This window comes from Carya illinoinensis, chromosome 2 (assembly GCF_018687715.1).
Source record: "Carya illinoinensis cultivar Pawnee chromosome 2, C.illinoinensisPawnee_v1, whole genome shotgun sequence".
Classification (NCBI taxonomy): Eukaryota; Viridiplantae; Streptophyta; class Magnoliopsida; order Fagales; family Juglandaceae; genus Carya; species Carya illinoinensis.
Window position 1 is genome coordinate 17,603,098 of NC_056753.1, and position 72,089 is coordinate 17,675,186.

General features: G+C 36.8%; 3 protein-coding genes across 5 annotated transcripts; 1 reads left to right on the forward strand and 2 right to left on the reverse strand.

Moving 5' to 3' along the window:
• Positions 1–23,990: 23,990 nt before the first annotated feature.
• On the reverse strand, positions 23,991–24,716 carry LOC122301753. The gene has a single exon (XM_043113137.1). The coding sequence runs from the start codon at positions 24,714–24,716 to the stop codon at positions 23,991–23,993; it is 726 nt and encodes a 241-aa protein (XP_042969071.1).
• A 21-nt stretch (positions 24,717–24,737) lies between these two features.
• Positions 24,738–27,254, reverse strand: LOC122301754. Its single transcript, XM_043113138.1, has 3 exons — positions 26,663–27,254; positions 24,978–26,434; positions 24,738–24,908 (listed from the first exon to the last, which is right to left on the reverse strand). The coding sequence occupies exons 1-3, from the start codon at positions 27,252–27,254 to the stop codon at positions 24,738–24,740; spliced, it is 2,220 nt and encodes a 739-aa protein (XP_042969072.1).
• An 8,831-nt stretch (positions 27,255–36,085) lies between these two features.
• On the forward strand, positions 36,086–42,090 carry LOC122300208. 3 transcript variants are annotated; one of them, XR_006239951.1, is made up of 3 exons: positions 40,524–40,554; positions 40,951–40,986; positions 41,844–42,090. XR_006239951.1 is itself a non-coding variant. In XM_043110709.1 (2 exons), the coding sequence occupies exons 1-2, from the start codon at positions 36,108–36,110 to the stop codon at positions 41,900–41,902; spliced, it is 501 nt and encodes a 166-aa protein (XP_042966643.1). In that variant the 5' UTR covers positions 36,086–36,107; the 3' UTR covers positions 41,903–42,090. The 3 variants fall into 3 exon arrangements, 1 of the variants encoding a protein (XP_042966643.1); XM_043110709.1 differs by lacking the exons at positions 40,524–40,554; positions 40,951–40,986 and adding an exon at positions 36,086–36,549; XR_006239952.1 differs by lacking the exon at positions 40,951–40,986 and having other exon boundaries at positions 40,493–40,554.
• The last annotated feature ends 29,999 nt before the right edge of the window (positions 42,091–72,089 follow it).

Sequence of the window (72,089 nt, forward strand, 5' to 3'; positions counted from 1 at the left end):
GTTTGAGTTGTGTAATTTAATTTATGGTGCTTTTTCTTATTTTTAATTATTGTCTATTATTTATTGACTCTTTATTTCAAATTATTTTTATTGTTGGTTTTTACTATTTTATTTTATTGTTACTAAGTTGCTATGGTTTATTTGTCTTTTTACTTATTTTAAGTTAGTTAACTCTATGCTTATTTTTTCATCGTTAGATCAGTTTTAAGACCCCAAGATGAAGGGCTTGGATTAAAACCAAAGTCCCTTTCTTTTCTCCCCCATTTCCTTTCTTTCCCTCTCTCTCCTCCCTCTCCTCTGCATCCGATGGAAAGCCCCTTACCAGATCCACTCTTTCAGCTAGTGGCTCCGTTATGACCCAACCAGATTGCCACCACCCCTTGGCATAACTCACACCAGTGACCTCCCCTACGCCAAGCTCCACCCTCGCAGCCTCTCTCCTCCCATGGTAGCCAGCCTGAAACTCACAGGTTTCTCCCCCTCTCCTCCATGCCCCACCACCGCATCACAACAACCTAGTGTTCGTAGTACATTGGTGACCCTTCCCTCCACTGAAGCCAACCACCCATAGCCTGATCCACCCCTCACGCATAGCTCTCCTCTCTCTTTCCTGAATGGGTTTACCCACTCGGTTTCTCCACCATGCACCGTAGTTGCCAGTCTCCAGCCCCACCATGCGCCACCATGACCACCCCTTCCTCCTCCCCTTGACCTGAAGCCCATAGCCCCTCTCACGGCCTCTCACTCTCTCACGGACTCCCTTTCTCCTACATGGCCAGATCTGCTGTGCGCCACCACCCGTGACTCCAAGCTGCCACCATTAGCTCCACAGACATCCCTTAGCTCCTTGATGCCCAACCCAAGCCTCCCAGTAGCTCCCCCTTGATTTTCCTTGTTTCAAGACACATGACCAATCTTGGCAAAATCTTTGTCCACTTCTGTGCCACCACTTTTGGCATAACCTTTGATCTTCTAGATTTTCCTTCCATCATTGTAAGTAATTTTTTTAAAGAATTTATATTTTCAAATTTTCAAATCAACCATTTTTTTGTTATCTCTATTCTAATTGTCCTCAATGGAACTCGGCTAGAGAAGAGAAGACAATGATCATGTATAATTCATATTTCTACATCTAAATCAAATCATGGATCAAGAGGATGAAATATTGGCACAACTATATCTTGTCTCAAATAAAATCGTCCTGCCTACTAATTGGGATCTTGCCTATTCTTATGATCAATAAAATTTTATTTATTGAAAAAAAGGATCATCCTACCTATTGTACTTCCTTTCAATTTGTTGGTTAGTTAATTTTATTTTTGGTGAATATCCAATGCAGTGCAAGGTGTGCAGGCGGACATTTATGTGCACCACTACAAAGGTGAAGTGCAGGGTGCATGCGGAAGCAAAGCACCCCAAATCTAATGTTTATACTTGCTTTCCTCATCTCAAAAAATGAATGAATGTAGAGATGGATTTAGAATATCATTGTCGTGTATGTAAATCTTTCTATTATGATGTGCTTAAGTCCACCATCATGGTTGCTTTATGCATGTTGTGGTATTGTCTATTTGAGAGAGGGAGAGGAAGAGTTGTGTATACTTGTTCTTTGTTGAAGTGGAACTTAGTGTTCAATTATAATGAATATTGATGTAATTGGTGATGCAAGCTTATTTACTTGTGATGAGAAATGCATTGATCATGAAAGGTTGACAGAGTCATTTTAATCATTTTCAATAACTAAGCAACCGATCTAAACATTTCCTGTATGAAAAATATTGTTCATTTTAAAATTTGTCATTTCCAAACACAATTGCTATGTGGCATGTTTTACGACTTATTTTAAGTCATCGATGCATTAAAGTTACTTAAAATATATCACAGCCAAAGTGCAACTAAGGATGATAAGATCCAGGTTGAGAAAAATATTTCCCTTTCAATAGTGAAACAAGGTTGCCAAACTCTCACTCATGATTAATCACTCAGATGGGTAATACATGATGAAGTTTTAATTTCATGCATGCGAGCTGCCCCACAAAGAACAATTGACTTTCTCTTGACCCGTCAAATTTTAGCGTCTTTAATTCATAGATCATCAATTGTCTCAGATATATGAGAAACTCTTTTCTGTTGTGACTCAAATGGTTCAAGGGGAAAAAATTCATGTACAAGGATAAGCCATAAGTTAACAATGCTGGCGGTAGAAGAAAAACTCTCGGGTCCTCTCCTCTCGATAGGTTGAGGTTTATTTCAGCACTTTCTGCTTGAGAAGTGTTGGTTTAGTCTCTAAGGCGTGAGTTTGTAGAGAGTTAGGACAATGGCAGAAGTTATCACAAGACGTTGGGAATCTCTAAAGCTTACAGAAGAAGAACAAGAAGAAGTCATTCTTCCTGCTGAAGCAATTTTATCCTCAAACATTAAAGGAGAACTTTGTCTCCTTGGCATGATATTCAACGACAAAATAGCAAATAGGGAAGCTTTCAAAACAACTATGTCCAAACTTTGGAGCACTGAGGGATGGATTACTTTCAAAGAACTGGGAGCAAACCAATTCCTCATTGAGTTTCAACTATACTCAGACAAACAAAAGGTACTGTAGGGAAGGCCATGGTCTTTTGACCGACACCTCGTCTGCATGAAAGAATTTGAGGGAACTCTATCCCTTGTAGAACTACAGTTCCACACTGAACCTTTTTGGGTTCAAATACATAATCTCCCGTTCGCAGGAATGAACAAGGAAGTTGGCATAATGGTGGGATCTGGTCTTGGCAAAGTCCTCGAAGTTGAAGTCTATATAGAGGGATTTGGCTGGGGCTGTTTCTTAAGAGTTAAGACTAAAGTCAACGTCACTAAACCTCTCCCAAGAGACCGTTTCCTAAAGATTGGTAATAAACAATATTGGCTCTCCTTCAAGTACGAACGGCCTCCCATGGTTCTGATTCAGATGCGGCTGCCTACTACACAAGAAAGGTAACTGTACAGAAGGGCCACCAGAGAACCAAGCAAAGGAGCACTACGGGCAATGGCTTTGAGCTCGTCCTTTCTCTGCAAAAGGAGCTTCCCTCAAGAAGTATGGTGGATCCATGGACCAAGAGCACCATAGCTCATCTTGGAGAAGAAGTACAGAGGAGGAAGGAGGTTGCAGGCCTCGCCATGGGGAATCCACGTCAAAGTCAGCAACCGAGGCACCTACCCTGGCAGTGGCAGCACGCTCGTGTTACCCATACCAAGGAAGGTCAGAAGATGTCAGCACAAGGTACCCCTCCTGGTATTAAAGATCCCGTGATTTGCTCCTTACATGAATCACATGTATCAACTCAGGTTAGCTTTCCTAAGGACCCCTCCACACTTCTTAATCAGGCTATACCCTCTCACACTATAGCTCCTCCTATTGATAATGTAGTAATGTTGACTTCTAAGGCAACACCTTTAAGTGTTCTACAAAAGTCAAAAAGAGGGGCTAACTCTCCCCAGAATACCCTCGTGAAAAAAGAAATCTCTCCTTGCATGCCTGTAATAGGAAAATCATGGAAGAGGAAAGCTAGGGACCTCTCATCCCCCCTCTGAGAAGTTACAAACACAATCAATGATCTCCCATTGATCACTAAAACAAAGAGATCTTATAGTGAAAGGGTTAACACTCGTGCAAACATGGCTCGAAAGAAATAGAAAACTCTACTCCAACTATTCATGAGCTCAACTCAAACACACTTGGTGGAGGCTGCAATGCAACCCCACCCTTCCAAATGAATTGCCTGAGTTAGAACTGTAGAGGGCTTGGGAACCCTCGTACAGTCTAGGAACTACACCTCTTGGTGAAAACAAAGCAGGCCCATTTGGTTTTTCTTACAAAAACCAAATGCACACGTGGTAAAATGGAAAGAATAAAGATAAGATTGGGTTTTGATAATTGTTTCAATGTGGACAGTAGAGGCATAAGTGGGGGCCTAGCCTTATTGTGGGAATGATAATGGAATGGTCGAGGTGATTAATTATACCAACTGCCACATCTCAACTTTATTAAACTTTCCCTTAGGCAATCCCAAGTGGCAAATCACTGGCTTCTATGGCCATCCTAACATAGCCAAAAGACAAGGGAGTTGGGATCTTTTTATGGGTTTAAAACTTGCTGCAAACATTCCCTGATTGTGTTTAGGTGATTTCAACGAAATCACACATCAAAGAGAGAAATTTGGTGCCTCAATCAGACCATATCGACAAATGGTTCAATTCAGAAATGCATTCTCCTATTGCAACCTGTATGACCTGGGCTTCAATGGAGACGGATTCACATCGTCTAACAATAGAGAGGGCAGCTTATTCACAAAGGAAAGACTCGACAGGGCATGTGGAAATACCCTCTGGATTAATCACTTTGCCAATCATTCAGTGAACCACTTAGACTGTACCCAATCAGATCATAAGCCTATCCTAGTCCAGACTAAAGGCCAAACCAATAGGGGGAAAAAAGAAGAGAATTTTTGTGACGCTCCCAAATTCTCACGTATGGACACGGGAAAATCGAGACGTCCAGATGGTGACAACACGGGTCACCACCCTATCGACTAGTGCCAAGTGTGTGCAAGACAAATGTGCACGAAGAAACATGCAGCGAAAGGTAAAGTTATAAACTAAGTACCAGAATCTTTCTTAGTTTAATACAAAACTGTTCAAAAACATACATAATAAAATATTACAAGATCCAAATATAATTCAAAGCAACAACAAGATATTAACTTCAACTCAGACCTCCGGCGGAGCCGCATCCTCGGGCTCAGCCTCCTCCTGCTTCTCGATCTCTGTATCAAAATCTACGGTACCAAAAATGGTGCCCCAGGTAAGTAAAATCAAAATACCACTTGATAAAAACATATTAAACTCAACAATATGCATGAAAGAATGCAATTCACATGTCCCATAAAATCATAATTTTTCCACGCACGCCAAAAACCCATTTGACCCAAAAACATAACCATTAAAACCATTCCTCGCCATTATCCCAGATAATGGCCCAAAACCACTACCACCATTTTCCCATAAAATGGATCAAAAGCCTCAACACATCCTCGCCATTATCCCAGATAATGGCCCAAACCACCATTTTCCCAGAAAATGGATCAAAAGCCTCGAAACCAAATCTCGTCATTTTCCCAGAAAATGGCCCACATCCGAAAACCATAAAAATGATCCAATTATGCATGCACCATGATCTCCCCTAGGGATCATCCGCACACCCTAGCTCTGTGCCACACCGCAGGTAACAACTACGCTTGTGACACCTAAACGAGCGATGCCCAGACTCGCGCCCAGCGCGTCCCTGGCCAGGCCATCCTCTAGTCCCCGTCACTCTAGGGACCACGGAGTCGACACGACAGTGTTACCGTATCATGCGATCCGGTCGTCGCCCTGCGACAACCCAGGGGATGTCACTCAGTATTATCCACTCCCGAGTGACCAGAGGAGCTCCACCAAGATAATAACCCATCCCGGCTTGGGCTCGTGAGACTCACACACTCGAAAACCATTTACGCCAACAAAACATGATTTTCTCAAATAAATAAAATGCACGTGCATGCACTATGTAAAAGCAACCACAATGCACAAATCAACAATCCAAGCAACTTCGTCCTCATCCAGCCAACCCCCGAACTCCTCGGACTCAGTCCAAAATCAGCCAACCAACAGATAAATATTTATTGTAAGAGCAAAATATATTTAAATCTAAAAGTAGAGTTTAGAAAATTCTTACAGCGCTATATGGTATTTTTTGAAAGCTCGCGGCGTTGTAAACGGCGGAAGAAAACCAACGTAACAGTGTAATTTACACTATGGCCGTGGGTAATAAATTACCCATTTTCGAACGGGGACAAACCAAGGCTCGGGATTGATAGGGAATGACCTTGAGATATTTATGAAGTTAAGTGAAATGAGTTTTGGCCGTGGGTGGTGGTGGAAATGGCGGTCGAAGGCCAAAACGTGGCTGAACGGAGTTGAGCTCGTGGCAGCTGCTTCGGCAACGGATCGAGGCCGGAAATGGGTGGTTTAGGTTGGCAAGAGGTAGGGGAAGAAGCTGTGAAGAGATGGTGGCAGGAGGTGGTGCGACGGCGCCGGAATCGGTGAAAAACCATATGGCTTGGAGGAGCTCGTGGTGGCTAACGGTTGTTCGGATGGAAGTGAAACTTGGTGGGGATGTTCACCAGTGAGAGGGGAAGAAAACTGGGTGGGTGGTGTAGGCCACGCCGCCAGCGAGCGGTGGTTCTGTGCTGCGAAAGCAACCGGCGACAGGGGGAAAAACAGAGCATGTGCAGTGACTTCCAGGAGCTCGTGGCGGCTAACGGCTGGTCCGATGGTTCTGAAAATTGGTGGGGATGATCTCTGGTGGGAGGGGAAGAGAATGGTGGGGGTGGTGTACAACACAGCCACCGGACGGCGGCGCAATGGGCGGCCGAAGTGGCCTGGACGGTAAGGGGAGAAAGAAGTAGCACGCGGGAGAGGGGAAACGTGGAAGAAAGAAGAAGAAAAAGAAAGAAAAGAAAGAAAAGAAGAAAAAGAAAAGGAAAAAGGGAAAAAGGAAAAGAGAAAAGAAAAGAAATGAGGTCCAATCCTCACTCCGGAAACCAAAAACAAATCCGTCGAAAACGATATTAAAAACCGTAAAACAACTAAAATAAATTAAACACGATATCAAATAAATTAAAACCAATTTAAAATACATTAATTTAAAATAAATAAACTAATATATTAATTAAATTAAAAACAACCCTTCAGTGAAAATACACGTAAAAACGGGTTATCACATCCTCCCCCCTTAAAAACAAATTTCGTCCTTGAAATTTACAAGATCAACCATCAGCGCCAAACAGATACAAGATACAACTCCGAACATATTTGAGAGATACATATCATCGACAACTCCCAACAAATCCAATGGTTATTAACTTCACACCATAAATCACTAATATCAACGATGTCTCTGCTTTACTTTCCAAACTTTCATCCCATTCCAACTTTGGTAACCTAATAGCCACTTCCAAAGTTAACCATCCATAAACCAAATTGCACGACCAAAAGATTAATCTCCCATTAAAATTTCGAGTCACTACTAAATCTTCCAAGTCGATACAAAATTTGAACTTCTAAGTATCTCCAAAAATTATGCTTTCGCATGCACTCTGATAACTCATCAAAATACTTAAAGGCTATATCCTCAAAAATTAATATCATGAAATAGAAACTCAATCCACACCTAATCACAAGAAAACCTTTACCACATTTCCATAGAAAATCGTATGCCTCCAAAAACCACAAATCTCCACTCATTCCTCAGTTGGCCATTGCTGCCCCAAACGAAAACCAACATTACGCAAAAATACACCCATTGATTGATGACAAAAACTAGTACTAATCAACCTCCAGGCCCAAAATTGAAAACACATAACATCATCCCAGCATACACCTGTCTCTTCTTAAGATAAGGAACATCTCCAAAAAGCCCAAGTCCTTCCAGGCCAACCAACGAGAGCGCCTATAACTTCTATCCGGTATCCCACACTTCAAGCTCATTACCTATATTTTGAATAACATCTAATCTTGCAATAACTAACTCACTATAAACTACCATTGACTTTACCTAGACATAATCGAAACGTTCATGGTAACTCACCCACCTATTGTACTCTCAAAAACTCTAGTTTTAGTACAACTAATTCCTTCAATAACACTTCACAAATAAATCTCAAGACAGGCCATACTGTTTAAATATTCAATCCATCAAAAACTATTAAACAACACTCATGGATCCTACTGCTTTATTACTGCATACATATGATTATGCTACCCACCTTTGATGCATAAGTTTCAACTTCCAAGATTTATTACTTCATACACCACACATGGTGACCTAACGATCTCTTTTCAAGTTAAATAACCATATCCCCAATTCTCCCAACTGGATACTTGATCTCCAAAGAAAAGTATAGCCTCACCAATTTAAATTCCTATGACTTCAAGTCGCAATTAATTCTCAAGATAAACATAACGGTCGTTTCAAACCACCATCCCAATGGGTAACCCGCTTCGACTACACATTCCGTTCAACTTACCAAACAACTCAAAGCCAAAAATCTCTTGAATTTAATATTACCACACAGATTCCTCTTCAACTCCTACCAAGTCAAAAATAGATGAGACTAGGACCAGCACTCTCCGAAATCCATACATACGTACCCTTACTACTCATCGATCCCATGCACTCTTAGCCAACACAAAAAATCATTCAAACGTACAAGTGATCCATTATAACATTTCCATCATCTGGACTTATATCATCAACTTAGTAAGAATCATTCCTAAATCTACTCAACTTATATCCTTAAATCAGCAACCAGCCATTGCTTAAAGTTTGGTACCGAGAATGACCTTAAACCTACTAAGAATCCATTCCCAAAAGTCTATGGATCATATAACCTCAAATTCAATCGTATTCAATACCAACACAAAATCTACTATTTCCAACACCCTGATGAACCTATACCTTTCGAATCGATAGAATCATTTCCTAAGATTTGCTACTACAACCTCGAGTTAACAATAATTATTTCTAAACTAGCTCGATATCTTCAATCCTCAAAGAAATACACGAACTAGATCATTACCTCCAATCCTCAAAGAAATCTGTTCTAGGAAAATTTTCATATCAATAACTCAACTCTAATCAACCCCATTTTAATGGTTACAAACTAATCACTCACTAGAGTAGATCAAGCTACAACACTAAGTCTGTAAAACTAAGAACTCAATTCCTACTATAAATCAGTCCTTCAATTCTGCAATTCTAAAACCTTAAATCAAACAAGAATCATCTTCCGAAACCTCTAAGATCAAAGAACTTACATCCCATAATAGAAAAAATCAACTTCTCAAATCTTTCAAATTCTAAAACATTAATAGATAATAAATCATTTTCTGAAATTCTCAAGATTGGTGGCTTTAATTCAAAACATTCACCTTAAAAGCTTGTAAAATCTAAAGCCCTAATTGCCACCAAAGTACTCATCCGAATCATGAAATCTAAAACTCAAAATTTAATTATTTCCCTCCAAAGCTTGTCGAACCTAACACCTTAATTACCATAAACTTATATTCCTAAAATCTATAAGGCCCTAAACTTTAAAACTTTGCTGAACCTCATAAAATCTATCATTGAAATTTGTTGAACTTACAACCTACTACATTATAGACCATTTCATAAACTCCACGGAACCAAAGAACTCAATTATTCTACTTCCCTAAAAGATCACCCAGATCATGCCATGACTCTAGCATTTTGAGTCTCCGTAACCTCGCCTCCAACAGTACCAAGAGTCACTGCGTACATTTGAGCCCGAGCTAATTGCCTCTGGTTAGTTCTACCACTGCGACGAGCTCCACGACTTTCTTGAACTCGACTAGGGCACTCACGAGCAAGATGCTCTGTCTGGCCGCATTCAAAACATTGGTTACTACCCAGACGACACTTGCCTCCGTGAGCTCTATTACATCTTCCACAAACTGGCACTCATCCTCCCATACGCACTCCCGAGGCTCCTTGTGGTCGAGTCCCGGTCTGCTGAACAAACTTTTGAGGTGAACTTGATCTGCTTCCTTCACCAGTAAAACTCTGCCTCTTTTGTCCTGGAGAGGAGCCCATACTCAAATTAACCTCTCGCTCTGCAAGAGTGACCACATCTACTAAATCCTGAAAAGTGGATATCCGGTGGCTGACCACCATTCGGCGTATATCAGGACGTCGACCCTCCTGGAAACACTCGGCCTGCATCTCCTCCGAGGCAATGAGGTGGGAAGCAAATCGCCCAAGTTCTATAAATTTTCGGGCGTACTGTTCCACGGTCATGCTCCCTTGGACCAAACTTGAGAACTCTCTTGCTTTTTGCCGCCTCACGGAAGCGGGAAAGAAGTGATCATTAAATTCTTTCTTAATGCGCTGCCAGGTCACAACGGCAAAAGACCCCAAACCTTAAATAAAATTCCCTTAAACATATCCTTAAAGTTCGTTGAACCTACCCTCTCCTATACTATAGCCTCGTTCCATAAATTCTACAAAAACTTGACCTCAATCATCTTAAGCGACTTAAAGCTAATTCCTCTCCTCATTGCTACGTGAGTTTCCACCATACAAAGATTGCCTTAACCATTACATTCTCTTCAGACCTCAACATCATACAAGCAAACCACATCGCTAAAAATTCAAGCCTACTACACTAAATGTTCATGCCTAATAATAGCATTCTCGATTATACCGCCTTCCTGCCACAACACAACCCTTGACCCCCTCTAAGAAAAACGATTAAAACCAACAACATAAAACTAAAACCAAAACCAAAACCACATAACAAGAAAACAAAAAGAAACCAGCATGCAATAACATAACTAAATAAATAAACACAAGCAAACTAGCTCAAACAAATTCAAACATATAAAACATGTCAAAAAGTAACTTTACTTAAAATAAATTTCAAAACACAACCTTAAAAACATTCTCGTACTACCTACGGGACATGTGATTTTACCCAGAGTCGGACTGCTCTGATACCACCTGTGACGCCCGCAAATCCCCACGTACGGACACAGGAAAATTGAGACGTCCGGATGGTGACAACACAGGTCACCACCCTATCGACGAGTGCCAAGTGTGTGCAAGACAAATGTGCACGAAGAAACACGCAGCAAAAGGTAAAGTCATAAACTAAGTACCAGAATCTTTCTTAGTTTAATACAAAACTGTTCAAAAACATACATAATAAAATATTACAAGATCCAAATATAATTCAAAGCAACAACAAGATATTAACTTCAACTCAGACCTCCGGCGGAGCCGCATCCTCGGGCTCAGCCTCCTCCTGCTTCTCGATCTCTGTATCAAAATCTACGGTACCAAAAATGGTGCCGCAGGTAAGTAAAATTCAAATACCACTAGATAAAAACATATTAAACTCAACAATATGCATGAAAGAATGCAATGCACATGTCCCATAAAATCATAATTTTTCCACGCACGCCAAAAACCCATTTGACCCAAAAACATAACCATTAAAACCATTCCTCGTCATTATCCCAGATAATGGCCCAAAACCACTACCACCATTTTCCCATAAAATGGATCAAAAGCCTTAACACATCCTCGCCATTATCCCAGATAATGGCCCAAACCACCATTTTTCCAGAAAATGGATCAAAAGCCTCGAAACCAAATCTCGTAATTTTTCCAGAAAATGGCCCACATCCGAAAACCATAAAAACGATCCAATTCTGCATGCACCATGATCTCTCCTAGGGATCATCCGCACACCCTGGCTCTGTGCCACACCGCAGGTAACGACTACGCGTGTGACATCTAAACGAACGATGTCCAGACTCGCGCCTAGCGCGTCCCTGGCCAAGCCATCCTCTAGTCCCCGCCACTCTAGGGACCACGGAGTCGACACGACAACGTTACCGTATCGTGTGATCCGGTCATCGCCCTGCGACAACCCAGGGGATGTCACTCAGTATTATCCACTCCCAAGTGACCAGAGGAGCTCCACCGATATAATAACCCATCCCGGCTTGGGCTCGTGAGACTCACACACCCGAAAATCATTTATGCCAACAAAACATGATTTTCTCAAATAAATAAAATGCACGTGCATGCACTATGTAAAAGCAACCACAATGCACAAATCAACAATCCAAGCAACTCCGTCCTCATCCAGCCGACCCCCGAACTCCTCAGACTCAGTTCGAAATCAGCCAACCAACAGATAAATATTTATTATAAGAGAAAAATATATTTAAATCTAAAATTAGAGTTTAGAAAATACTTACAGTGCTATAGGGTATTTTTTGAAAGCTCGCGGCATTGCAAACGGCAGAAGAAAAGCAACGTAACAGTGTAATTTACACTGTGGCCGTGGGTAATAAATTATCCATTTTCAAATGGGGACAAACCAAGGATCGGGATTGATAGGGAATGACCTTGAGATATTTATGAAGCTAAGTGAAACGAGTTTTGGCTGTGGGTGGTCGTGGAAATGGCGGTCAAAGGCTAAAAAGGGGCTGAACGGAGTTGAGCTCGTCGGAGCTGCTCCAGCAACAGATTGACGCCAGAAATGGGTGGTTTAGGTCGGCAAGAGGTAGGGGAAGAAGCTGTGAAGAGATGGTGGCCGGAGGTGGTGCAACAGCGCTGGAATCGGTGAAAAATTGTATGGCTTGGAGGAGCTCGTGGTGGCTAACGGTGGTTCGGATGGAGGTGAAACTTGGTGGGGATGTTCACCGGTGAGAGGGGAATAAAACTGGGTTGGTGGTGTAGGCCACCCCGCCGGCGAGCAGCGGTTCTGGGCTACGAAAGTAACCAGCGATAGGGGGGAAAATAGAGCAGGTGCAGTGACTTCTAGGGGCTTGTGGCGGCTAACGGCTGGTCCGATGGTTCTGAAAATTGGTGGGGATGATCTCTGGTGGGAGGGGAAGAGAATGGTGGGGTGGTGTACAACACAGCTGCCGGACGGCGGCGCAATGGGAGGCCAAAGTGGCAGCGACGGTAAGGGAAAAAAGAAGGGGTAGCGTGCGGGAGAGGGGAAACGAGGAAGAAAGAAGAAGAAAAAGAAAGAAAAGAAAGAAAAGAAGAAAAAGAAAAGGAAAAAGGGAAAAAGAAAAAGAGAAAATAAAATAAATGAGGTCTAATCCTCACTCTAGAAACCAAAAACAAATCTGCCGAAAACGATATTAAAAACCATAAAACGACTAAAATAAATTAAACACGATATCAAATAAATTAAAACCAATTTAAAATACATTAATTTAAAATAAATAAACTAATATATTAATTAAATTAAAAACAACCCGTCAGTAAAAATACACGTAAAAATGAGTTATCACAATTTTCAAATTTGATAATAGCCTCATCAAAAGAGTATGGGACTCCTCTACAGACCATCCAAGTAGACTTCACAGGACCTTACAAGGACTCAACCTCTACAAGGTTAAACTAAAGCCCTGGAGTAAAACCAGAAAAAGGGATCAAGGAAAAATTCTAATAGAGAAAATAGAACACCTAAAGCACCTACAAGAGTCAAACCAGGGTAATCTATATGAGGAAATCAAGAAGGTCCAACAAGAGGTCAATGTTCTTATGGATGCTGAAAATCTAAAATGGAAGCAGAGAGCAAAGCAAGCCTGGTTAAAAGATGGTGATCGAAACACAAAATTCTTCCACAAGTACTCAAACCAAAGGAAAAAAACCAACACTATCAGCAGGATCCAGTTAGACTCCGGACTAGTAACCCAAGACCCTTAGGAAATATGCCTTATCCTTCAGAGTTTCTTCACAAACCTCTTTTCAACCTCCCACCCAACAGCCATTGAGAACTTCCTATCCCATATGAAGCATTCTGTTACAGAGGACATGAACTCAAAACTCTCCACTGCCTTCACTGTAACTGAAATCAAAGAGGCCATCTTTAGCATGAACCCTCTCGGATCCCTTAGGCCATATGGCTTCCTTGCCTTATTTTTTCAAAAATACTGGGAGGCAGTGGATAATAGTGTCTGTAAGTCAACTCTAGAGGTCCAAAATGAAGGAGTTTGGGACAAAAAAATCAATGAAACCTTCATAGCTCTCATCCCAAAGAAGCTGAACCCAACCACAGTTATAGATTTCAGACCTATAAGCTTATGCAATATCTTTTATAAGATCATTGCAAAGACTTTGGCAAATAGGTTGAAAATAGTATTACCAACCATCATCTCCCATATTCAGACTGCATTTGTGCCAAGAAGACCTATCACAGATAACATAATTGTGGCCTATGAATCCCTTCATACCATGAAGGCTAGGCTGAAAGGTAGAGAGGGCTTCATGGCCTTACAACCGGACATGAGTAAGGCCTACAATAACATTGAATGGATCTTCTTGGAATCTATCATGAGGAAGATGGGGTTTTCAGCAACTTGGATTTGACTCATCATGAAGTGTGTCTCATCAGTATCCTACTCCCTCATTATTAATGGAGAGTCACAACCATTTTTTTGCCCCACTCGAGGCATAAGGCAAGGGTACCCCCCTCTCCCACTACCTTTTCATCTTATGCACTGAAGCTCTCAGCTGCCTCCTAAACCAAGCTAAGCACAACAAGTGGATCACAGGCTTACCCATCAAAAAACATCACCTACACATTAACTATCTATTTTTTACAGATGACTCTCTACTTTTTTGTAAAGCAAACTCCATTGAGTGGAGCCAACTCTATTCCTTTCTGGACTCCTATGAAAAAGCATCTAGACAAAGACAAACAAGGACAAGACCTCCATCTTCTTCAGCACAAATACCAGAGAACACACCAGAGAAATAGTAACAAGTATTGCTGGGATTCGAGGGACCAAGTCATATGAGAAATACTTAGGCTTGCTAGCCCTTGTAGGAAGATCCAGATCTCAGTCTTTTAAGGGCATCCTAGATAGAGTTCAAACAAAATTGAGTAGCTGGAAAACAAAGCTTCTTTATCAGGCAGGCAAGGAAACACTTATCAAGGCAGTCATCCAAGCAATCTCAACATACAACATGGGAATTTTCAAGTTGCCCAAACAGTTACTAAAGGAACTAAACAAAGAAGTAAGATCCTTCTGGTGGGGACAGCAAGCACAAGAACATAGAATTCGCTGGGTACCTTGGAGACAAATAACAAAATCCAAAACCTTAGGAGGGCTGGGCCTTAGGGACTTTGAGAACTTCAATTGTGCCCTCCTAGCAAAACAAGGTTGTAGGGTCAACTCTACCCCTAACTCCCTTGCTGCCAAGGTCCTCAAAGAGAAATATTTCAAGTATAGCTCCTTTCTCTCAGCAAAGATTGGACACAATTCCTCATTCCTATGGTAGAGCTTCACCTCAGCAAGACCCTTGCTAAAGGAAGGACTAATTTGGCTTGTGGGAGATGGAGAATCAGTTGAAATATGGAATGATAAATGGTTCCCACAGAAGACCTTTTACCAACCTCAGAGCTCTATCAGATTCCTCTCTACAGACTCTAAGGTTGCTATGCTCATCAACAAGGCCTCCCACCAATGGAATCTCCAACTAGTTGAAGCCATCTTTAATAGGGCAAAAGCTGACATCCTCAAAAGAATCCCTCTCAGCCCTTACCCTACGCCAAATAGAATGATCTGGAGATGCACCACCACTGGTGTATTCACAGTCAAGTCAGCATACTACCTAAAGTTAGAGATGGAAAATCTAAGGAAAGGTCAATCCTTAGAAGATACAAATGAGGCGATGCCCTGGACAAAGATTTGGCAACTTAAGACCCCTTCTACAAACAAGACCTTCCTGTGGAGAGCCTGCTTAAATGCCATCCCTACCAAAGTCAAACTCTACCAGAGGAAGGCTACTGAAGAAGAAGTCTGCCCCATATGCAAGCTCCACCCTGAAACAATTGAGCACGCTTTATGGGAATGTCCCTCTGCCCAAGATGTCTAGAGTCAATGTGGAAAGAAGATACAAAAAACTAACTTCTTCTTCCAGTCCTTCAAAGCCCTGTTGGAACTTCTACTCAAGTCCCTTGAAGAACTAGAGTTGCTGGAATTTGCTCTAACTGCATGGCTTATTTGGAAAAGAAGGAATGAGTTGGTCTTCAATAATAAATTCTCACATCCCAACTCTATCATTCAAGCTATCAAGACACTCATTAAAGAGATCCACCAAACTCAGCAGCCAGCTCAGGAAGTTTCCACTAATTCCAGTGCTGACTCCCAATGGGAAGCTCCTCCACAAGCAAAACTAAAACTAAATTGGGATGCTGGACTTGACAAACTGAACTGCAAGGTGAGAATTTGGGCATAATACGTGACTGGGATGGGAAGGTACGTGCTAGTCTGAGAATGAACCACAACCTCTTCCCAGAACCCTTTCTAGCTAAAGCCTTTGTAGCATATCAAGCTTCCATGTTTCTTAAAACACTAGGGTGGCAAGAAGTGATCATAGAAGGAGAATCTTTACAATTTGTTAATGGTCTCAAGTCCCCAACAGAAACAGACTCATATGTAGGAGTTCTAATCAGGGATACCAAGATCACTCTGAACTCCTTCACCAACTGGTCAACCAGGCATACTAGGAGGAATTGTAATACCTTAGCTCACGTTTTATGTAAAGATGCTCTAAGCATTAGTAATAGCATCATGACTGTAGATGCTATTCCCTCTTGTATCCAATCTTTGCTTTAATCTTAATGACAACCTCAATTTCACAAAAAAAAAAAAAAAAAATGGTTCAAGGGATCAGGTGATACCACAGTTTGGAAAGTCTTCATAGTCTTGGCCACTCTTATATTGGCATAGTTGTAATAGAGGATATCTATAATTGCGGCCAGCTTCACCACCAAACTTTGCATGTTAATGTCACTCACTAATTGAGGACTGTCATGGATGGCATTGAAGTACAGGATTGAAAACTTCACAAAGTTTCATTCAACTAAACATTAGTCTTTGCATTAAGAACCCATACACAAACTTGACTGTCCAAATTCAGTGAGAGGGAACCAATAGGGATTATAATGCATATTCCAAACAAAAGCCTCTTGTTTGTTTACACACAGCAATCCATGGGATCAGCCTACTACTTTCTGCTGCCCTCACATGAGAGAAAGTAGTAGTGGCAACATTTTAGTATGCCCTAGAATAACACTAGATTACTTGAGTCATCAACAAAAAATTAGCACATTTCTGTATTATCAAAATTTGGACTTGGGGGAGATAAAGAGATGAAAAATTTAAGATGTATCAAGTCCTTAAGACTTCATGTTTTGTGTGAGAGCTACAGGTTAGGGAAAGAGCAGTCTGAAGATCCCAAACGTCATAAAATTTATCTAAATCCAACCAGATATGGATGCATACTATTGCAAATTAGATTGAAATGCTTGTTGCAAGTAACCACGGCACTAAAATAATTTGGAAAGATTAGCTCAAAGATTAAATTTGCTTTCGAATTAATCACTAGAAAACAGATTCTACTATGATGGAGTAGCAAACAATTGGAAGTAAAAAAACAATACAAATGAGAGTGTGCTTGCCTACACACAAGCTTATAATTGGCCTCATTTTTTTCTTTGACAAGGAGAGTTCTGCACTACATATCTTCCACAAAATTTCTTAACCTTCAGGCCATGATAATTGTACAAACCATGTTCTACTCTTAAAGATATTAGTTATGTAATTGCAGCATACCTTCTACTTGAGCATTAGACTTCTAAGCCATTGCTAAGTCTAAACTTTAGCTAGAATCTCATCTTTTGATCAGAGTATCAAGTTTTAACTAGATGAGTCCACATTGGACTAATCATCTTAAAGACAAAATAATAATATAATATTATATACTTTAATAATATTTGATAAATTTTTTTATATTTTACAAATACACTTCATATATTAATTAATAATTTAATAAAATATTTATTTTACTTATACAAAAATATTAATTATTAATTTGTAGTACTTTTATTATTGTTTAAAAAATCCATTTAATGAAACTAACTAATAACATGAACCAAAAAAACAACATGATCATGTCAATTGGAGGCATAAAATAGATATGTTGGGCAAATGATAAAATGCAATGGACGAAAGCAATTAATCAGAAAATAGTACAATGTGGAAATTCATAAAATAATCTTTTGGCATGTAAACAGTAACTCTCCAAGTTTGGAGGGCACCCAAGAATTATTGTAGCTCAAGTGTTGAGCTTTGGACCATTGGCTAGTCCAATGTGGAGGCTTTTTCTCACATCTAGCTAAAGTTTAGACTTGCATTGACATTTGGCTAGACCATTGCCAATGTTATAAGTAAACACAGATTTTTCAAAAGCTAACTTTGAACTAGTTGTTGGCCAATCATCTAAGTAATACTTGACTGCAAGACAGTTTCCTTCAGAATCAAGCAAAAGAATACACTTTACGGAAGGGAATGATTCCAATGAACGATTTGGTGAAGTAATCATTCCGTCAAACACAATATGGGCACAAAAAAATTCACTAGAATCACTCAAAAATTAAAACAAAACCAAGACAAAATAAAAATAAATGTACACAATCAGACTACAATCATTGTCACCAACCAAAAATTTAGTGTATAAAAATAAGTCTAAACAATGGTTCAGCCAGAAAACAATAGTGGCATTGTCGTAGATATGGGCGCATGTATGGTTCCTCTACCACAGATCTGGATGTACAGAGAGAGAGAGAGAGAGGTGGGAGGAGTTGAGATACAGAGGAGCACGATGAGGGAAGGACGTTTCAGTGGAGAGAAATCTTATCACGAGGGGATGAAGGCACTGTAATGGGTTGCCGAGAAGAGCTTCGGTGAGAGAGGGGCTTGGGTGACCCAGAGAGGCTTGGGTGAGAGGAGCTTGGGCGACTCAGAGATGGGCTTGGGTGAGAAGAGCTTGCTTCAGCAAGGAGAGGCGAAAAGGGGGCTTGAGCTTCTGCGAGAGAGGGGCAGATGAAGTTGAGACAAAATTTGTGAAAGTGGAACTCCAAGAACTCAAGTTGATCCCCTCAACTAGGTTCCCTAGGTCAGGTGTGTGGTGTAGATTATGTAGATCAGATGCTAAGTAGGTTTTCTCTTTTGTATACGATTGCCTTTGGATTGGTTAGGTCGATGTTTAGAAATAAAAGTAAGAGTCAAATAACTATTGAAGCTATGACAAAATTAGGATTCTTTTTACTCTCCATTTCAAAGCTTATAGAAGAATAGACTAGGACGTAACATAAAAGTCCAGAAATGAAATTAATCAAATGGAGAGTATAATAAAGGGAATCTATCTTGTTTGGATGTTTTGAAAGAATGCCAAAGTGAAATCTTTAATCCTCCCAACCCACTGCTACAAGACTATGTGACTAATAAGTAATAAAGAAAAAGAAATCTAAGGCTATATAAAGTAATTTCGTCATCCTTTAGGAGTTTTCTTCCCTTTATGATCTATCAGTCCCTTTCAATCGGTTTGCCCTCTCACGTAGGTAGTCTCTCTCTCTCTTCTCCAGAGGGCCATATTCCAATTTTATTAAAGAAATGCTTCAGTAGAGGGAGACTATAGTTACATTCTAAGACCTTGGAGTTATAGTATAAAAATCCAAAACAAAGGAGTAAAAACAGTCGACCTACGTACAAACCAAAAATAAAAATCAATCATAAACCACACCATTTACAATGTAAAACTATGAATCCTAGTTTATCAATACGGAAAGTACCCCTACATTCCTTTGGTGATGTAACAAACTCTTTATGGTCACCTGTGGCACCCTTATTTGTGAGTGCATTAGCCACTTTGTTCACCTCCCTATAAACATGACGCAATGAGGATACTAGGTCCCTTGGTAAAAACCAAATTTTATTCCAGCTGTTGAGGCGTATTTTGTAGCCGTCGCCATGATCACCACTTAATGCCTGCAAAAGGAGGAAAGAAAGGGTGGTAAGGATCATGTGGCCTCTGATGCCCAAATTAGCTATCGTGGGAGCTTAATTTCTGAAGACAGAGAGAATGAATCATGGGCGGGATCTGGATCGATCACTATAGAGGGAGAGGGGGGAGTGGCACACATGTGAGAGGTGTTCCCCCTTTCTGTTGCTGAGGTGCCAATGCAGGGCAATGATCTTAAGGGCTAGAGGGATTAGGATTGACCGCTCTGGAGAGTGAGGGAGGAGTGGGGTACTTGGGAGAGGTGTTCCCGCATTCAGTCACCGAGGCACGAGCACGAGACTTCAGCCTCAAGGACTAGACGGTATCTGGACTGACCTCTCTAGATGACGAGGGGGGAGTGGGAGACTTGGGAGAGGTGTTCCCCCCTTTGGTCACCAAGGGTGAGCATGGGGCATTGACCTTAAGCACCAGGCGGGATCTAGATCGACCTCTTTGGAAGGTGACGGGGAGTGAGACACTTGAGAGAGGTGTTCCCTTCTTCGTTCGTCAAGGCGGGAGTGCAAGGCATTGGCCTCAAGAACCAAGTGGGATCTGGATCAACTGCTCTCGGCATATGCACATTATTTATTGTATGCAAGTGGTTAGGCACATAAGGGCGCAGAAACTTCTCCTTTGGTATTAGTAATTCTTTACACCAGGCTCATTTGCATATACAGGGGAAATTAAGGTAAACATATGGTATTGACAGAGCAGAGGAAAATCTTTGGGCAATGTTAGGGAGGTCCCTTACCAGTCCGATAACTAGCCCCCGAAACTCCTCATGCAGCATTCCTTTGCTACAACTTGTTCTCCATACACGACCCCAACACCATCATCTACCGAGAATTTAATCTTCAGGTGGTAGGCCGAGGTTACATACTTCAGGTTATTTAGGGCCAGCTATCCGATTATGGAATTATATGAGGAGTGGGCCTTGATTACCAAGAAGTCCTTCACCATCGTCGATAGGAGTCTACCCACAGTGACAGGGAGCATTATGGTTGGCACAAGCTGCACAACCTCGTTGGAGAACCCCCTCAGCGAGATGAGGGAGGAGCGCAACCTATCGTTGTCCACCAATATCTTTGCGGTTTGTGTCGTTGAAGGTTACAATGGGGGTCTTCTGGGTCTGGGCTTCCTTGGGCGATCTTCCAACACTGAAAACTTCCACATACCTTGCCCTTCTAGCATGGGCCTTCCTGCTTAAGGCTGAGGTGCCTCCACTTGCATCTCCTCAAGCAATTGTGTGGATTTCCCCCAAGGTTACATTCGCTTCCCTTTTCCTCACAGGCTTCCTTCTTGGGCTTTCGCTTCATCCCTCCTCCTTCCAAGGCTCTTATCTGCCTTTGCTTGCTTGCCAAGGGTGACGGGCGATGAATGTTTAGGCGTCTTGGGGCTTCTCCCTGGACCTCTCACTAAACATCATCGTGGATTTCGTCCATGATCTTTCACCTAAAAAATTAGCAATCCTCCGTTTGATGGCCTTCCACATCGTGGTAGGGGCAATATGAGCGAGTCCCCTTGTTACGATTGACCACTTCCCTTGATTGCTCATCCTCCTATGCTTGCATGTTAATGTCTATATGCGCTCTCCTCACGGAGCTTCCATAGTCACCTTTATTGTCTCCCTATTCCAGTCTCACCCAGGTCTCCTTGTCATGGGCCTTTGTCCCAGTGGCCCTTTTGCGTGCATGGCATATTCAAGGCTTGAAGGTTGTCTTCGAAGTTAAAAAAATCATTTGCCCAATCCATGAAGTCACACAAGGTCATTCGGGTCCTCCTTGTGATCTCAGCCATGAATGGGCTAAGGGGCCAAATACCACCTAGGAGTGACGCCTGTGTGATTTTCTCTTTATGATTGTCGGTGGCAAGATGCTCCTTGTTGAAGCAGTATATGTATACCTTCAGAATCTCCTCTTCCCTTTGCTTCACAGTAAGGAGGTAAGTTGTTAGCCGCCTTATTTTCCAGCTGGCCATGAACTAGGTTTGGAATTGCTTACCTAACTCTTCGAAGCTATGGATCATGCCTGATTGGAGGGTTTCCAACCATTCCCGGGTGGATCTCCTCAAATTAAGGGGGAATGCCTGACACGCTATCTCCCAAGGGAATCCATGCATCGTCATGTGGGTCTTGAAAGTCTCTGAATGCTTAGCCAGGTCCTTGGACCCATCATACATCTCCTTCTGGGGGGCCTTGAATTTGTACAAGAGTGGGACCACCATTAGATTTGTGCTGTAAGGCAAGTCTATGCTGCTCAACATCTAGTCCACAGACAAAACCCCCCCTTCCAATCTTCTTTGTCATCTCCTCGTATTTTTCCATGAATCCCTTCCATGCTTGCTGGCGAGGATTATTGTTCGAGCATTTGCGTGTGAGCATCTAATGGTCGGCATACAAAAAGCACACTATCTTCATTAGACCAAATAAACTTGGATCTCACAAACGATGCCAATTTTTGAGGCATGTTTTGTAACCGTCATTGTGATCACTATTTAACACTTGAAGAAGGAGGAAGGAAATAGGGGTTAGGGCCATGTAGCCTCCGATGCCCAAATTAGTTATGGTGGGATTTTAATTTCTGAAGAAGAATAGAACGAATCTTACTTGTTCCTTTTATCTATGCCCTACTCTTCATGAAGCTCGACCATCATGGTCATCAATCTCCTTGCCGAGCCAGCGGGACATGACATTTAATGTAGCTACCCGTGTTAGGTACTTGGGTCCAACCTTGGTCCAGGCCACTCTTAGATGCATTTGATGTGTCTGATTCTCCGGGGGACAGGATCCAGCTGCTATTAATGTGTCAGGATAGGAGACAGGGATAGGCCGCTTCCCGAGCTTCCTGGCGATAGGCTTGCTCGAGCCCTTCTCCCTAGGTTTTTCTAGGTAGGGCGAGAATAGCCCAAGCACGTATAAATCACCATCCCACTAGCCATCCTTCACTTTCTGGTGAACCTCCCCAAGTTAATTCCTCCAGTTTGTCACTATTTTGGAATCAGCTTCAACTTTCACAATCTTGTTCAAAATCTTAGGCTTGGTTTTGATAACAAGAGCCTCTCGTCTCATTTTATCTTATCCAATCTTAGCTCAATATACAAACACTACAAACAAAACACTTTTCAATTTTAAATCTTCAACCTTTTTATCTAATCAGTAACTAATTATTACAATTTTTTCAAACTTTCAAACAAAAGACAAAAGACAATTTAACCTTTTTAAATTTCAAAACAAAAATAATATTAAAAATTCATATTCTAAAAATATTTTAACTTTATAATATATTTATTCAACTTTTTGTTTCTCCTTTCCCAAAACCTCATAAAACATCTTAACTTAAACTATTTCACTATTATTCAGAAACATTTTACTACTATTCACAAATCATCTTATCTCATCTCATTATCCAAATCAGGCCTTAGATCATCTAACAAAGCTTTTATGTTAGCTATCATGTTCGTGCATGGACAATAATAATTAGCAAAACCAACCACCAAATCTTCTGATCCATTCCTAATCACACCTCCACCATCATACTCACCTAGGTTGCCCAAGCAAAATCTGACTATCACCTAATTTGACAGATCCCAAAGCTGGCCTTAGCCATTGTAAAACCATAACAATTGGAGGTTTAATGGGAATACGAGCCATGCCAAGTTGTTGTAAACATGTGTGTATTCACACTACTTGTTCTTTTAAATGAGGACAACTTCAACATTTGATATGCAAGTAAGCTTTTAACTTGTAAACACACACTCCAATCTCCAATTTATTCTCCATTTGATCTTTACATTTTCCAAAGCCATAGGCACAAACTTATCGAGTCATTTCTCCTTCATGGATTTTCGGCTACTTAGAGCATTCATATTTAATTGAAATGCAAATTTAAATTTTAGCTAATATCACATGAGTTTACATTTGCCTATTATATTCAAATCCAATCCCCACATTGGTTTATGCATTTACTCTCTATATAATAAAAAAATATTATTAATTTAATAATTTTTTTAATTTATTTTTATCACATTTTGTTGTTCTACCAATTAAATGTTCATAATAATTATATTCTAATTAAATTAATAATTAATATTCTCATTATTATTAACTAATTATTTTATTTTTATCACATTTTATGTTTAATAATAATAAACTGAACTAAATTTCTTAATTACGAAAAACACCGACATATTTGGTGAGAGGAGTGAGAAATGAATATTATAGTTTTTGGCTAAGTTATCGTACACCACATATTTGGTGAGTTTATGTAGTTAATATCTAAAGTTATATAGACATGCCTAATTCAGTGTGGGGTGTTTTAAGTATCTTGTTAGCTAAATTTGATTGAAGTTAGATTTTAGCTAAGCCAATGACAGTGCTCTTAGAGCTGTACGATTAGCTTGGCTATTTCATTAGTCAAAATTGCCTAAATCACGCTTCTTCCCTTTTGTCTATTCCCGCCGAAATGTAATCACACATTTTTTTTTTTTGAAAGAAACCTCAAAATTTTCATTAATAGTATCAATCCTTACATTGCCTGTCTTGTTCCAGTCTATGTGCTATACAAGCTGGAACCTCTTCTACCCAAACTTGTTCCTCTACTGATCTTAAGGCATTCTTTGCCAAAATATGTGCTACATTGTTCTGTTCTCTATAGACAAACTGTATACTCCAATGTTGTCTATTTACCATAGCCTTCCTAATATCTTCAATCAAGTGTCCTATAGTAGATAGATTCTCTTCTGTGTTCTTCACTGCATCTATGATAACCTTTGCATCCCCTTCGAAGACTACTTTCTGCACATTGAGCTCACTGTACACCTGCATTACCTTCAAAAGAGCCAAACATTCTGCTACTTCTGCCGACTGAACGTAACATCTGCTATCACACACAACAAGTAAAGCATCTCCATTCTCATCTCTCATTATCACCCCCATTCCCATCTTCCCCACCTTCATGTCTAAAGAGGCATCCCAGTTTACCTTAACAAATTCTGCATCTGGTTTGACCCATGCTGCCACACTGCCTGGTCTGGATACCTGCTGGGGTTCAATCCCTTGTCTTCTGTTTGCCTGCTTGAACACCTCCAAGGATTCAGCTGTTGATACTAGCAATCTTTGAGGGCATGTGACTTTGTTTTCAAAAACCACCAAATTCCTTCTCAACCAGATTTTCCTGAATCGAACAGCCACTTCTTCTAGCTTATCTCTGTCCAGGCTCTCCACTAGCTTTTCCCATAACACCATAAAATCCCTCCCATCCCTTTTTCACTTTTGAAATCCACTTATACTGTTGGCCCATACATCATTTGCAGCATGACACTCCCATAGCACATGCACTGTTGTTTCCTCCTCTTTAAAGCATATAGGACAGTAAGGATCCTCCACAATCTTCTTCTTAAACAGGTTTTTTCTAGTTGGAAGCAAATCATTTGCAGCCTTCCACAGAAAAACTTTAACCATATTTGGTACTTCAAGATCCCAAATACTTTTCTAGTTGGTACTTACTCCCCTTTCCCTAGAAGATTCTCCTAACCTTCTTCTTCTTCTATCCAATTGTAAGAAATAGGCGCTTCTCACAGTAAAAATTCCTTTCTTAGAAGGCCCCCATATTTCCTTGTCTTCAACCATACCTTTGCTCAAAGGAATACTCAGAATCTGCTTTGCTTCTACTTCCTCAAAGATAGCCTTAACCCTCTCCTCATTCCATTCTCCTTTTCTTTCTCCCAACAACTCTTCCACATTAGATTCTAAGCTGAGCACAGACACTGGTGACTGTACTGAGAAAGAAGTAGGAGTGCTCAACCATTTGTGTCCCCAAATTTTTATCTTTTTGCCATCCCCCACCCTCCATCTCATCCCTTCCTTTATCAGATCTCTTGCCCCCCAAATGCTTCTCCAAATTAAAGAGGCTTTAGTACCCAGCTTAACATCCAGGAAGTTAGAGTGCTTAAAGTATTTTTCTCTTAAGATAACTAAAACCAGAGAATTAGGGGACTTAATAAGTCTCCAACCCTGTTTGGCTAGTAAAGCCAAATTAAAGCACCCCAAATCCCTGAAACCCAGCCCTCCATTCCCCTTCTGCCCAGCCATCTTTTCCCACTTTCTCCACGGAATGCCTCCTTCCTTTTGATGATTCCCCCACCAGAACTTTGAAAACATAGTGTTAATCTCATTGCACAATCTGATGGGCAACTTGAATACACTCATAGTGTATGTGGGTATTGCCTGCAACACAGCTTTGATCATTACCTCTTTTCCTGCTTGTGACAGGAAATTGTTCTTCCAATTCGATATCCTGTGCCATATTTTTTCTTTTAACACTCTGAAGGTATTGAACTTAGATCTTCCTACCACTGTTGGGAGGCCAAGATACCTTTCATAGCTACCACACACCACTAAATTACCTGCTGACAGGATGCTCTTTTTCACCACCAAAGAGGTATTGGTACTGAAAAAGATGGAAGCTTTTTCCTTATTCAGATATTGGCCAGAAGCCTTTTCATAAACCTTTAGAATCCCTTGCAATTTATGCCAATCTTCAAGAGAAGCTTTGCCAAACAGAATGCAGTCATATGCAAATAATAAGTGGTTTATAGAATAGCCACCCCTTGACACTTGAACCCCTCTTATACTCCTCAGTCTCACTGATTGTTCCATTAAACAACTGAGCCCTTCTACACAAAGAATGAAAAGATAAGGTGATAGAGGATCACCTTGTCTTAATCCCCTTGTTGGTCTAAACCTCTCTCCAGGCTTCCCATTTATAAGAACTAAATAGCTTACAGAAGTCACACACTTCATTATGAGATTAATCCACTTCTCACTAAAACCGATTCTCTTCATTACAGCCTCCAAGAACCCCCATTCTATACGATCATACGCTTTTGACATATCTAGTTTGATAGCCATACTCCCTTCTCTCCCCTTCTTTCTACTTTTCATGGAATGAATCAACTCATAGGCTATTATGATATTATCTTAAATAAGTCTTCCAGGTAAAAAGGCACACTGTGTTGGGGCAATTATCTCAGTTAATACCTTTTTAAGTCTATTAATAACTATTTTTGAAATTAGTTTGTACAAAACATTGCACAAACTAATTGGCCTATAGTCACTCACCACCTTAGGCTCTTTAATCTTAGGTATCAACACAATAAAGGTATAGTTGAGAGAGGAAATCCATGAATTACCATTAAGAACTGACAAAGCAGCATCACAAACCTCATCTGCCACTTGGTTCCAATGACTCTGATAAAAACAGGCTCCAAAACAGTCTGGTCCAGGTGACTTCATAGGTGCCATTTGTCGCATAGCCACTTCAATCTCAAATCTGGAAAAATCCTTTATCAGCATTTCATTCATTTTATTTGTCACCCATGGCTCCATTCCACTCAGACATTCTGCCAACTCTGCATTGGATGGATTAGTAGAACTGAACAGTTCCTTAAAATAAAAGCTAAAGGCTCTTTCAATCTCCTTGTTCCCCCTGACTTCTCTGTTATGCTCATTTAAAACCTGTCCAATTGTATTTTTCTTCCTTCTCATATTAGCACAAGAATGGAAGTATTTTGTATTCCTGTCCCCTAGCCTGTACCAATTGACCTTTGCCCTCTGTCTCCACCTAATATCCTCCTTCTCCAACAACCTATTCAGCTCCTCTTTAACTGTTCTTATCTCATTGACATTCAGTTGACTTTCATCCGCCTGTAACTGTTGTAATATTGCTGTTTTTTCCTCTATATCCTTCCCTCCCCCTCTTCTTCGTTGTCTATTCCACTTCATGAGAGCCTTCTTACTGTTGTTCAATAGCTTTTCAACTTTTTCCAAAGGCTCCCTAACAGCCACATCCTATTTCCAACCCTCCCTAATCACCACATCCTATTTCCAACCCTCCCTAATCACCCCTTCACATTCCTCTTCTAGAGCCCTTCTAGAGCCCAACAAGCTTCATACTTGAAACCATGATTTTTAACCCAGCTCCTCTCCCTTCCTTTCAGCACATGAACCAAGAGGGGCTTGTGGTCTGAAGTTCTTGCAGATAAAACATCCACCCATCCCTCATTGTAATCCTTCATCCATTCTACATTTGCTACTGCTCAATCTAGTCTCTCCTTGGTGAAGTATTCATCCTCATGCATGTTGCTCCATGTGAACTTTTCTCCTTTCCACCCCAAATCATACAAGTTACTCCTTGATAAGACATCTCTAAAATCTACCATTTGACTCTCAGGCCTTGGTCTTCCTCCTACTTTCTCATCATTTGTAATTATTTCATTAAAATCTCCCACTAAGCACCACCCCCTCTTGTCCTTAGGTTTTAGTGATTCTAAGAGGTTACATGCTTCCCTTCTTTTTCCAACCTCAGGTTGCCCATAGAATCCGGTGAACAGCCATTTTTTCTTGGACTCTTGATCCATAACCCAGGCATTAATATGCCTTTGTGAGTAATTCTCAATTTCAACATTTACCTTGTCATTCCAGAGAAGTAACAAACCTTCCCCTCTACCAACTGATCTCACTGTGAAACAACCAGCACACTTAAGCCTCCTTCTCAGCCTTTCAAACTTGTCTCCTCCACTCTTAGTTTCCATAATAAACATTATGTTGCGTTTATGCATCTCTGCTAGAATGCAGAGATCTTGAACTGTCCGAGGGTTCCCCAACCCTCGGCAGTTCTAACTTAAAATTTTCATGATGATTGGCGGGGCTGGTCGCCAACCTCCGCCACTACGTTTGAGTTTTCCATCCCCATCCTTCCGACCTCACATCTGGCTCTTTTTCCTTTTTCTGCTTGTTTTGCTTCCACCTCCCCCTCCAAATACCTTTTATTCCCACTTACAACACCTTCCTCCACTCCCTCTTGACCCCCCTTAGCTCTGGCCCTTCTCTTCCATGCCCCTCTCTTATTGTTTTTTATTTCTATTATGCTCCCACCTTGTTTTCCTACTTCCTCTTCCATCATCTTTGCCCTTTCCTTCTCTACTCCCCTTCCTCCCCCTTCCTCCACCTCTAAAACAAGTGAGACCTGACTTTCTGACTCTACTCCCCCCAAATCTAGATTGGTTACACTCCCCTCCTCCTTCCTTTCCTCCCTCTGCCCTGTAATCTCCCTCACCTCAAACCCCATTACTGATGCATTACTCTGCTTATCTTGCCCTCCCTCTGACTCTTGACTCCCTCTATTTTTGAATACACAATCCTCAAACCACTCTCCCAGTTCCCTCACATTCTTTCCTCTCCCTTCCTCCCTTGATTTTTCAGTCCTCTCCTCCCTCCCCTCGTTCAGATTCTGTCTGTAAAATCTGCCTCGCATCCCTTGACTAGCCCTTAACCAGACCCCAAATTGTTCCTCCTCCCCTTGATCACTCCCTTCCATCATACTACAACCTTCCTCCTCATGCATTATGCAACCACATTTAAAACAGATCTTCGGCACCTTTTCATAACTGAAAGGCACCCATATGCTTTCCTCTTTAACTTTAATTGTTCTTCCCCTTGGTATAGGCTCCATTATATTCAACCTTATTTGAACTCTCAGAAATGTTCCCCACCTACTCCCATCTTCCAGTGTATCAACCATTTCCACTCGACCTACTGTCCCCCCGATTTGTTCACCTCGACCTTTGTTCATACAAGCTAAGGGTAGATTGTGCATTCTAACCCAAAAACTTTCTGAATCAAAAACCATCCTCTGTGGTGGGGTCAGACCATCAAACTTCTTCATCGCTACTAAACGATTGTCAAACAACCACGGTCTCCCCTCCCAGACCCTATCCTTATCCGCCTCAGTTTCAAACGTGATGACAAAGGTGTTATGACATACCTCTAAAAACTTCGCTGCCTTGCTAATTCTCCAGACTTTAGCTAACATAGAACTCAGCACTTCCTTGCCTATTATTCTCGACGAGCATACCTTCCCCACTACACTCCTACCCTCCTTGTATTTCAAAACTACATCTTCTTCATCATCGAATACAATGTCCGTTGCCTCCCCTTCTGTCAGTCTAAACTTTCACCATTTTTCCTCCAATTCCTTCATTTTCCTTAACTTTCCTCCGTGGCCACCACCTTCACATGGCCGTCTTCCTCCTCGGATATTCCCTAGAGTCCTTTTCTTGAAGATTCCTCTCCCTTTCTGACCGTTATAACCGCCCTCTGACACCTCAAGTCCTCCCACTCACTCACACCACATTCACCTCCTCTTTTTCAAAGAGAGAAAGAGGAGAGAAGACTTAGCGGTAAATGTAATCACACATTAGATTATCCAACAAAACTCTATAATAAGAAAATATTATTTATTTTCATATTTTATTTCTTATCTAATTTCTTTTGATCATTCAAGTCTACCCGTCAAATTATCTCTTTTAATCAAATAAAATATATTTTATTTTAATTAAAAACAGAGTATGAAGATGAGTATCGGGTCGTTTGAGAAACTTTGAGAAGAGATTGTTGATGAACGGATAGAAATTGTGATGGTTCCAGTGATTTTGTTTATGTTAAATCAATAGAAATAGGCCAGGGGAAGAAGCGTGGAAAGATTAACTTGCTTTAGGAAATGGAAAGGTAATAAACCAAAAGTCCAATCTCCTAACAAACAAAAACAGTTGCAGAAAAAACAAAAAAACAAAAAAAACCCAAATTTTCCACACACAAACACAAGTTCACACCAACAAATCCAGTCGTTGCAAAAACAAGCTAAAATCAGAGTTATAATAAACCTCAAGGTGAGCCAATACGTGTACCCATTAATCGGCGTTAGATCTTTAGAAGAAGGAGAACTAAGCGGCAAAACTAGGAAATTATGGACGAGAGAAACGGAGAGAAATGGAGAGAAAAGATCAAGTCTCGTTGGGAAGGGAAGGGGGAAGGAGAAAAACTATAGGGAAGAGATTTCTGACCGTCGTAATGTCTAATAAAAGACTAAAAAAAAATATATGGCCAAGCTATAGTAACAGGTCAAAATAAAATTTATTTAGACTTGTCTTATTCAATGCAAATGTTTTTGATGCTCTGTTAGACAAAGTTTTAACTTTGAGCTAGGTTGCCTAATCTAACGAGAGTGCTTAAAACAATGTATTGTAAAACTTATATTTTAAATAATTTTACGTTTTTTATGTGACGCCCTCAACTCTCACGTACGGATACATGGAATCGAGGCGTTCAAGATGATGAGAACATGGGTCACACATCACATCGCCACGTGTTAAGTATGTGTACACGTCAAACGTGTACAACAAAATAACACAGCGAATAATTAAAGTCGATCAACTAAGTACCCTAATTTGTTTAAATATAGGTTTGCTTAAAAATAAGGGTATTAAAAATATTACAATTAACTAGCATAAATATAATACAAATCAAAACAATAAACAAAGCAGGAAATAAATCACAATCCACGAGTGATCCCCGATCGCTCCTCCGGCGAAGCCGCCTCCTTGGGCTCAGTCTACTCATCCACTACATCAAAATCTACAGTATTAAAGACGATACCACAGGTAAGTACGAATCCAAACACCCACAAAATAAAAATACATAATTAAAATTCAACAATATGTATGAACAGAATGCCATATGCATGAAATCTAAAAATGATCTTTTCCCAAAAATAAACCTTTTTTAACACACGCCAAAATTTCATTTTTGGCCCAAACATTTCCATTAAAAATATTTCATCATCATTATCCTAGATAATGATCCACAATATTTCCATTAAAATATTTCCTCACCATTATCCCAGATAATGGCCCAAAATAATAAATCCACAATTTTTCTAGAAAATGGTCCATGAAAATCCACTTATAAATTCTTTCCATTTTTTCAGAAAATGGCCCACAAATATCCTTTAACCAAAATTCCCTATTTCCCCAGAAAATGACCCATACCAATATCCAATTAGTATATGCACCATGATCTTCCCTAGGGACCATTTGCAGACTCTATCTCCTATGCGACACCACAGGTAACGACTAAGCATGTGACATCTACATGAGCGATACTCAGCTTCACGCCTAGCGCGTACCATGACCAGACATCCTCTAGTCCCTGCCAGCCGAGGGACATGGAATCGGCATGATAGCGTTACTATATCATCCGATCCTATTGTCGCTCAGCGACAACCCAGGGGATGATACTCAATAGTTTTCACTCCTGAATGACCAGAAGAGCTCCACTGAGATAATGCCTCACCTCGGCTTGAAGTCATGATACACACGTACCCAAAAATCCACGTTTACACAAAATATCCAATTTCCATTTCCAACACATGTATATAAATGCCATTATGCAGAAAATCTATTTTTCATTTACAAACATCAATATGCATGCTCCATGCAATGCATACACTAAGACACAACATATCTAACATATTCCAATATCAACCAACATACAAATAACTCCGTCCTCCAATCCATCCGATCCCTGAACTCCTCAGACTCTATTCGGCATAATCAACCAACATAGTGTATTGTAAAAGTAATAATATATTTAAATCCTAAAGGATGTTTGAAAAATGCTTACAGCACTATAAAATATTTTCTAAATGATCTCAGAGGTGCAAAAAGCGATAGCAAAGCAACATAACAGTGCAAAATGCACTATAGCCGTGGGTCACAAAATACCCACTTTTGAATGGGAACAAAATAAGACTTGAGATTGATAGGGAATAACTTAGAGGTATTAGTGAAGCTAGTGGAAGTTGGGGTTGGACGTGGGTGGCGGCAAAAATGGAAGTGGAAGTCAAAAATGGCCAAAATGGAGTTTAGCTCGTGGTGGTTGTCTTGGCGATGGATCGAAACTGGAAATGGGTGGGTTAGGTCAAGAGGTCGGTGTTAAAGTGGTAAAGAGATGGTGGCCAGTGGCGGGAGGTGGAGAAAACCGAATGGGGAAGAAATGGGCTAGGGGCTTTCGATCTGGCCATGGAGAGGGAGGGACTTGAGGCGGAGTTGCTGGCGATCCTGCGGTGGTGCAGCTGGCCGCACCGGAGGCACAGGCTGAAGAACCCATGGGTTCTATGTGTTGTAGAGAGAGAGAGAGAGAGAGAGAGAGAGAGAGAGAGAGAGAGAGAGAGAGAGAGCAGCGTGGGGCTGGGCTTGACGTGGAGGAGGTGAACGCCGGCATGAGGAGGTGGTCGATGAGGCTGGGCTAGCGGCACGGCGGCGCCGTTGGGCTGAGAGAAGGGTTTTCAGTTGGGGAAGGGGAAGGGGTCGACGGGTGCAAGGGAGAAGAAAAAGAAAAGAAAAAAGGGAAAAGAAGAAAAGAGAAAAAAAAAATGAAAGAAATGAGATTCAACATTTTAAACTCAGGTCTCAAAACTAATCCAACAAAAATAAATTTTAAAACGGCGAATTGAATAAAACAATTTAAACACAGTGACCTTATAAAATAAAATAATAAAATTCAACAATAAACTTGTAATACCCTAGTCTTACTACATGAGTCTTTACGTCATTTTATTTTATTTCTTAAGTTAAATATGTTCATGTAAAGATTTTTATTATTTCATTTTAGATGGGTGTGTTTTTGTTTTTATTTTTTTTATGTGGATTGTTAAAATAAATTAAGTACATGATTTTTAAGGCCTAATAGATGAAGAAATTCATTTTCAAACCCATCGGTCTACACCTAATAGATGAAGAAATTCATTTTCAAACCCATCGGTCTACACCTAATAAATGAAGCAATTCATTTTCAAACCCATCGGTCTACACCTAATAGATGAAGAAATTCATTTTCAAACCCATCGGTCTACACCTAATAGATGAAGAAATTCATCTTCAAACCCATCGGTCTACACCTAATAGATGAATAAATTCATTTTCAAACCCATCGGTCTAAACCTAATAGATGAAGAAATTCATCTTCAAACCCATCGGTCTACACCTAATAGATGAAGAAATTCATTTTCAAACCCATCGGTCTACACCTAACAGATGAAGAACAAGTCTTCTTCATCTCTCTTCCATACTAGCCAACTCCACTTCTCTCTTTTCTTCTCCTCTTCAAGAAATCAATCCTCACTTTCTTCAAGCTTTGGACCTTCACTTGACCTCTTGAAAGAATCTAAGAGCTTAAGGTAAATTGTTTAAGATGATTTTATGTGATTTTCGAAGCTAACTAAATTGTTTAGTTTATGTTTTGATGTTATGTTTTGTATATCTACATATATGTTCTGTTTTAAGGGATTAATTATATATATAGGGCTGTTTTGATGTTGTGTTTTGTATATATATATAATTATGCTCTGTTTTAAGTGATTAAATGCATATATGAAGCTATTTTGATGTTATGTTAACTAAATTAATTATCTTCTTATGTTACTCTTGTAAGGATTTGTCGAGATGGTAGTTATTTGAAGTAACATTAAGGGTAGAAAACGACGTTAGATTTATAATATTTTAGCCATCATTAAAAAGGGGATCTAAAGGATGTTGGATGAGTTTTAACACACTTGTTATTTATTGGATCAGGATTTTCTGAAGTTAAAGGAATTTCAGCGGATCGAGGTAAGTAGCTATGACCATGCGCCCACGCCAAGTTCTCTTGAGGAAGAATATATCTCTATCTCTTTCCAAATGTTCTTCTAATTAAAGAATAAATGAGTTTATATTATGTACAAGCCTTTCTTGGTAGCCCCTGTTAAGTATCCTATCGATTATAATTGATTGTATGTGTATATGGTAATGCATGCATGTAGATCCTAAGTCATGAAATTGTTTTTATACATGCTTCTTGAAATAACTAAGATTTTATTTATATGTAAGCATGACATAAAATGTTATTTTCCAAAATAAAAGCATATTCATCGGACTAAGGAAGATATGGAAAATGTTGATTTCAAAGAAAGAAAATGAATGAATTAATGTATGAAAATATGTAATGGCCGCATGAAAGGAAATGATATCAAGGAAATGGGCAGATTGCAATGCTGGGTAAGTAGTACTGGTAGTGCACCCAGTGCTGCTCCCTGACAGAAAGGGGTTCCTAACCTGTGGCCACGGGTGGAATCCAAGTCCAACAGGACCGCTAACCCCAACACACGGGGCGTAATAGTGTGTTGGCCACAAGAAAGTGAAAGATTAAATGAAATGTATGCATGAAGATATGATATATAAGTATGTATGAAAATAAGAAATAAAGATTTTTGCATGAAAGTATGAAGTAAGTGTATGTATGATGTTATAAAGAAAGTATATGCATGGAAGTATTGTCAGAATTAGTATTAGTTTATGGATGCATGTTTTCAAAAGAAAGTACTATATGCTTTTTAAGTTAACAGCATGGTGTACTACTTACTGAGTATTAGACTCACTTTGTGTTTATGTTTTAAACGTCCAGGTACAGACGAATCTACTGAGGAGCTGAGTATTACTGAGGAGGGAGAAGCCGATGTTTAGTAGTCCCTGGGTAGTTTGGTTTCTTCTATGATGATATATGTTTCTTATGTTTCAATAATGGAAACCCTCCTACTTTAAGTTAGTTTTCTTTTGTAATGACTAAAGGGACTGAGTCCCTTTTTGTTTAAAGTAGTTATCTTAAATAAATGGATGACGGACTCTGAGAGTCCTTTGTAAAGGAATGTAAAGGTATGTCTATTAGATGTTTATTTCAGTTAGAAATTAGAATTTATGAGTGATGCGTTCGAATCGTCACGCATTATCTTTAAAAAAATAATAATAATAAATAATAATAATAATAATAATAACAACAATATGGGCATTCATTTAGAACTAAATTTACTGTTATAATAGGAAAAAAAAAAGAACAAATACGGGATCACGGTCTCGCTCTTGTTAGGGTGGGGTTGTGACAAATCTTGGTAACAGAGCAAAGGTTAAGAAGTCCTGTAGACTTTAGGGGTAAACTAGGCTAAGGCCCTCTCTCTAAAGTATGCCAAGCTCCGCAGCAGGTTCAAATGGTATTTCTTATTGCATGATATGAATTTTGTAAAGAGATTTCAAGTTATGTATGCTACTTTGTATGAGTTTTTGCTAATGCTATTGTTATCCATGTTCTAGTATGGCAACACAACACAATAACAATAAACGTCGAGGGCGGCCCAGTGTCCGTAATCCTGAAGATCAACAAGAATCTCCTAGAGATTCAGAAAACCTCGTTGATGTGGCAACTCGCCTTATAGAGGTTTTCACTAGTGGGCAGACCGCCATGCAAGTACAAGTCCCACATCTGACTGCTTTTGATCGCTTCTACAAACAGCATCCTCCGTTGTTTGATGGCAAGGGTACGGAATTAGATGCAGATAATTGGTTAGAGCGCTTGGAGAAACTTTTCAGTGTAATCAGCTGTACCGAGGAACAAAAGGTAGAATTTGCAGCATATAACTTGGCTGATGTGGCCAATGGGTGGTGGAAGGCCACTCGCGGATTTATTCAGCAAGAATTGGGCGAAGCTATCCCTATATCATGGAATAAATTTAAAGAGGCATTTAATGACCGGTTCTTTCCTATATCCATTCGAGAGGCCAAGGCCCGAGAGTTTGCTGACTTGAAACAAGGGACAATGACAGTGAGACAGTATGCATCAAAATTTGTGGAGTTGTCGAGATTTGCCCCACACTTGGTCCACACTGAGGCACTAAAGGCCAAGAAGTTTGAGCGAGGCCTAAACCCCAGAATTATGGACTCCCTTCTTGCATTGAAGATTAGAAAGTTCGCGGACTTGGAAGATAGAGCAGTGATACTTGAGGAGAATTTACGAGTCCGGGCAGGGGAATTCAGTCAAAGGAAGAGGCCATTTTATGCCATGGAGCAAAATAAGGGCAAGAGACCTATGTACAGCCCGATGCCCAAGCCAATCCAAGTGGTCAAACCTCCCCAACGTGGTACAACAGCGCCTCACCCTGCATGCCAAAACTGTGGCAAACGTCATGCTGGGAAGTGCCTTATGGGGACTAACATCTGCTTTAAATGTGGTAAGATAGGTCATTTGGCACGGGAGTGTACAATGCTTGTGGCCCCTAATACTCAAGTGCAGAATCAAGGGCAGAAGAATCCAGCACCGGCTCGAGTTTTCGCGTTAACATTTGATGATGCTGATACTTCTCCTAATGTGGTAACAGGTATTCTTCCCCTGTTTTCGCATCGTGCTTTAGTACTATTTGATTCTGGTGCTACGCATTCATTTATATCCCGTAAATATGCATGCTTGAGCGAGAGAGCACCTGAACCTCTTGAGCCAGTGATGTCTGTTTCTTCGCCTCTCGGGAAATCCATGATTTGTCAGTTTGTGCTGAAGGGTTGCGCGATAAAGATACAAGATCGACATCTCCTTGCTGATTTGATATTATTTGATATGGAGGAGTTCGATGTGATTTTGGGCATGGATTGGTTGTCTCAATACCATGCTAGCTTGGAGTGCTTCAAGAAGGAAGTAATCTTTAGACTACCAGGTGAGTTAGAGTTCCGTTTCTGTGCTGCGACTAAGAGTATTATGCCGAATGTGATCTCTGCATTAAAGGCCACCACTATGTTAAGGAAGGGTTGTGCAGGATTTCTTGCTAGTTTGGTGATGCCACAACCAAATGGGCCTAAGTTGCAAAATATAGAGGTGGTGAAGGATTTTCCTGATGTCTTTCCAGACGAACTACCTGGCTTACCTCCAGGTAGGGAGATTGAGTTCTCTATAGATATCATTCCGGGAACGGCCCCTATCTCTAAAATGCCATACCGGATGGCACCTGTAGAGCTCAAGGAGCTTAAGGATCAATTGCAAGAATTGTTGGAAAAAGGCTTTATTCGCCCTAGTGTATCACCGTGGGGTGCACCAGTTCTCTTTGTGAAAAAGAAGGATGGGTCGTTGCGACTTTGTATCGATTATAGAGAACTTAATAGGGTGACTGTTAAGAATCGGTATCCTCTACCACGGATTGATGATTTATTTGATCAACTTCAAGGATCCCAAGTATTTTCAAAGATTGATCTCCGATCAGGGTACCATCAGTTGAAGATTAAGGCGGAGGATATTCCAAAGACTGCTTTCAGAACGAGATATGGACATTATGAATTTTTAGTGATGTCCTTTGGATTGACCAACGCCCCAGCGGCTTTCATGGACTTGATGAATCGTGTCTTTAAGAAGTATATTGATCAGTTTGTAATAATATTTATTGATGACATTCTGATTTACTCAAGAACCCCGGAAGAACATGTGAAGCATTTGGAGGTTGTTCTTCAAGTTTTGCAGGAGAAGAAATTATATGCTAAGTTGAATAAGTGTGAGTTTTGGTTACAAGAGATTTCTTTTCTTGGCCATATAATTTCAAAGGATGGTATTTCCGTAGATCCTGCAAAGGTGGAGGCGATAGTGGAATGGCCTAGACCAAAAACTATTCAAGAAATTAGAAGCTTCCTTGGTCTGGCGGGGTATTATCGAAGATTTGTTGGAGGGTTTTCTCGCATCGCAGTTCCTTTAACGACCTTGACCCGAAAGGGTGAGGAATTCATATGGACAACAGAATGTGAGAAAAGCTTTCAGGAGCTCAAGGAGAAACTTGTGACGGCACCTGTTCTTACTATACCTTTGGGTACAAAAGGATTTGTAATATACAGCGATGCCTCACACAAAGGGTTGGGGTGTGTTCTTATGCAGCATGGAAAAGTTGTAGCGTATGCTTCGCGTCAACTTAAGGATTATGAGCGCAACTACCCAACCCATGATTTAGAATTGGCTGCTGTGGTATTTGCCTTAAAGATATGGCGACATTACCTTTATGGGGAACATTGTGAAATTTATACGGACCACAAGAGTCTAAAATATTTCTTCACTCAAAAGGAGTTAAATATGAGGCAGCGTAGATGGTTGGAGCTATTGAAAGATTATGATTGTAATATCAACTACAACCCCGGCAAAGCTAATGTAGTTGCCGACGCCCTTAGTCGGAAGTCTTCTTCTGGCACTCTCAGGAGTATGTATACTCCCCAGAAATTTGTTCTTCTAGATATGGAGAAGCTGGGAGTGGAAATGGTGATGGATGTACAAGCAAGGCTGAATAGCCTAGTTCTTGGCCCAACAATATTGGACCAAATTAAAGCTGCTCAAAGTGAATACCTTAACCTCCAGAAGATCAAAGCGGATATTTTAGAAGGAAAACAACCTGATTTTGTGATTTCTGGTGATGAATCATTGCGGTTTAAAGGAAGATTGTGTGTACCAGCTAAAAAGGAACTAAGGGATCTAATATTGAGGGAAGCACATCGGTCTCTATACACAGTGCATCCAGGTAGTACCAAAATGTATCGAGACCTGAGACAACACTACTGGTGGAGCGGAATGAAACGAGACGTGGCTAACTTTGTAGCTCAATGCCTGACATGCCAGCAAGTTAAGGCTGAGCATCAAAGACCCTCGGGAGCACTACAGCTACTACCAATACCAGTTTGGACATGGGATGAAATCAACATGGATTTTGTAACTGGATTTCCTAAAGCCCAAGGAGGACAAGATTCTGAGTGGGTGATTGTCGACAGATTATCGAAATCAGCCCACTTCATACCAATTCAGATGACTTACTCGATGAGTAAGTTGGCAAAGATATATGTCAAAGAGATAGCTAGGTTGCACGGAGTTCCGTCCAAGATAGTATCGGATAGGGACTCACGGTTTACTTCAGCATTTTGGAGGAGCGTACAAAGGAACTTGGGGACAAAATTGACTTATAGCACTGCTTTCCACCCTCAGACAGATGGGCAGTCTGAGAGAACAATTCAAATTCTTGAAGATATGTTACGGGCATGTGTCTTGGATTTCAAGGAAAGTTGGATAAAATACTTACCATTAGTTGAATTTGCCTACAATAATAGTCACCAAGAGAGTATCAATGCGGCACCATATGAAGTTTTGTATGGGCGCAAATGTAGATCGCCCCTTTATTGGGACGAGGTTGGTGAGAAAAAGATGTTGGGCCCTGATTTAGTTCAAAATATGCAAGAAAAAGTAGCTATCATCAGAAAGAGGCTTGCCCTAGCTCAAGAGAGGCAAAAGAAATATGCCGATCATAGAAGAAGGGAGCTGCACTTTGAGGTAGGAGACAAAGTATTCCTTCGGGTAGCTCCAATGAAAGGAGTTATGAGATTCGGCAAGAAAGGCAAATTAACCCCAAGATACATTGGCCCATTTGAGATTCTTGAAAAGATAGGAGCAGTTGCATATCGACTCGCACTACCCCCAGAATTTTCAGTCATGCATAATGTTTTCCATGTTTCAATGCTTCGAAAATATGTGCATGACCCTACACATGTGTTGGATTATGCACCTCTCCAAGTGCATAAAGATTTCGCATACAAGGAAGCACCAGTCCGAATCTTAGATCGGGAGGTTCGAGTACTTCGCAATAAAATCATTCCGATGGTCAAAGTACTTTGGAACCACCACACTGAGCAAGAGGCGAGCTGGGAACATGAGGACGACGTGAGGATTAAATATCCCACTCTTTTTCTTTGAGGTACGTTCAATCTCGAGGACGAGATTATTTTAAGGTGGGGAGAGTTGTAATACCCTAGTCTTACTACGTGAGTCTTTACGTCATTTTATTTTATTTCTTAAGTTAAATATGTTCATGTAAAGATTTTTATTATTTCATTTTAGATGGGTGTGTTTTTGTTTTTATTTTTTTTATGTGGGTTGCTAAAATAAATTAAGTACATGATTTTTAAGGCCTAATAGATGAAGAAATTCATTTTCAAACCCATCGGTCTACACCTAATAGATGAAAAAATTCATTTTCAAACATATCGGTCTACACCTAATAAATGAAGAAATTCATTTTCAAACCCATCGGTCTACACCTAATAGATGAATAAATTCATTTTCAAACCCATCGGTCTACACCTAATAGATGAAGAAATTCATCTTTAAACCCATCGGTCTACACCTAATAGATGAAGAAATTCATTTTCAAACCCATCGGTCTACACCTAACAGATGAAGAACAAGTCTTCTTCATCTCTCTTCCATACTAGCCAACTCTACTTCTCTCTTTTCTTCTCCTCTTCAAGAAATCAATCCTCTCACTTTCTTCAAGCTTTGGACCTTCACTTGACCTCTTGAAAGAATCTAAGAGCTTAAGGTAAATTGTTTAAGATGATTTTATGTGATTTTCGAAGCTAACTAAATTGTTTAGTTTATGTTTTGATGTTATGTTTTGTATATCTACATATATGTTCTGTTTTAAGGGATTAATTATATATATAGGGCTGTTTTGATGTTGTGTTTTGTATATATATATATAATTATACTCTGTTTTAAGTGATTAAATGCATATATGAAGCTATTTTGATGTTATGTTAACTAAATTAATTATCTTCTTATGTTACTCTTGTAAGGATTTGTCGAGATAGTAGTTATTTGAAGTAACATTAAGGGTAGAAAACGACGTTAGATTTATAATATTTTAGCCATCGTTAAAAAGGGGATCTAAAGGATGTTGGATGAGTTTTAACACACTTGTTATTTATTGGATTAGGATTTTCTGAAGTTAAAGGAATTTCAGCGGATCGAGGTAAGTAGCTATGACCATGCGCCCACGCCAAGTTCTCTTGAGGAAGAATATATCTCTATCTCTTTCCAAATGTTCTTCTAATTAAAGAATAAATGAGTTTATATTATGCACAAGCCTTTCTTGGTAGCCCCTGTTAAGTATCCTATCGATTATAATTGATTGTATGTGTATATGGTAATGCATGCATGTAGATCCTAAGTCATGAAATTTTTTTAATACATGCTTCTTGAAATAACTAAGATTTTATTTATATGTAAGCATGGCATAAAATGTTATTTTCCAAAATAAAAGCATATTCATCGGACTAAGGAAGATATAGAAAATGTTGATTTCAAAGAAAGAAAATGAATGAATTAATGTATGAAAATATGTAATGGCCACATGAAAGGAAATGATATCAAAGAAATGGGCAGATTGCAATGCCGGGTAAGTAGTACTGGTAGTGCACCCAGTTCTGCTCCCTGACAGAAAGGGGTTCCTAACCTGTGGCCACGGGTGGAATCCAAGTCTAACAGGACCGCTAACCCCAACACACGGGGCGTAATAGTGTGTTGGCCACAAGAAAGTGAAAGATTAAATGAAGTGTATGCATGAAGATATGATATATAAGTATGTATGAAAATAAGAAATAAAGATTGTTGCATGAAAGTATGAGGTAAGTATATGCATGATAGTAAGAAGTAAGTGTATGTATGATGTTATAAAGAAAGTATATGCATGGAAGTATTGTCAGAATTAGTATTGGTTTATGGATGCATGTTTTCAAAAGAAAGTACTATATGCTTTTTAAGTTAACAGCATGGTGTACTACTTACTGAGTATTAGACTCACTTTGTGTTTATGTTTTAAACGTCCAGGTACAGACGAATCTACTGAGGAGCTGAGTATTACTGAGGAGGGAGAGGCCGATGTTTAGTAGTCCCTGGGTAGTTTGGTTTCTTCTATGATGATATATGTTTCTTATGTTTCAATAATGGAAACCCTCCTACTTTAAGTTAGTTTTCTTTTGTAATGACTAAAGGGACTGAGTCCCTTTTTGTTTAAAGTAGTTATCTTAAATAAATGGATGACGGACTCTGAGAGTCCTTTGTAAAGGAATGTAAAGGTATGTCTATTAGATGTTTATTTCAGTTAGAAATTAGAATTTATGCGTGATGCGTTCGAATCGTCACGCATTATCTTTAAAAAAATAATAATAATAAATAATAATAATAATAATAATAATAATAATAATAACAATATGGGCATTCATTTAGAACTAAATTTACTGTTATAATAGGAAAAAAAAGAAAAGAACAAGTACGGGATCACGGTCCCGCTCTTGTTAGGGTGGGGTTGTGACAAAACTACTTTAAAATAAAGAGAACAATAAAATAAATAAAATCTAAATAAAAACACTACAACTCAATATTAATAAAATAAAATAGTTAAAGCCCAACAATAAAATAATTCAAGCTAGAGAGTAATTTAAATGCGAAATAATTATTAATATCAAGAAAACGCATTATTTAAATCTCACAACTTAAAAATCATAAAACAATATAACGAAAAGCACGTTTAATTTAAAATAAGAGAACCACTTATTATAATAATTTAGATAATACTTCAAAAAAAATACACATAAATATGGGGTATCACATTTTAAATACCATTACTTACTTTAAATAACGTTAGAGTAGTCAAAATATGGAAGTGTATATGGTGCTTATTTAAATTTGGAAGACACTGTTACACAGCTAAATTAATAATTTGTTATTATTTTTTTAACCAAGTAACTATAGATTTCATTAGCTCTTATTAATACTATAGCAAGATCATCTAATTTTTTATGATTATTTCATTGAACCCAACCCTACTTTTTCCTCTACTCATTGAAAATAGTTATGTAAAGTATTAATTATTTCGTGCAGCTGAACCATTAAAAGTATAAGTAAAAGCAATAATTTTATGAAAACAAACAAAATAGCCCTTATATTATTAAATATAAAACCAGCATAAAAGTGCATGTTATAAATTATAAAAATTAATAGAAAATATATTGCATTTTAAAATATCATTGATAAATCTGCAATATTTGAAGAGATAGAAAAACCAGATAAACACTTCCAAAAAAAATTAGAAATTAATAATATTTTATTATTACATAGAGATTAGGTGGATACATTAATGTAAGATTAGGTATTGAGTAGGGTAGGCAAAAGTAAAAAGTGTCGAAATTAAGCAAATTTTAACTAATGGGATGGAAAAACTGAAGCTAGTGCTCTAATTAACCTCATCTTGTTGGCATTGTTGCTACTATCAATTTGCTCCTAAATTCACTCTCTTTGTTGTTGCAACCATTATCATTACAATGTGTCATCTAGAAGAGGGACGAAAGGACTAAAAGAACGTTGTGCATTGATTTTTTTTATGCTCAAATCAGCTTTAGAAATTGAAGTTGCTTGATGAGCAAGTGATCAAGGCAGCAAAACATTTTAGATGTACAAAACATCCTGATTACATTATTGGCCATAGAAAGGCTAGAAAATGGAATTGAAAAAAGTCATGAATATGATCACTTCATTTATGATCGTACATGAAAAGGATTCATTCATGTGTACTGAGAATTTTGAAGAAAATGTTCAAATGATAGATGATATAAAGTATATGTTGGAAAACATGGTTAATTTAGATGAAAATGAAGCTTCTGAGATGGAACTACAGCAATATCACATGAAATTGCCAAAGTTATTCACCGCTCAAGCTATAATAATGCTAAAAACATACCATCCTCGCAATTCAATAATTTATGTTTTCCTTCTTTTATATAATACGATATTTTTAGTAAATTCTTATGATATTTTGGTTTATTATTTTTGGATTGTGTAGGAATATGGTGGGGCTTTTATGAAAAGCATATACCGATATTAAGGAAATATGCAATTCGAATACTGGGTCAACCTTGTAATATTTCATTTTGTAGGCGTTATGAAGTGCGTCTAGGTGATTGGAGAGAATATTGGACAACAAAGGTGAATACAATGATCATAAATAGAAATTCTAAATAACTAGAGTTAAAGCCAATCAATATTCTTGATAAATTTGTTGAAGACCACGATGCTTTTAAGGATGTGATAGAGCTATTTTTTATCACGATTAACTAGCGATACTTTAGTCGATTGCACGATAAATGATCTAGGTCTTTCATGGTTGGATAACTTTGACAAGTATTTTTCCTTTTGACTGGCTTATAATATCCTTTCAGTACTAATTAAATAGAATCTCCACCGACTTGTTGAATTGACTAGAAATAAAAAAAACTATTTATTTGCTGAGGGTTATTTTTCATCAAGATGAGTTTATTTTCGTCGCAAATAGTTATAATTTTTATCATAAATAGTTCATTACAAATACTCATTTTTCTTGTATTAAATTAATTTTGATTAAATATTACAATGTCGCATTCTTTATTTTAATTTTCAGCTATTTGTATATTTAGATTTCAAATTGTCTCTTTATTTATTTATCAGCTAAGTCATCTAAATTTCTTAGTACCATTGTTTCCTACTTTTTTTTGTCAATAATTATTTTTCAATGCTCATGTTTTCGACACTTATTCAAGCTTTTATACGATCCTTTTCCCAAATATTCACATTTTTTATCACATTTTTTCTGACAGTGAAATACTTTCTCAGCCGTTATAAAGGGCCATATTTTTCAGTACTGTTCATGATCACATCTTTTATTATGCATTTTTTCTGATGTATCTATGGGGCCAAAGGTGGAGATTATCATCCACTATCCATGTAATTATCTTGTTCCTTCTTTATCCTTAATTTTCAATAATATACTGCCAATGAGTGCATCTAATGAAGTTGTTTTTACCATAAGAGTAATGTTAGGTATAGGTTTAGAATATGCAAGTTTTATGCATTATTTTTGAAAAATAAATTTTTTACATGGATTCCAAATTTGCCACCCTTTTTATGAGATTGCACGAGACTTATTATGCAAAACATATTCCTTATTAGCATGCTTTGCTTCCTATTCTTCTATACGTTTGTTGTAATAAGAAAAAATTGTTATTTTTTTTTTTTTCAAATCCATTTTATTTTGTGCATGTATGCTACTGCGAGACAAGCAAGTGATAAGAAAGACAATTTATTCATTTGAGCAATTTAAAAAGAGAAATACAACATTTCTACGTCCAAGCAAAGATGATTTCTTTTTCACTTAGGCAATGAAAATGGATGGGTACAAACTCAAGATGCTAGTCAAGGAGAGGTGATTCACTTTCACACAAAACAATTTATGGAATTGCTTTGTGTTGATCAGACGTTTCATATTGCTATTGCGGGAGCACTACTCCTTGTGTTTCCACTAAATGCTTGGGGGTTTGCTTCTCCACTATGAAATAGACTGAACATCCGTTGAAATATGTTATGTAATCGGACGTATATTCCATCATGAAGGAACTCAAAAATCTGTTGACGTGAGTGCTGTAATACTAGCTTGGATATTATGAATAGGAATGCACAACATGGAAGAAAAATGATCAACCAAAAGGTTGGAAAGATGATCAATATACAGTAGTAAGGCACAAGTTAGAACGCCAAAAACGTAAATCATGGGTCCAATGACATGGTTTATCACCTCTGTTGTAGCCATGTAAAGGCATGATATTGGAATAAAAACCATCACAATTATAACATCCATGTCCAATGAAAAATCAGATGAGTACATCACTCGTAGAAGCTTAAGCAGCACCTCAACTAGTAGCTTGTTGATAATTCTTATAAATATGGCGGTGTAATCATAATCAATCACATCTTGCTCTCTTTCACTACCAAATAAATAAAAGAGGAAAATGGAAAATTGAATCAATCTTATTTTAAATGAAATAGGTAAAAGAGATTAAAACAATACTACAAATAATTACTCAATATCCATGCTTTTAATTTTAAATCAAGTAGATATGTATATGGTTATCAAGTTTTGGTCAGCCTACGAATGAAACCAATCCTCGGAGGCCCATTTATAGCCCTATCCATACATGTTTGTGATAGAAAAAGTCAAGAATTTATATGAAAGGATGGGTGGTGTTGTTTTAGGGTAGGTTTGGGTAGTAAGATGATATGAGAATTTTGTGAATAGTAGTAGTATAGCTTTTGAATAATAGGGAGATAGTTTTAATTGAGTATTTTTTCGGTTTTGAAAAAGTAGAGAGAAAATCTGAATAAAAAATATTATAAAGTTTTGTTTTTTGGATAAAATGAGCTTAATTCATAGATAAACTCAAATTACAAATGAGAATTGTACAACCAAACTTATTGAGCAACAGAAGAAGGAACATAATGCATCTACATCTCCACATCTTGTACTCTCCAAGCATGTCTAGCTAAAAAGTGAGCCACTTGATTCCCCATGCATGAAATATGTTATTCCTAACACTGATAAGGATTCCTCAGATGCTTATAAAGTCTTAACTCAAAGATCAGGTTACCTAGCACTGATATTCTTCACCTTAGAGATGAGGTTACCTAGCACTGATAAGCATTCCTTAGATGCTTGTAAAGTCTTGACTAAGAGCAAGCTGTCACTTTCTAAGATGATCTTAGTTATTCCTAGTTGAGAGCTAAACTGCAATCCTCTAAACATTGCCAATAATTCCACTGATTCAGCTTCCATCACCTCATGTTCTGATTTGCTAACTACCATGATAACCGGACCATTCTCATCCCTTACTAATGCTCCCACACCTGCCTTTCGATAGTCAAAGAACATTGCCCCATCCACATTTAGTTTAAAGAAATCTATGGGAGGAGCATTCCAGCATGGAATATGTTTCAAACCCGGTGTCGTAATGGAGGATGAAACAGAATTTTGCAAACTCAATGCATGATTAATTGATAAGTGTGATTTTTATGTGATTTTTATTACTCTGTTATTTATGAAAAGTGTCAGTTTTCTTTTAATTCTATTTATTTTATTTTATTTCTACATATTTTTCCTTATTTTCTTAGTTTTAAAGAAATGAGAAGATTTAGTGCAAAAGGAGGGCATTTTGGTACAAAAGGAGAGACTATGATCCAAACAAATGAGAGGTGACAAGATCTTATGAGAGCCAAGAAGATTTGGGCAAAGAAACTTATCTCGCCCAATAGGCAAGAAGACTTACTGCTCGGTAGGCAAGGAGACCTGAATGGACGACCAAACTTGGCGATAAGGCTCCGGGCAACTAGCTTAGGCGACGAAAGTTGAGCCTAAATGACCAAACTTAAGCGACCAACTTAAACAACATCGTGGGCGACAACTAGCAAATACGAGTAGCTTTACCACTTGGTAGGTTGGCTAGAGAGGAGTTTTTCATCTCATTCAAGAACCTTACATCTCAGTCACAGGTTGAGGAGGATATATATATACTTTGCGCGCACGTCAATCTACCCAGTGGCACCCTCCCGAGCTCCGCAATTCAAGTTGCTTATCAATGAATCTTTCATTTTTGCTAATTCCATTATTTTTGGCATATTTTCTCTTTTATTAATATTTATCTTTATAAACTAGTTTCTAGATCTTTAGGCTAGAGTGTAGCCATAAATCTATGATTTTGTTTTGTCAACTTTAACAGCTATTTAATCACGGCATCTAGGATGAATTGGGGTTCTTAGTTTTTTGTTTTAGAGTCTGAGTTTAGTTTTTATTCTTTATTTTTCTAAGGAGGAGTTGGATCTGGAAAGCATAGGCAAGAGCCGCATGTCTCATCAACAGACTCCAATGAAGAGCACTAGTTTTATTCTTTTTCTTTTCAATTTCATTATGAACTAATTTTATTTTCTAGAGCTTGGATGTAGTCTAGCATTGAACAAAAAATTTATATTCTAAGTTATTTTATTTTCGATATTTCCATTATTGAGTATTTATTCCTTGTTCTTAATGCTTGCAATTTTCTAGCTAATTATTATTCAATCTATTAAATCGCAATGAGACCAAGGGATGATTTGTGATTAGGGCTCTAGGATTAAGCACCATTAGTTGAGCGAAAGTAGAAATACTTTACCGCAATTAGTGTGATTTTCAAGAAAAATCGAAAGAACTTAATAAGTCTCCAATTAGTTAAATTCACATAGAGATATAGAGTTATTAATTGGAGGTATTTTTAATTGGAGATATAGAGTTATTAATGAGTTATTCTAGAGAAGATATTAAATAGTTAAGAGATTTTTATCATCAACTTGGGATAATTGGAATTCTTTAATGAGAAAGAATAAATTGTGTAAAATTTGTTGGGTGAAATCAAATGCTATAAATCTATTCTTATTATCTTTACAATCTTAATTTTAAGAGAAAAACTCAAGGCCGATCAATATAAAACTTATTTTCACACAAACCAATAACCATTTGCCATAAGGAGGTGCAGAATCCAAACACCTACATCCAACTCTTCATAATCCTTTCTCTCCCCTTTCATTCGCAGCCCCCTTTCTAAAGAGTTCTCTATCCCCTTCCATTCGAAGCCCAGCCAACTTTCTATTTCTACCCTTCCATTTGCAGTGCCTTTTTCCCACCCCTCCCTTTCTTGCAGCGCTTATTTCACCACCCCCTCCCTCTTGCAGCACCTATTTCACCATCCCCTACCTCTTGCGGCACCGATTTCACCACCCCTTCCTCTTGCGTAGTATTCTCCTTGAGTGGGTTTATGTTTTTGAAGGTGGGTTTTGGTTCTATAGTGATAGCGATCCTTAGGTCTTCTGATTAGTTATGCATTTGTTGCATTTTCTACTCTAATTTAGATCACTTGTTTCTTTTATGACACTAGCGATGCATCCACATTTTGTTGCACCTCTGTAGCATGATGAGCTCCATCCAGATATAATGCACCAAGTTTCTCTGCCATTTTTGTTTCGAGAAACACAATGGGTTTCGGTTTCAGGCTAAATCTCAAGCGGGGTTTTCCGATTCAGCATCATTCCACCTCCAATTCACATTGCAAACTTTCTTCTTCTTATGGGGAGTTTATTGGATCTAAAGCTCATTTCGTACTTGTTCTCCCAAACGGGTGAAAAAAATGAGCTAGAAAAATGCTTTCTTTTTATCTAGCTTCCATCTCTGCCGTAATTAGTTTTTGAATGACACACACCCCCATAAACACACACTTCACATGGGGATTGTTTAGTTATCTCTTCAAATTCGAAAGCATTGAATATTAGTGCTTAAATTTAGTCATATATTCATCACCCTGTTATCTTGAAATCATGTCTGAGCCCAACAAAGTACCAATAGCAGACTTAAGTGTAGAGGTGGAACTTGCTAGGCGATCACTTAACTAGTTTTGATAGGGGTTGAATTTTAGAGTTTGCTCTAGGAAACGGTTGTTAGACTTGATTTCTTATAGGAACTATGGTATTTACCATCTGAAAAGGAAACAATTGGATGTAAATGGGTGTACAAGGTTAAGTTCAAAGTTGATGAGAGTGTAGAAAGACTTAAGGCAAGACTAGTAGCAAAAGAATACACCCAACAAGAAGGACTAGACTATAATGAGACCTTCTCACCTGTGGCTAAACTTGTCAGTATGAGAACTTGGCTATAACGGCAAGAAAAGGATGGGGTCTTGTCTAATTTGACATAAACAATGGGTTTTTGCATGGTAAGTTGGATAAGGAGATTTATATGGAACTCCCCCTGAGTATTCCAATGATGACAATAAGAAAGTGTGCAAATTGAATAAAATTTTATATGGCTTAAAGCAAGCATCACAACAATGGTATTCTAAACTTTCCAATTTCATTATTGAGCAAGGATTCATACAGTCCAAAGCTTATTACAGCTTGTTTACCTAGAGTACTAAGGGATCATTTATAGCCATTTTGGTCTATGTTGATGATATTATAGTGGCCGGTGATTGCATTAAGAGCATTAACTGTATAAAGACCACTCTTCATGAAAAATTCAGAATCAAAGACATAGGCAAGCTAAAGTTCTTTCTTGGAATTGAAGTGGCAGGTCTGAGGATGGTATCCATATATGTCAGAGAAAATATGCTCTAGACATTTTGAGTGACTCGGGGATCATTTGGTCTATACCTGCTAAAATTCCTATGGAGTAAAACATGATGTTGAGTAAGAAGGAATGAGAGTTGCTCCCAAAATCAATAATTTACAGAAGGCTCATTGGTCGATTGCTATATTTGACAAGAACAATGCCTGATATTTCATATGTAGTCCGATTATTGAGTCAATTCATGATAGCCCTAAGGCCCCTCACCTACATGCAGCACAAAGATCCTAAGGTACAGCAAAAAGGCCAAGGCCTATTTTATCTAAGAAATTCAAGGTTGCAATTGCATGGATACAGTGATTCAGATTGGGGGCTTGTCCTAATAGCAGGAGGTTTGTCATAAGGTATTGTGTCTTAATTGGTGATTCACTTCTTTCTTGGAATTCCAAGAAACAACATGTTGTTTCCAAATCCTCCTCAGAAGCAGAATATAGGGCCATGGTAAATCTATGCTGTGAATTGACATGGCTTAAATACCTATTCGAAGACCTACAAATTGAACATCCCTAAGCTGCCTTGCTATACTGTGATAACAAGTTAGCCTTATACATACCCTGCGTTTCATTAAAAAACCAAGCATATAGAGCTTGACTACCATTTAATTTGAGATAAGATACAAGAAGGAAGCTTGTTACAGTCGAGTAAATAAAAAATGGCATATATGCTTACCAAAGCTTTGGATTCCTAAAGCCTCTACTCTTGCATGCTCAAGATGGGAGTAGCAGATATCTACTCTCCATCTTAAGGGGCTGTTGAAGAATAAGGAAGCTACTAAGTTGGAAAATCAAGAGTAGAGTCATCCTCATCTACATCAACATTGGGTGGCAGGATAGCAAAGGAAAGAAAAGAATTTACAAAGGAAAATAAAAAAAAGAAAGTTGTGAAGGATAAAGCAATTTTTGTTTGTATGTGTGCAGTGTCCTTTTGTCATGTGCCATGCCACTTCTCTCAATTCTGTAATAGCAATGTTGAGTGGGTTGTGCGCATAGTAGACTTTGTTAGCAGGCTCTTTGTAGTGTAGTGATATAAATTCTATAAATAGCAATCCTTTGTACAGACAATAAGTAAGTAATATACAGAAAACCAATTTCTTCCAATCACCCTTCATCGTGTTCTCTAGTCCTTAGAGTTTTCAATACATTGTTTTCATATTTCTTACATTCATACTTTGCTGAGTCTCAAAGATCCTCTCTTGCGCCTTCTCAATGATATCATAGACCAAGAAGGGCGACCTCCGATATACAATTGCATTGTTTGAAGGTCGACTGCCTTTCCCTCTCTCTCTCTAGAGAACAAAGCCCGATAGTCCTCCCAAGAGGGAGGTGGGAGCCTCGGCCTCCCCCTCCCTCCCATCTCTCCGTTTACTTTAGGTTGTTTTAAGTACTAAAAATAAGGCTTGAGGTGGCTGTTTCAACGGTGGCTTTAGGGCTGTTTTGGTATGTCTCTCGTGCAGTGAATCTAGAAACCACCTCTGCTCCGGGGTGATGGTTTTTTGCATTGGCGTTCAGTAGGCATTTGAAGCCGGGTTTCAGCATGAGCTTATGAGCTTTGTTTTCATCTAGAAAAAACAAAGGGCTGAAACACGTCAAGGATGGAGGAGGATGGCAGCACGAACAAATCGTCCAGCCAAATCGAAACATGCTACCAGCCTTTCTGGATTCCTTGGTTGTGTGTTGGAGTTTGGTTGGCCTCTAAAGCCATGTTTCGACATGAGCTCACGAGCTCGGTTTCATCTAGAAAAACAGAGGGCTGTTGTCCAGGATGGAGGAGGAGGGCAGCATGAACAGATCGATCCAGCCAAACCGAAGCACGCTACCCGCCATTTCGAAGCATGCTACTGGTCAATCCGAAGTCGTCTGCGAGTGGTCCAAGAAGCACGTATGCCGGACTGCTTTTGGATTTCCTATGCAGTGATCCGAAACTTCATCTAGGGCAAAGCAGGGTGATAGACGGCGGCATGCTCAAGTGGTGGTGGAGGGGAACTCTGCAACCGGGAAGATGCAAAGGAAAATCGAGAAGAAGATGGGTAGCGGCGGCAGAAGAAAATCTGGAAAACCTAACGAGCTGGGCCCCACATGAACACTAGCTAGGCCTTTTGGCTTAGTCTAGCCCACTTGTTTTTACAGCCCATTGCCATTTTATTTGTTTTATGTATTTGCAATTGTTGTTTTTGTTTTAGTTGTTAAAAATAAAAAAGAAATAGGCTAGTGTCCCACTCCTCTTTTGGAGGAAGGTGGGTGTTTATCCTACTCCTCTTTTGAAGGAAGGTAAGTATTTGCAATCTTCCTCCTCGTGAGGAGAGAGTGTGGTTGTACTCCTTCTCTTTAGGAGAATTGAGCATGGTTGTACCTCTCTTCTTTAGAAAAAATGTCGTTTAGCTCTGGTTTAACAAAGCGTTTTTTCTACTGACTGTTGTTATGAGAGAAGGTATAGAAATTTTAGACAAGGTTCATTATAAAGAAATTTGTTGGCGGGGGAGCCCCTAACAGATAAGCAGTTTGGCTGATAATCTAAATTTTCCTGTATTGATTAGTCACAAATATAATTTTGGTTTCAGTGAATAAAATTAAGTCTATTTCAAAAAACAAAAACAAAAAAAAAAAAAAAAAGGGCGACCTCCGTTATGCATAATTTCCGACATTTTCTTTGGGTGAGCAGTTGACGTAGCAAAGAGTTTTAAAGCATTTTTTTAATATATTTTTAAGAGAAAATACAAAAAAATAAAACACACAATAATAAAATATAAACAAACAAAAATTTAAAAAACAAAAATCAGTATACCTTCTCCATACAAAGTCTCGGCAACAATATCATTATCCAAATTAGAAATGGTTTTCTTCTTCCTCGTTTTTTCTATTAAATTATTTTCCGTGAAAGAGCACATTTTTTTAGAGTTCTTTTACCGGTATCAATAAAAGGTACGGATAGTTTGGACCAATGCAATTTGGTTTGTTTTCTTTTCACATATTTTTAAGCATTCTTTTTTTTTTTTAAAAAAAAATACACAATAATAATCACTAATAAAGTGTCTTTTTTAAAAAATAAATAAAGAAGATGTCTTTTTGTCTTTTACTAATGATCACTTTCTTTACTATTAAGATAAAAATTTAAAAAAAAAATACTTAGTTCAATTAATCGGTAAAATCATCGGCCCATTAAGCATTTTTTTTCTATTTTTTTTATCTATAAAATAGTTGTATAATAGGTAATGATACACTTATCATTCTTTTATTATTATTTTATTATTTATAATATATTTATTTTTTATCATTTTTTAAGTATTTTTTTTAACATTTTTAATCATTAAAAAAATTTAAAAATATATAATTTTAGTGATAATTACTTGTTTAATTATTAAATAAAAAAATTTTAAAAGAAATTAAAAAATTAAAACAAATAATAAAAAAGTGATAAAATAATAATAAGATTATTATTATTTTTTATATATTAACATGCATGTATTTAAATAAAAATAAGATTAAATTATATATTGATATCTATTAATGTATAACGTAAGAGACGATAAAATTACTTAATCAAATCATATTAAGCATTTCTAATCAATCAAGCTTTATTGAGCCATTAATGTCCTTATTTGGATACTGTGCAGATTCCTTTTTGATAATTTGATGTTATAACTAATTAATGCTCGCGTTAATTCCATTTATTGCACATTGTCAGATTTTGGATCTCTTTAAATGTCCAACATTATTTTTTTTATTATTATTTTTTCGGCGGTAGCCATAGGTACCCGCGTTGGGTACCTTTGGAGTAATTGACTGACACCTTAGCTGTTATATTTAAAAAAACAAAAAACAAAAAAGACATAAAAACAAAAACATAAAAACAAAATAATAAAAATGAAACCAAACTGAGGAAGAGAAATGAGGGAGTGCCGTCTAGAAAAAAGAGAGCACCAACAGTCTGAGAGAGAGAGAGAGAGAGAGAGGGCACCGACAGTTTGTTATCGTGGGTAGACGAAGGGAGAAGTAGCTCTAATTTCCCCCTTGGCCTTTGCAGTAGTTGCTTCCAGCTGATGAGAAAATTTTCAGATTCTAATGAATAATGATATTTGGATATCGAGTCTTTCTAGATTTTTTGTCATTTGGGACTTGAAAGACCAAATTTTTTCATAAACTCGTGTGCAAATCCAGTGTTTCGCCCAGCCTGAATAATTTGTTTTTCTTTTTTTCTTTTTCTGGTTTGGGATGCTGAATCTATAGGAACTTATAAGATTCTTTGTCATTTTTCTCATAAGCAAGATCAAAGAAACCTATAATTTCTTATTGAGTAATTTTTCTGTGGTTGTGAATGTTTGCATAATTTGAATACCCGCAAATGATTTCAAGGGCTTTTTCTTGTCTCACTCTACGAATGCCTGCATGTTTTGATTTCTCTTGTAAGAATTTGACACCTATGGTTTAGAAAGAAGTTTATCTGCTACTTTGTGTAATTTTACTTTGATAATCCTCTTGAATGTGGTTTAATTTTCAGAATACTCAAAATTTGAGTTGTTGGGTTTTCAACATCACTTTTGCGGAGAATGGTCTTTTACTTAACATTTTTTCTTGTCACTTTTGTCCAGCGGATTTGGAGGTGCTGAGTTATTTGTAGATAATTTGTCTGTGAGAAGACGAAGTCGAGAAGAAGATGAGAAGACGAACTTGTTTTTCTGGGTAGATGAAGGGAGAAGCAGAGTCTTCGACCAAGGGAAGGGAAGGAACAACAAAGCCTCAGTGATTTTGATGTATATGAAACGCAGCATTTTATTTGTACATGTGGAGGGATGGGTACACGGGGGGTTCTTGCCCGGTGCAAATAGCCTTTTTGTTATTTTTATTTCTCTTTACTGAGCATGGCTAGTATGTCATAACTATTGTACCCTTTTACGCATACTTGATTTTCTTCCTTTCACCACAGCCCCAGGAGCGTTGAGATTGACATTGGAATTGATTTGGTAAAATTTATCTTTAAATTTAGTTAATATTAATATTTTTTTATATTTATTTATTCTATTTAAATTTAAATTTAATATTAGATTAATTATTTATTTTTTATATAATAATAAAATAATATTAAATTAATAATTTTTTTAATTTAATTTAATTTATTATATTTTATAATTCTAGCAATTAAATGTTAATAATAATTATTATATTATATTAAATTTATATTATTATCTTTATATATATAAAGTGGCTATCTAACGGAATTTTATTAGTTTAACGGTTTTTGTTGTTTTACCGTTAAAATTAACGCCGTTAGTTACATGAATAAATTAAAGTGATTCTCTCTTCTTAAAAGTTCTTAATTTTTTAATCTCTCTCTCCCCAATCACATATGAATAAATTCATAATTATTAAAATTCATGCAGCATGCATGATCCTGTAACCTATGCATTGATGATAATTTATTTATGAGGTATATTAGATATCTATATATATATATTCTATTATATATATCTATATAAATTATATAAATATATATTCTATATTCTATTATATATATGATCTTTTATATAAATTATAATTTATATATCAATTTATTTATGTGATTTAAAATTTTTATTCATTCCTTATATAAACAAAGAGAAATGTAAAATAATTAAGTTTAAATATATTTACCAACTACATTTACGAATACAATTATCCTAATAAAATATTATTTATTTATCAATTTAAATTCATTATGAAACATTAAAATCAAATAATAATATCTTATAAAAACCTTAGTATTTTATTTCTTTATAAAAATTATGTTACTTTTTAAAAATAATCGCTTTATTAAATTAAGAAAACGTGCTATGCACGTTCCTTTACTGTTAACAGTTTATCTCCTGTGCTGCACATGTTTGTTTCAAGATTCTTTTTTTTTTTTTTTTTTTATAAATTCTAAATGCTTTAAAACTGATTTAAGTCTATTTTACTATTTGATGTTAGAATTTATATATTTTTTTTCTAAAAATATTACATTATTATTCAAAATTTTTTCCTTAATAAAAATAATATTTCTATACACTGGACGATGGACGAACGTCCCTTGGACGTTGCCCAACTACTAGTATTATAATTAAATTATATTAGAAAAATTATTATTAAATGTTAATAATAATTATATTATATTAAATTAATATTATAAAAAAATATTATTAAATGTTAATTAATATTTATTCTATTATCTGTTGATATATCTATTATATTAGCTATTATATATATCCTGATATACGTAGTTGGTATCAGAGCCAACTAGGGCTGCAAACGAATAGAGCTGCTCGTGAACAATTTGAGATCGACTCGTATAAATTCGACTCGGACTCGGTTCATTTAATAAATGAGTTGTTCGTGAGCACTAATATTGGTTCGAATATTAAACGAGCAAAACTCGTATAATCTCGACTCGATTCGGTTTAGGCTCGTGAACAATATTCGTATAAACTCGATTCGACTCGTTTTGAGCTCGTCACAATACTCGTAATATTTATATATATACTCTTACATATATTCTTTTATTGTATATATTTTATGTGTTATAAACTTATATGTATTATTTTTATACTTCATATAAGTAATATATTTTGTTACTTTATGTATAACAAGGTGACGAAGGAATAATATTGAGTATAATAATGTATTAAGTTCACAAAAGAATTATTGAGTCAAATGTTTATAAAGAGTAAGCAACTTTAATTTGATTACTACACTTTCTTATCTAATTTCATTTTGATTATTTGGCCATATTTAATATTACTAGTAAGAGGCACATGTGCATTGTGAAAAATACAAATCTATTATAATAAATATTTACATTTTCATATGCTCTTATTAAAATATAATTATTATATAGCATTTACCTAAATAATTATTAAGTATAACAGAAAAATGAATATATGAAAAAAAAATATCAATATGATGGAAAATAAATTGACAATAAGAGAAATATATGGCCTAAAGCATCTTAGTTAAATATAGGTAAAATTTTATCTATGAAAACAAAAAGCTTTTCTTTCAATGTCATTTTTTTTTTTAAGTAGAAACAAGTTTATTGAATTATTTAAACCACATTACAAATGACCAATTGCAAAAAAATTTATTAAGTATTTTTTAAAAATATTTTTTAATTTATTTCATTTTTAAAAGACACTACAAGTTGTAGGCTTTGGTATGAAGGGCCCAGCCCGTGCGCTGGAGCCCAGCCCTCTAAACCCATCCAAAACGACATCGTTTTGGAGCCGCACGACCTCATCTCATTAACCCTAGTTTCATCTCATTTTCCCCTCACCCTCTCTGCGCCGCACGACCTCATCTTCCCTGCTTTCCTTTTCTTTTCTTTTTTCTCCTTCCCCTCTCCAAGCCGCACGGCCTCATCTCCGGATCTCCCCGTTCTCCTGCAGCCTACTTTCATTTTCTTTCTTTTTTCTCCTCCCCCTCCTTGCGCCGCACGACATCATCTCCCCGTTCTCCTACTTTCATTTTTTTTTTCTTTCTTCTTCCTACCACCATTCGTGAGCTGCTCTCATTGTTCCCATCGCCACCACCACTGCACCACACGGCCGGGCCTCCCGTTGCCTCTCATCGCCGCCGCAACCCCTCCATTCCTTGCGATTTTCTCTGTTGCGATTAATTTATGCATTTTTTCTCTAATGTTGCTGCATGCTTCTCTGATGGGGGTGAGCGAGGCTGCCTTCCGGTTTGGGCATGGAGTTTCAACCCAATCAGAGTATTTAACTCTAACTCGAGCTCGAGCTACTCGAGCTCGTATCAGTTCGTTTATTTATCTTATACGAGTTCGAGTCGAGTTCAATCCTGATATATGTTATGCGATTCGAGTTCGATCTCCCGTTTGTAAATTTTGTCGAGCTCGAGTCGAGTTCGAGCACGTATATTTGCTTATCGAGCTCGAGATCCCCTGTTCGAACTCGGCTCGACTCGGTTCGTTTGCAGCTCTAGAGCCAACGGTTATTATTTAATAGATATATTATCATTTATAGCTATTTTATTTTATTGCTATTTTATTTTGTTCTTGTTTTATTCTATTTATGTTTAATTTCATGATGAATTATTACGCACATAATATTGGTTTCCGTGATCGCTATGAATTAAATTGTTTAGAATATAATTTGAGACTTGAATTAAATAATTTATAAGAAAGGATAAAACATCTTAAGGAAAAACAATTATTAATGAAACTAGATTATTGCTCAATGATGGAAAGATATCACGTATATAGAAGTAGGCAAGCTGCAATAGAAGAATTAGAAGATTACTGTAACTTCTTAAGATCTGAAATTAAAAGTTTAAGAAATCACCTAAGTATTCTTGCTTTATTAAAAAAAAAAAAAAAAGAGTAAAAATTCGTTGGTATAGAATTTTATCAACGGTAACCTACATAAAAGAAAATAGAGTATATTGAGAATCTTGTGATGGTAAGCCATGAAAATCCGTTGGTTAGCCCGATCTTGCCAAGGAGGCTTTAAGGGTGGTCCCGGTGGTGTTCCCTTAAGATCTTAATCTACTTATTTATCTTTTATATAGGAAATCTTTGCAAAAAATTCTGTTTCAATGAATTTTTTATTCAAACCTGAAACATCTACTGTTAACACACCTTTAGAAACTGAAAATGTAAATCAAGAAGATTATAACATCATAGACATAGAAAGAAATTTACAAGATTGGACAATTCCTAATGTACCTAAAAACCAAATATATAAACATTCAACTTTTTCTTCAAAATTATCATTCCTTACAAATTATATAATTAAAACAGTAGAAAAAACTATTAGCCTAAATAATGATTATGAATCATTACAATTATTAACAAAAGAAGCCATTAAACACCATAAGGAACAAAAATATTCATTTATACATATTGGATTAGTACAAGTGGCTGTAAAACCACTTACCAAAAATGAACTAAATGCTTCTGTATTACTCTGTTTAAGAGATGGAAGACATTATAATTTCCATGATTCATTACTTGGCATGGTTGAATCTAGTTTATTTCAAGGCCTAGTATATTTTAACTGTTATCCTAATTATTCACTTTCATTATTTGACTTTAATATTCTACATGCCTTAACATTAAATATTAAAATGAATGGCTATCATATGATGAAAGGATCACATCCTTTAACTGTAGTACATATTGTGATGACCCGCTTTTGAGTGTATTTTCGCTGAAATAATTATTTTTATTTTAATTAATATATTAGTTTAATTATTTTAATTTAATTGCGTTTTAAAATTTGGTTTTTTAATTTATTTGATGTTGTGTTTTATTTCTTTTAGATGTTTTGTGGTTTTTAATCCCTTTTTGGCGGTTTGTTTTGTTTTCCCAGAGTGAGGATTGGACCTCATTTCTTTTTACATCTTTTTCCTTTTTCTCTTTTTCTTTTTTTTTTCTTTTTCCCTTCTTTTCTTTTTTTTTTTCTTTCTTTTTCCTCTTCCCGCTCGAGCACCCCCCCGGTTTCTCTCTCTTCTCTCTCCTCACCCACGGCCGGAATCTTCTTCAGCCCAGACCGCCGACGTCCGGCCACCGTTTGGCTCACCGCCGGTCTCGTTCGAACCCCCTCCCTCCGGCGCACCTTCCCACCAAATATCTCCCCCATCCGGCCGGCCGTTTGGCTGAAAAAGCTCCTCAAAGCTCGCACGGTTTTCAGCTCGATCCGCCGCCGTCGCTCCACCTCCGGCCACCATTTCTTCACCACTTCATCACCGGTCCCTTGCCGTCCTAACCCACCCATTTCCGGCCTCCAACGACCACCGGAACAGCTCCTACGAGCTAGCTTTCCTTTTTGAGAAATCCGGCCTATTTCCGGCGATTCCGCCGCCACCCACGGCCAACCACCACTTCCAATAGCTTCACAACCATCCCTAGACCATTCCCTATCAATTTCGTGTCCTAGTTTGTCCCCGTTCAAAAGTGGGTTTTTCACAACCCACGGCCACAGTGAATTTTCACTGTGACGTTGCTTTTCCGGCGCCGTTTGCAACGCCGCGTGTTTTCTAAAATTGCCATGTAGCGCAGTAAGTATTTTCCAAACCCTATTTTCAGATTTAAATATATATTGCTCTTTCAATTAATTAATCTGCTGGTTGGTTGATTCCGGACTGAGTCCGAGGAGTTCGGGGGTCGGATGGATGGAGGACGGAGTTGCTTGATTTATTGTTTTATGATTGGTTGTTTGTTTTGTGCGTTGATAATTGCATTTGCATGGGGCATGCACGTGTATTTTATTTTATTTGAGAAATCCTGTTTTGTTGGTGTGAATGGATTTTCGGGTGCGTGTGTCTCACGAGCCCAAGCCGGGATGGGTTATTATCTCGGTGGAGCTCCTCTGGTTACTCGGGAGTGGATAATACTGAGTGACGTCCCCTGAGTTGTCGCTGGGCGACGACGGGAGCGGGGCTAGAGGATGGCCCGGCCAGGTACGCGCGGGGCGCGAGTCTGGGCATCGCTCTACTCACCGACTCCGTGGCCCTTTGCTGGCGAGGGCTAGAGGATGGCCTGGCCAGGTACGCGCGGGGCGCGAGTCTGGGCATCGCTCGTTAGGTGTCACATGCGCGGTCCTTATCTGCGGTGTGGCACATAGCCAGGGTGTGCGGATGATCCCTAGGGGAGATCATGGTGCATGCATAACCGGTGTGTTTTTATGGTTTTTAGATGCGGGCCATTTTCTGGGAAAATGGCGAGTTTTGGTTTTGAGGCTTTTGATCCATTTTCTGGGAAAATGGTGGTTTGGGCCATTATCTGGGATAAGGGCGAGGCGTGGTTTTTAAGAATATGTTTTTATTGGGCCAAATGGGTTTTTGGCGTGCGTGGTAAAAATGTGGTTTTGCGGGGCATGTGCATTGGTTTTTCTTGCATCCATGTTGTTTGAGTTCTATGTGTTTTTATCTAGTGGTGTTTGGGTTTACTTACCTGCGGTACCATTTTTGGTTCCGTAGCTTTTGGTGCAGAGTTCGAGGAGGAGGAGGAGGAGGCTGAGCCCGAGGATGCGGCTCCGCCGGGTTGCTGATGCTTTGCTTTAAATTTGGTTTAAAACTGTATTTGTGTTTTTTGTAATATTTTATTTACGTACGTTTTAAACAGCTTGTATTACGTTAAGAAAAATTCTGGTACTTATTTATTGGCTAGCTTATCCGCTGTGTGTTTCTTTGTGCACATATGTTGCCTTTGGACACACTTGGCACACGTCGACGGGATGGTGACCCGGGTTGTCACCATCCGGACGTCTCGATTTCCCTGCGTTCGGGCGTGGGGATTTGGGGGCGTCACACATATGATCCGAAAACAACATTAGACCCACGGGCACTCATTACTAGTCCAAAAGACTATACATTATTATTACAATCTAGTACACCAAATTCTAGCATACAAATTCCTAAACAAATTCATTGGAATCAGATTACTCTTCCTAATGAATGGAAATTAGAAAATATTATTCCATTACCAAATGTAGAAAATAATTCTAAAGATGATTTAGATTATATAGATCAAAATCAGGACGGAACAGTCCAAATTGCCTTCCAACCTTTTAGGAGATCATTTTCTCATTATTCTTCTCTAGCACCCTCCAGCTACCTTACACCACGATCTACAATTAGTAGGAATAGATCTCAAAATTTTGATAATAGATCTGCAATTACTTCAGTCTCTAGAAATAAAATACAAAATTTTGATACCAGATCCCAAAATCTAGATACACAAGTCCGGGGAGTTATTCCTGAAAATATTATTGATACACCTATATATTCAGTCAATCACCTTGATTCAACATCCTTTTCTAATCCTCATCAGAATAAAGAACCTTCTTCTCCAACCTATTCACAAGTAGTTGGAGATGACGCCCAAATATTTACCCTGAGTAAAGAATAATTTAAAATAAATAAAGAATATCTTAAACAAGATTATATGAAAGAAGAAAATAAACAGAAAAGACTTTCATTTTTCTCTACTTTCTCAAAATTAGAAAGAGATTATATCCAAATAAAATACTATGAATATTTAGAAAGTATAAAAATCAATATACCTTTCTTCATATGATTTGAAATATATAAATCAAATCAGTTGTCGACTATAAATAGGACTACTAATCAATGGGTTAAAGTAGAAAATAATCAAATTATTTATGAAGAATACCCTCCTTTTGAAGCTATATATTAAGTATAATCAAAGAAATACACAAATATTAGCATCACTAATAAAGAAATTAACTTTTTCATAAACTAAAAATACTGATAATATAATCCAACAAAATAATTATACTAATTTATATTTAAAAACCATGAGTAAACAATTAGAAAGAATTGAAAACTTAATATCTCCTATTAAAACTCCTGTTAAAGAAGCTAAAAAAATTCCTTTGTTTATTCCCCATGAAATACCTGCTCACTTAAAATCTAGTTTTTCTAAGACTAAAGAAGATTTACTAGAACAGATCTCTAGCAAATTAGAAAAATTAAATATTGATAATAATGCATCCACTTCAAGACAATCTAATATTAATGTATTAAGTAAGACAGATTCACTTGATCTATCTGATTCTGAAATTAATAATATTGAAAATCAATTCAAAGAATTATAGATAAACAAAATTAAAGGAAATCATAGTAGTGAATTTTATCCTAGGGAATCTGCAAGGCATACTTTTACTACTCGAAATTGGTATTCAATGCCTACCCCTCCGGATATATAATTCGAGGAAAGAGAACATATAGTGAGATCTGCTTTTGCATCAGATGCATTATATGAATGGAATATAGATGGATTATTTGAATATGAAATATTAAATCATTTTCAAGAAATGATTATGATAGCTAATGTTTATAAAGTCAGTAGAAGGTCAGATCATCAAGTAGCACATGTTCTAGTTACAGGATTCACTGGCCAATTAAAAGGCTGGTGGGATCATTATCTTACACAAGAACAAAGAATAAGAATATTAAGTGCCTATAAGCATGATGAAAATCTGCAAGAGATTAAGACAAAAGATGGTCAACCTATAGAAGATGCTGTTACTTCTTTAATATTTATATTAACAAAACATTTTGTAGGTGATCATTTCCAATTTAAAGAAAGAACTAGTGATTTATTAATCAATTTAAGATGTCCTAGATTATCTGATTTTAGATGGAATAAAGATGTCTTTCTAACTAAAGTTATAATCAGAGATGATTGCCAACAACCGTACTGGAAGGAAAAGTTCATAGCCGGACTTCCATATTACTTCGCCCAAAAGATACGAGAATCTTTAGTAAAATCATATGGTACTATTGATTTTATTAATCTTATATATGGAGATATAATATCTTCTATTAATAGAACTTGTGTGATTATGTGTAATGATATAAGATTAAAAAAGCAAATGGAAAAAGAAAAGAAATTTGCTACAAAAGAATTAGGTACCTTTTGTGAACAGTTTGGTTATTCTCCATTAGTAGCTCCTTCTACAAGACACAAAAAAGGAAAAAGGATTTATAAAACTTATCCAACTAAGAAAAGAAATTATAAAAAACCTTATAAAAAACCCAATGAAAAACCCGTATATAAGAAACCAGTAAAAAATACGAAAAAGTTTAATAAAAAGAAAAAACAAATTGTATGTTATAAATGTGGAAAGGTTGGACATTATGCATCAAATTGTAAGGTTAAAAAAGAAATTAATGAATTAGATATACCTGAAGAGGTAAAAGAAAAATTACTAAATATCTTTATACAATCAAATGAAGAAGATGAAATTTCTTCAGAAGAAGATGAAATTTATCGATTAAAAGAATCAAGTTTTTCAGAACAATCTTCTGATAACGAGTCAGAAGAAGACGAAATTCATATTTATAATTGTCTAGATAAAAATAATTGTATCTGTAATAAAACTATTAACGTATTATCGTCACATGAAAATATTATATTAGAATTAATAGATAAAATTAATAATCCACAAGAAAGAAAAGAATATTTAGAAAAATTAAAAGATACTTTTAGTAATCCCAAGACTTTTGAACCCAATTCAACCCCCTCGTCATATGATTTTCTATAAATAGTAAATAGATTTCAATTAGAAAAACAAAATATTATTTTAAAGGATTTACATCAAGAAATTAATGAAATAAAGAAAGAAATTAGAAATTTGAAAGCTTCTAACACCAAACTTGAAGTTTCTAATGAACAATTATTACAAGAAATTATACTATTAAAAATAGATAAAAATAATGACACTCCTAAAAAAGAACAAGGAGAAAGCTCAGTAAAAATTACAAAAGAAGAATAAGATAATTTTATAAAAATACTTAATAAGATAAATTTTTAAAAATGATATACTGAAGTAACTATTTCCATTAATGAAGAATTCTCTTTTTCTGTAATAACTTTATTACATACAGGTGCAGATCTAAACTGCATACAAGAAGGAATAATACCATCTAAATATTTTGAAAAAACAAAAGAGACATTATCTCAAGCTAATGGAGCAAAATTAAATATAAATTATAAATTATCAGATGCACATATATGTAATAGTGGAATTTACTTTAAAACAACATTCATTCTAGTAAAAAAATCAACATCAAAGTAATATTAGGAAACTCATTTCTTGCTTTACTTTACCCTTTCTCTGTAACAGAAGAAGGAATTTCTACTAAAATATTAGGAAAAGAAATTCAATTTAAATTTTTATTTTCTCCAGTCTCAAGAGAGATTAATTCCTTAAAAGAAGCATTATTAACTAAAGAAATTAATTTTTTAACAAAAGTCAAAATCAAAAGAAGAGAAAAACAAATAAATTTCTTAAAACAAGAATTAAAATACAAAAGAATTGAAGAACAATTAAAAGATCCTTTACTGATCCAAAAAATTAATAATTTTAAAAATATAATTGAAAATGAAGTATGTTCTAATTTATCTAATGCTTTTTGGAGTAGAAAACAACATATAGTCGAATTACCTTATGAAAAAGAATTTTTTGAAAAGAATATTCCTACTAAGGCCAGACCCATTCAAATGAATAAAGAATTATTAGAATTCTGTAAACAATAAATTAATGATTTATTAGCTAAAGGACTTATTAGAAAGAGCAAATCACCATGGAGTTGTGCTGCTTTTTATGTACAAAAACAAGCAGAATTAGAAAGAGGTGTTCCTAGATTAGTTATAAATTATAAGCCTTTAAATAAATTTTTACAATGGATTAGATACCCTATTCCTAATAAAAAAGATTTATTATCTCGACTTTATGCTGCTACTATATTTTCAAAATTTGATATGAAAAGTGGATTTTGGCAAATCCAGATTGCTGAAAAAGATAGATATAAAACTGCATTTACAGTCTCTTTTGGACATTATGAATGTAATATTATGCCTTTCGGATTAAAAAATGCTCTTAGTGAATTTCAAAATATTATGAATGAAATATTTACACATTTCACTCATTTTTCTATCGTTTATTGATGGCTTGCAAAATTTCATATTGCAGATTTTACAAGTTCGCTCGAGCGGAGGCTTTTGGCCGCTCGAGCGAATTCAGGCAGATTCAAACGCTCGACTGCCGCTCGACAGGGAGCTCGAGCAGGTTGCTGAAAAACGAAGATCGCTCGAGCGGAGACATTGGCCGCTCGAGCGAAATCAGGCAGAGTCGAACGCTCGATGTGCGCTCGATAGGACGCTCGAGCGAAATCAGGCAGAGTCGAACGCTCGACGCGCGCTCGACACCCCGCTCGAGCGAACATCGTATTTTGACAGATTTTAGGTTTTCCGCCGTGGGACCATATAAAAGGCCATTCTTCACTCTAGAGCCGCGAGTTTTGACTGGAGAACACTCTTTGGGAGAGAAAAACATAGCTAGAGGGATTCAAATCATTTGTTTTGGAGACAGAATTCCAATTTATTGCACGTACGTTGGATTCATACACGAGCACGGACGGGAGAAAGGCGTTGAATCGTTCCCTTGAGCTTTTGACGACCAGTTGAGGCTGCAAGGAGGATTTTTCAGTGTTTATTTTCTTCTTCCCATCTTCTCAGAACAATTATGGTGAATTCGTTTATGTTGAATTCAATTTCTAGCATGAGCTAAATTTTCTTTATTCTAGGAAAACGATGTAACCTATTTCCGAACTATGCTTGTTTGTCCATGTTAATTTAATGCAATTCTCTCTTTGTTTATCTGATTTATTCTGAGTTTAATGCTTCTAATTAACTGGCCATTGATTAGATGATTATTAATCTTGTGATTTGCTATCGAAAGAGGGAATCATAGGGTAGATCTTGGATATTTCAGCATAGGTAAGTATAGAGATCGAAAGACTTGTATGAACCTGTGTAGTAATTAAATCATTGGTCTTATTGCGTTCTTGATTATTGAATTTGCATACTCTTGTGTGAATTGATAAACTAGAATCACTTCCAATTGACTATCGAAAGAGGCTTTTGGATGAATTAGAGATTTGCTAATAAATAAAAGAGAATTAAATTAAGTTAGCTGGATGAGAAAAGCATAGTGAAGAATTATGGTGAAATCGATTTCCTAGAAGTTTTCTTCCCCATTGAATTTGATCTTTCAAACATCAGTTTTACTTTCTTTGCTTATTTCTCTTGAGTTGACCTAGTTTTATTTGCTACTACAAAAACCTTAGCGATTCCTCTAGATAAAATTGAGATTAGCATAATTTTGGTATTTGGCAAGAGTAAGGTACCAATCCCTGAGGACGATACTCTTCTTATTACTTTACTATAAAACTACGATACTGTGCACTTGCAGTTTTGCACCGGTCATTTATATAGATGATGTATTAATATTCTCTTCATCAATTGAACAACACTGGAAACATTTAAATACTTTTGTTCAAATCATTAAACAAAATGGATTAGTAGTTTCATCATCTAAAATCAAATTATTCCAAAACAAGATTAGATTCCTTGGACATGATATTTATCAAGGAACTATTACCCCAATAAGTAGGGCTATAGAATTTGCTAATAAATTTCCTGATGAAATAAAGGATAAGCAACAACTACAAAGATTTCTAGGAAGTTTAAATTATGTTGCTGATTTTTATCAAGCACTTAGACCTTTATGTAAACCATTATTCAAAAGATTAAAAAAGAATCCATAATTTTGTTTATCTGTAATTCTTTGAATTGATTTTCAATATTATTAATTTCAGAATCAGATAGATTAGGTGAATCTGTCTTACTTAATATATTAATATGAGATTGTCTTGAAGTGGATGCATTATTATCAATATTTAATTTTTCTAATTTGCTAGAGATCTGTTCTAGTAAATCTTCTTTAGTCTTAGAAAAACTAGATTTTAAGTAAGCAGGTATTTCATGGGGAATAAACAAAGGAATTTCTTTAACTTCTTTAACATGAGTTTTAATAGGAGATATTAAGTTTTCAATTCTTTCTAATTGTTTACTCATGGTTTTTAAATATAAATTAGTATAATTATTTTGTTGGATTATATTATCAGTATTTTTAGTTTCTGGAGAAGTTAATCTCTTTATTGGTGATGTTAATATTTGTGTATTTCTTTGATTATACTTAATATATAGCTTCAAAAGAAGGGTATTCTTCATAAATAATTTGATTATTTTCTACTTTAACCCATTGATTAGTAGTCCTATTTATAGTCGACAACTGATTTGATTTATATATTTCAAACCATATGAAGAAAGGTATATTAATTTTTATACTTTCTAAATATTCATAGTATTTTATTTGGATATAATCTCTTTCTAATTTTGAAAAAGTAGAGAAAAATGAAAGTCTTTTCTGTTTATTTTCTTCTTTCATATAATCTTGTTTAAGATATTCTTTATTAATTTTAAATTCTTCTTTATTCAAGGTAAATATTTGGGCGTCATCTCCAACTACTTGTAAATAGGTTAGAGAAGAAGGTTCTTTATTCTGATAAGGATTAGAAGAGGATACTGAATCAGGGTGATTGACTGAATATATAGGTGTATCAATAATATTTCCAGGAATAACTCCCCGGACTTGTGTATCTAGATTTTGGGATCTGGTATCAAAATTTTGTATTTTATTTCTAGAGACTGAAGTAATTGCAGATCTATTATCAAAATTTTGAGATCTATTCCTACTAATTGTAGATCGTGGTGTATGGTAGCTAGAGGGTGCTGGAGAAGAATAATGAGAAAATGATCTCCTAAAAGGTTGGAAGGCAATTTGGACTGTTCCGTCCTGATTTTAATCTATATAATCTAAATCATCTTTAGAATTATTTTCTACATTTGGTAATGGAATAATATTTTCTAATTGCCATTCATTAGGAAGAGTAATCTGATTCCAATGAATTTGTTTAGGAATTTGTATGCTAGAATTTGGTGTACTAGATTGTAATAATAATGTATAGTCTTTTGGACTAGTAATGAGAGCATGTGGCTCTAATGTTGTTTTCGGATCATATATACTATAGTTAAAGGATGTGATCCTTTCATCATATGATAGCCATTCGTTTTAATATTTAATGTTAAGGCATGTAGAATATTAGAGTCAAATAATGAAAATGAATAATTAGGATAACAGTTAAAATATACTGGGCCTTGAAATAAACTAGATTCAACTATGCCAAGTAATGAATCATGAAAATTATAATGTCTTCCATCTCTTAAACAGAGTAATACAGAAGTATTTAGTTCATTTTTGGTAAGTGGTTTTACAGCCACTTGTACTAATCCAATATGTATAAATGAATATTTCTGTTCCTTATGGTGTTTAATGTCTTCTTTTGTTAATAATTGTAATGATTCATAATCATTATTTAGGCTAATAGTTTTTTCTACTGTTTTAATTGTATAATTTGTAATGAATGATAATTTTGAAGAAAAAGTTGAATGTTTATATATTTGGTTTTTAGGTACATTAGGAATTGTCCAATCTTGTAAATTTCTTTCTATGTCTATGATGCTTTAATCTTCTTGATTTACATTTTCAGTTTCTAAAGGTGTGTTAACAGTAGATGTTTCAGGTTTGAATAAAGAATTCATTGAAACAGAATTTTTATGCAAATATTTCCTATATAAAAGAAAAATAAGTAGATTAAGATCTTGAGGGAACACCACCGGGACCACCCTTAAAGCCTCATTGGCAAGATCGGGCTAACCAATGGATTTTCATGGCTTACCATCACAAGATTCTCAATATACTCTATTTTTTTTATGTAGGTTACTGTTAATAAAATTCTATACCAACGAATTTTTACTTTTTTTTTTTATTTTTTTATAAAGAAAGAATACTTAGGTGATTTCTTAAACTTTTAATTTCAGATCTTAAGAAGTTACAGTGATCTTATTTACTAATAATGATATACTAATACTAATAGCTATTTAACTACTTATACGTTAGAGTCTAACTTATTTATAATTTTTGCATGCTAGTGATAATATGTTAGTGTGTAACTTATTTATATATTTGATTATATATGTTATTGATAATAATTAATATGCTAATTCTAGAGATGATATATGAATTTATTGGGACTACATTAAATTTAATGGGCCTAAATTATATTTAATGGATTATATTGGATAAATTCACGAGTGATAAATTATTAAACTTGATTACGAGTTTTAATTAAGATTAATAACTAGGTTAAATCTAATTTATTATTTATTAAACAAGTTGTTTACATTTTAGAATTTAAAGATCGGTCATTGAAAATTTATTTTAATTTAAAATCATTAAAGTCTCCTGTATCGTGCCAAATTCTACCAATCAGATTATATGAACTAATCGATTATATTTTTAAATTCCGACTCTCTTCTCGGTTGATCGCGATCGAGAGTCTTCAGTAAATTAGTCATGACAGTCATTGACCGAGTCCAATTTAAAATATTCAGTATCCTCTTCCAATTTATCTATAGATAATTCTCCTTTCCCTTGGTTATTTTCGCAAACTGTATCACCTTGTATAAACAGTTGTCGATTTCGAGATACCTAGACCAACAATCTGCCCCATTACCCGTAGCTCCACCACAAACCACCCCTTTTATATTTACCTACTTTTTGTTGTAAATTACCCCCCCCCCCCCCCAAGCCGCCAGCCTCCACGCACAGAACCAACCCCGAAGGAAACTCAATGCCGAAGTAGCCATGTCCAGCCCTTCCCTCAGCCACCGTACAAAACCAAATAGAAATCCACGCCACTGCTTGGCCACGAGCCACCGAGTTGCACCACCCGTACCCTTGTTTTGTATACCAACAAAGAAGGCACCTCCATAGCAGGCCAAACGTCTGAGAGCCACTACCCACGCCATCAACCCCAGCAACTGTAGCACGTTGCAGCAATCACCATGAAGACCCGCGCTATTGCACATGAACCACCATCACGCTCCCACTTTCGGTTACCATTCATCCTCCATCGCACGAAGTAAACCGCTCCCTACCTCCTACTTCACGTAACTCTCTATCAACGTAACTCTCTCTCTCTCTCTCTCTCTCTACACACTATTTTTCTCTCATCTCAGTGTTGTAACTTATCCTCTCTTTGTTCCCTCATTAGACTATCAAACTTCAAATAATACCCATGCCCAGTTGGTATTAACCATATGGTTTAAATAAAATAGAGAAAATAGTTTAGCTATAAAAATATTTGAAGGTTTAATGGCATGATTATTGGAGAAATTTTGTGAAAATTAGAGTATTTAAGGAGTTACGAGATTTTAGGATTTTGAGGATTTTTTTTTTTATGTTTAGAAAATATAGGTTATTTTAGTATTCTAGGTTTTAATTAAAAAGTATGTATTTAATTAGAGATTTATGCAACTATATGCCTATTTTATAGGTGATCGATTTCATGCTGAGGATTAGCACTACGAAGTAAGTAAACAGCATGTTTTTTATAAAAATATTATGCATGTACGCCCTCCATTGGAAGTCTCTTTTTATGTACAAAAGTCATGATAATTTTACATGAAGAATTATGCATTAAATTATTTATGAAAATTTATGATTTTATGAAAGAAGTTATGCGTCAAAATATTTAAGAAAAGTCATGATTTTATGTGAGACTTATGCATTAAAATATTTACAAATAGTCATGCATGATTTTATATGAAGATTTATGCATTAAAATATTTACAAATAGTCAATCATGATTTTATGAGAGGAAACACGTATCACATAATTTTATGAAAGATTGCAATTTTATTTGAAAGCTATGATATGATAAGTATGCAAGTATGATTATGATAAAATATGAATGATAAGATATGTAACAGCCTATGTTATGATATGAAGACAATACCATATGTTATGAGCATATTGCATTACCAGGTAGTATGTGCTAGTAGTGCACCTAGTATGTCTTCCTTATATATGGATGCCACAACTCGTAGCCACGCGTAGAATCGGAATCTAATTAGATTCACTAACCCTAACTCATGAGGGTCAACAATGGGTATCGACTTATGACAAGTGAAAGATAAGCTCATGTTCGTGTTATTTACATATATGTTTATAAGTATGCATATTTTTTAAGAAATCTTATGTTTATTATATGATGTGTTGATTATTGTATTCGACTCATTTTTTATATGTTTTTATGTTTTTAAACCACCGCAAGTGATGACATTTATAAGGATGGGACTACAGGATAAGACTTGGCCTAGGTAGGCGAGATAGAGACCTAGATAGTTTATGTTATACTCAATTTTATGATTTAAACTTTTTAAGCTCAAGTTTAGCAATACACTATTTCCCTAAAAATTCTAAAAATGACTTTATTGGAGAGTGGAGTGTTACATACATATATGCCAGTGATAATATATTATATGATGGTTACATACACTATATGAGTATATATGATCAAATGTATAGAAGTATATTTATGAATAATACTATATATTATAATTTATTATGCCATAAAATGTATATGTCCTTGATATATATATAGTTTATATTAATAACATATGATCAAACAAATGTTCATTTTTAAGTTTAAAATTTTATGCTATATTAATTTTATGTTATAAAATTAAGATTTTTATTGTTATATCAAATTTTATATTAAGTTTTATAACATTAATTTTATGTTATATCAAATGTTCTATTAATT

Coding starts and splice junctions, on each gene's coding strand:
- LOC122301753 (XM_043113137.1), bottom strand. CDS start 24,716: ATGGTGTTATGGGAAAAGCTAGTGGAGAGCCTGGACAGAGATAAGCTA.
- LOC122301754 (XM_043113138.1), bottom strand. CDS start 27,254: ATGAAGTGGAATAGACAACGAAGAAGAGGGGGAGGGAAGGATATAGAG. Junction 26,435..26,662: donor TGCTTTGTCAGTTCTTAATG/GTAATTCATGGA, acceptor ATATCATAATAG/CCTATGAGTTGATTCATTCC. Junction 24,909..24,977: donor AATCTTCTAGGGAAAGGGGA/GTAAGTACCAAC, acceptor TTTCTGTGGAAG/GCTGCAAATGATTTGCTTCC.
- LOC122300208 (XM_043110709.1), top strand. CDS start 36,108: ATGGACTCCCTTCTTGCATTGAAGATTAGAAAGTTCGCGGACTTGGAA. Junction 36,550..41,843: donor TTCTCCTAATGTGGTAACAG/GTATTCTTCCCC, acceptor TTAAACGTCCAG/GTACAGACGAATCTACTGAG.